At 48.4% G+C, this 56,808-nt stretch overlaps 4 protein-coding genes across 9 annotated transcripts; 3 read left to right on the top strand and 1 right to left on the bottom strand.

Annotated features, from left to right (window-relative positions):
* Nucleotides 1-10,590: 10,590 nt before the first annotated feature.
* Hdgf (heparin binding growth factor) lies at nucleotides 10,591-18,999 on the top strand. Its single transcript, XM_005080102.4, has 6 exons — nucleotides 10,591-10,927; nucleotides 16,055-16,131; nucleotides 16,276-16,414; nucleotides 17,003-17,188; nucleotides 17,434-17,648; nucleotides 17,843-18,999. Exons 1-6 carry the CDS (start codon nucleotides 10,841-10,843, stop codon nucleotides 17,847-17,849), a joined length of 711 nt encoding a protein of 236 aa, XP_005080159.1. The 5' UTR covers nucleotides 10,591-10,840; the 3' UTR covers nucleotides 17,850-18,999.
* A 4,725-nt stretch (nucleotides 19,000-23,724) lies between these two features.
* Mrpl24 (mitochondrial ribosomal protein L24) lies at nucleotides 23,725-29,072 on the top strand. Of its 3 annotated transcripts, XM_040752528.1 has the most exons (7): nucleotides 23,815-23,953; nucleotides 24,523-24,620; nucleotides 26,730-26,961; nucleotides 27,039-27,134; nucleotides 28,048-28,151; nucleotides 28,544-28,674; nucleotides 28,847-29,072. In XM_040752528.1, the coding sequence occupies exons 3-7, from the start codon at nucleotides 26,779-26,781 to the stop codon at nucleotides 28,981-28,983; spliced, it is 651 nt and encodes a 216-aa protein (XP_040608462.1). In that variant the 5' UTR covers nucleotides 23,815-23,953; nucleotides 24,523-24,620; nucleotides 26,730-26,778; the 3' UTR covers nucleotides 28,984-29,072. The 3 variants fall into 3 exon arrangements, with proteins under 3 accessions (XP_012976003.1, XP_040608462.1, XP_005080161.1); XM_013120549.3 differs by lacking the exon at nucleotides 24,523-24,620 and having other exon boundaries at nucleotides 23,725-23,819; XM_005080104.4 differs by lacking the exon at nucleotides 24,523-24,620 and having other exon boundaries at nucleotides 23,818-23,953.
* A 370-nt stretch (nucleotides 29,073-29,442) lies between these two features.
* On the bottom strand, nucleotides 29,443-36,414 carry Mettl25b (methyltransferase like 25B). 3 transcript variants are annotated; one of them, XM_040752523.1, is made up of 8 exons: nucleotides 36,077-36,407; nucleotides 33,901-34,025; nucleotides 33,540-33,732; nucleotides 33,036-33,098; nucleotides 32,679-32,822; nucleotides 31,501-31,985; nucleotides 30,084-30,268; nucleotides 29,443-29,731 (listed from the first exon to the last, which is right to left on the bottom strand). In XM_040752523.1, the coding sequence occupies exons 1-8, from the start codon at nucleotides 36,185-36,187 to the stop codon at nucleotides 29,610-29,612; spliced, it is 1,428 nt and encodes a 475-aa protein (XP_040608457.1). In that variant the 5' UTR covers nucleotides 36,188-36,407; the 3' UTR covers nucleotides 29,443-29,609. The 3 variants fall into 3 exon arrangements, with proteins under 3 accessions (XP_040608457.1, XP_040608459.1, XP_040608458.1); XM_040752525.1 differs by lacking the exon at nucleotides 31,501-31,985 and having other exon boundaries at nucleotides 36,077-36,414; XM_040752524.1 differs by lacking the exon at nucleotides 36,077-36,407 and having other exon boundaries at nucleotides 33,540-33,692; nucleotides 33,901-35,031.
* A 289-nt stretch (nucleotides 36,415-36,703) lies between these two features.
* Nucleotides 36,704-47,980, top strand: Isg20l2 (interferon stimulated exonuclease gene 20 like 2). Of its 2 annotated transcripts, none has more exons than XM_040752527.1 (4): nucleotides 36,704-36,827; nucleotides 37,830-38,738; nucleotides 46,705-46,905; nucleotides 47,735-47,980. In XM_040752527.1, the coding sequence occupies exons 2-4, from the start codon at nucleotides 37,944-37,946 to the stop codon at nucleotides 47,846-47,848; spliced, it is 1,110 nt and encodes a 369-aa protein (XP_040608461.1). In that variant the 5' UTR covers nucleotides 36,704-36,827; nucleotides 37,830-37,943; the 3' UTR covers nucleotides 47,849-47,980. The 2 variants fall into 2 exon arrangements, with proteins under 2 accessions (XP_040608461.1, XP_040608460.1); XM_040752526.1 differs by having other exon boundaries at nucleotides 36,713-36,827; nucleotides 37,792-38,738.
* The last annotated feature ends 8,828 nt before the right edge of the window (nucleotides 47,981-56,808 follow it).

Raw genomic sequence — 56,808 nt, 5'->3', positions numbered from 1 at the left:
AAGGCGCGGGAAACTAGGGTGAAGTCCCCAGGATCCATCCCTTCGCAGTAAAGGGACACTTCACCTTTCTGCGTGTGAGGTCGGCGTTCCTTTGATGGCTGGCTACGCTGTTCTGCCTGTACCCCCACCCACGTTTATGATAGGCTTTCCTCTTACTGTCTGCCTGGGAGAACGTGCTTCGCACCTGTTCTCCCATCTACCTGGGATTCGGATCGCTGCCTGTCACCCTGTGACAGAGTACCCCCTACGTGTCAGCGGTGCGTGCATGTACTTCATCTCTGGGTACTACCTCCCGGCTCCTAGCGTCTACTTAGATCTGCCCAGAACAACCTTTGTGTGCACCTGTTTAAACTATACTATGTATGGGTCTAGGTAACAAAATCGTAGGTTGCTTACCTAACATGTGAAAGGTGCAGAATTTGATACCCTAACACCAGCATTTGGGAGGTTGGGGCAGGATCAGGATATGTCTACACAGCAAATTTGAGGCCATCCTGACTTAAATGAGATCTGTTTCATAAACAAACAGGAGTTGGGGAGATAACTCAGTTAGTAACCCTGACCAAGCATGAGGACCTGAGTTCAGTCCGCAGCACCTGTGTAGACATGCCAAGCACAGTACTTGGAATCCCAGCACCAGGGAGTGGAGACCAGAGGACCCCAATAGCTTACTGGCCAGGCAGCCCAGCCTTGGTGAGGCCGGGGTTCCAATGAAGAGACGGCCCAAAAAAAAACTTTTAAAAAAAACAAATGGGGAAGCCGGATGTTGGTGGCACACACCTTTAATCCCAGCACTGGGGAGGCAGAGGCAGGTGGATCTGAGTTCAAGGCCAGCTTGCTCTACAAAGCAAGTTCCAGGGCAACCAGAGCTGTTACACACAGAAATTTTTTTTTTAAATGGGGTAGTACCTGGGTCACACACCTATAATCCCAGCACTCGAGAGGCAGAGCAGGCAGATCTCTGTGAATTCAAGGCCAGCATGGTCTATAAAGCAAATTCCAGGAAAGACAGGGCTGTTACACAGAGAAACCCTGTCTCAAAAAAAAAAAAAAGAAGGTTTGGTAGTCCTCCTCTCTCTCTCTCTCTCTCACTCTCTCTCTCTCTCTCTCACACACACACAAATATAGAGCTGATTATGGTGGCTCATGCTTGTAATCCCAGCACTAGGGACACTGCACAGGAGGCTCATTCAGGATTTAGAGACCTGGCTGGACTGTGTACTGGGTTCCACGGCTACGGAGTGAGTGAGATACTGTCTGGCAAAAAAAAAAAAAAAACAAAGCAGGGTGGCTGGCAAGATGACTCAGTAGGAAAAGGCAGTTGCTGACAAGCCTTATGACTTAGTTCCATAGTTGGACCCCACATAGGAGAAGGAAAGACTGACTCCTACAAGTTGTTTTCTGACTCTCACACTTGGCCATGGGGACACATGTATACAGAGACAAGTAAATACTTTTTATATTGGCCTAAGAGCTTTCTACTGAGGAGATGTGGGGTGGGGCCCAAAAGTCTGGCTCTTTAAGAAATTTCTCAGTTGATTGCAAAGCAGGCATACAGAAAATTATACTGAGAAACTAGATCATCAAGTCCTACCTCTCAGGGGTGTGTATTGCACAATGCTGATAGCTAAGGCCTGTTTTGAGATCCAGGCACCTCAGCCTGTTCTCTGGTGACCTGGGGCCAACGTTTTTTCTTCTCAGTCTCTCTCATTTTCCTCCTTTTGTTTTGTTTTGGTGGTGGTGGTGGTTTTGTTTGTTCCTTTGAAACAAGGTCTCATCGGACAGTGGTGGCCTATACCTTTAATCCCAAAACTCAGGAGCAAAGGTGTCAAGTGACTCTAAGAAGGAATCAGAGAGAGGGAAACAGAAGTGCTTGGTTAAAAAACTGCATGAGCAAGGTCCAGTGCCAAATGCCAGTGAAGGGACACTCTCACCCCAGGAGAAAAGCAGGAGGTGATTCCTTCTCCAAGCTGGCAAAGATAAGGGTTTCTTCAATAGAAAGACCTGGGCACCGTCAAGGGCAAGGTCATATAGGTAGCAGTACTCAGGGGCTGGGCTGGAGCCCCGGAATAGTATACTTGCCTGATATGCAGAAAGCCCCGGGTACCAGGCCCAGCACCAAAAACTAACACAAGCAGCAACAACATGTACATAGATGCTGAACCCTTCTGCCACATTTCTTCCAGAGTGCAAACTACCACCACTTTATCTTCCAGAGAAGGTACTTGGAAAACCTTTGGAAAGTCTAATCAACCTAAGAGAAAAATCATGAACACTCAGAATTCCCCTAGAAGCTTCCCAACCAGATTATTCTGACATAAAATTTTCAGTTGTCCAAGTAGGCTCAGACCAGTCATCCCAGCTCAGGAGGCTGAGACAGGAGGATTGCTAGAACTTAGAGGCCAGCCTGGGCTATATGAGAGCCTGTCTAAAAAAAAAAAAACCTGAGGAGCAGGGTTGCAATAGTTTGATAAAATGCTTGCTTAACACATGTAAAACAAAGCCGGGTGTTGGTGGCACACGCCTTTAATCCCAGCACTTGGGAGGCAGAGGCAGGTGGATCTCTGTGAGCTCGAGGCCAGCCTGGTCTACAAATCAAGTTCCAGGACAGCCTCCAAAAAAAAAAAAAAAAAACAGTGAAACCTTGTCTCGAAAAACAAAAAACAAAATAAAAAAACATGTAAAACCTTAGGTTCCATCCCCAGCACCAAACAAACCAAGCAAAGCGGTATATACCTCTAATCCCAACTCTCAGGATGAAGGTGGAGACAGAGGTGCAGTCTCCCCCCTCGGCAAGGAAATCCAGACAAGCTTGGGATACAGGATACACTGTTTCAAAAATAAAATCCAGCTGGGTATAGTGCTACACACCTTTAATCCCAGCACTCGGGAGGCCGAGACAAGCGGATCTCTGAATTTGAGGCTAGCCTGGTCTACATAGAGAGTTCTAGGACATGCAGGACTACGCAGAGAAACATATTGGAAGAAAAACAATCCAGCCTAAAATACCACATTAGGCCTGTATGGTTTAACTTCTCCATTGTGGAGTGGTAAGTAGGATCAAATGAGACCTTCTAAGATGTGATTAGGTCAAAGGGCACTGCCCTTCAATGATTGGTTAGTGGGTTACCTTGAGAGTGAATTTGTCATGAAAGCCAGTTTGACATCGGGGAAGTGCCTCAGCAGGTAAAAGTGCTGGCTATGACATCAAGAGGGCCTGAATTCTGCATCCCTATGCACAGAAAGAGCCAGGCATGGCTGCACATACCTGTAACTCCAGTTTGGCAGGTGGAGACAGGCAGGTCAAGGGCTGGGATTAAAGGCATGTGCCACCACGACCTGGCCTTGAATACTTGTTTTTTATTCCCTTGGGTTTTTTTGAGACAGGGTTTCTCTGTGGCTTTGGAGGCTGTCCTGGAACTAGCTCTTGTAGACCAGTCTGGTCTCAAACTCACAAAGATCCTCCTGCCTCTGCCTCCCAAGTGCTGGGGTTAAAGGAGTGAGCCACCACCGCCCGACTTAAATTTAAATTTATTTTAATTTTTATTTTATGTAAGGTTTTTACATAACATCATGTCCATGATGGTATTAGACAGGCCAGAAGAAGGTATTAGACTCCTTGGAACTAGAGTCACAGTTGGTTGTAAGATGCTGTGTGGGGCTGGCTGGGCGTTGGTGGCGAACGCTTTAATCCCAGCACTTGGGAGGCAGAGGCAGGCGGATCTCTGTGAGTTCGAGGCCAACCTGGTCTACAAGAGCTAGTTCCAGGACAGCCTCCAAAGCCACAGAGAAACCCTGTCTCGGAAAAAAAAAAAAAGAAGATGCTGTGTGGGTGCTGGGAACCAAACCTGGGTCCTCTGCAAGAGCAGCCGGTGCTCTTTAACACTGAGACATTTCTCCAGCATCAACTTTGCATGTCTGCTCCTCTTTCCTCCACCCCCTAAGAGCAGAATTACATACAGGTGGGCACAAGAACACTCAGTTATGTAGTGCTGGGCCCTGGGTTCAAGACCTCCTACATACCCTGAGCCACGTCTCCAGCTGTAATAGCATTTTTTTGTTATTTTGTCTTTTTTGTCCTGGACCTGAGGTCCAAACCCAGGGTCTTGCCATTGCTAGGCAAACGCTCTACCACTGAGCTAATTCCTCAACCCCGTAAGCATCATTTCTTTTTTTTTTTTTTGGTTTTTCGAGACAGGGTTTCTCTGTGGCTTTGGAGGCTGTCCTGGAACTCGATTGGTAGTCCAGGCTGGTCTTGAACTCACAGAGATCCGCCTGCTTCTGCCTCCCGAGTGCTGGGATTAAAGACGTGCGCCACCAACGCCCGGCCTAAGCATCATTTTTTAACAAATGATTTTCACTCATTTATTTTTCCTTATGTATGTGCCTGTGTGTTTGCTTGTCTGTATGTGTGCCACAAGCATGCAGAGCTCAAGGAAACCAGATGAAGGCATCAGATCCTCTGGAACTGCAGTTGCAGGCAGCTGTGATCCACCCAGTGTGGATTCTGAGAACCAAATCTCCATCCTCTTCCAGAGCAGCAATGTTCTTAACTACAAAGCTATCTCTACAGTCCCTAAGCATTGTTGTTTGTTTGACAATTGGAGAGAAGTTTTCATTATATGGTTCTGGCTGGTCTGGAACTCACTCTGTAGACCAGGCTAGCCTTGAGATCACAGAGATCCACCTGCCCCCCAAGTGCTGGAATTAAAGGCATGTACCACAGCCCAGCCCCTAAGCATCATTTGTAAGAAGCAACTAACAGATGTGCTGAGAAAAGGGCTAAGTGCTGGGGTGGAGTTTAGCAGAAGATACAGTGCCTAATCTATGGGAGATCCTAGGTTCCAGCCCCAATAATGAAAAAGACGATTGAGCCATGAAAGAGAAAGACCTAGAATTTAGAAAATACAGTTTACATGCTGTTGTGAATATTACTTTAACTAGGCGAAGATGTGTTACATTTGTTTATGCTGCATTTGTTTTACCTTGCCTGCCTAAGGCACCTGATTGATCTAAAACTGAATGGCCAATAGGTAGGTGGTAGAGGTATAGGTGGGGCTGGTGGGCAGAGAGAATGAATAAGAGGAGGAATCTAGGTTTGAGAGGAGAGAATAATGAGGAGAGAAAAGAGATGAGGGAGATACCCAGGACCAGCCAGACACAGAGTAGGTCATACAGAATGAAGGAAAGGTAAAAGGTCCTGAGGAAAAGACGTAGGGGAAGAGACACAGGTTAATTTAAATTATAAGAGTTAGTGGGAGCCGGGCATTGGTGGTGCACGCCTTTAATCCCAGCACTCGGGAGGCAGAGGCAGGTGGATCTCTGTGAATTCGAGACCAGCCTGGTCTGCCGAGCGAGTTCCAGGACAGCCTCCAAAGCCACAGAGAAAGCCTGTCTCGAAAAACCAAAAAAAAAAAAAAAAAAAAAAAAAGATCAGGCTAGCTAAGGCTACACAGAGAAAGCCTGTTTCGGAAAAAAAAAATTTATGTCTCTAACTACCTTCTCTCTTGTATACTGCCAGAGGAAGATGCCACTAGAGTTTCCTTTTTTAATTGTTATTAAAGATCCTGGGTTCCATCTCTACTCGCATAGATAAATAAAAGCAATAATAAGTAATGTAAACTTTTTGTTTTGTTTTTTTAAGACAATTTCTTTGTGTAGCCTTGGCTGTCCTGAAACTCACACTGTAGATCAGGCTGACCTTGAACTCTCAGAGACCCTCCTGCTTCTGCCTCCCCAGTGCTGGGATTAAAGGTGTGTGCTAACACACCCTGCTGTCCCCTTATTTAAGATACCGTGCTCCAGCACAGACCCAGGGTCCGCCATCTAGCAGGCCAAGAATAATTGTGGGAGGAATGAATGAATGATCAAGGGAATGAATAAAGCCCTTGAGTCCATGGCAAAATGTGGTAACAGAAATGGCCTTTCAGGGCTGGAGAGATGGCTCAGTGGTTAAGAGCACTGGCTGCTCTTCCAGAGGACCCAGGTTCAATTCCCAGCACCCACGTGGCTACTCACAGCTGTCTATAATTCCTATTCTGGGCGATCTGACAACATCACACAGACATTCAGGCAAAACAACAATGTAAACAAAATACAAATAAATAAATACTTAAAAAAAATAAATGGTCTTTCAATACCCACCACGGCCACCTATCCTCAACAGAAACTACAATCAACCTCCTGCAGCAACACTAGACTTTTGGCCTGAAGTCACAAGGGGTCATCATCGAGGAGAGGGAGGCAGAGAGCCCACAGGGCTCAAAGTTATCAGTCCAGAAGAGGAGACACAGTCCCCGTGACTCTCACTTCCTGTCCCCAGTATCTCTGCGGCAACACTCTGTAGCAGGCTTTCTTTTGGGCCAACAACCAGCTCCCAAGTCATTCATGACACAGACACTTATTATTAGTTATGAATGCTTGGCTTTAATTTATACTTGTCCCAATAACTCTCTCTCTCTCCCTCCCCCCCCCCCACATAAAGTCCTGTTTTATTTTTCCAGGACTTCAGATTCCCTGGAACTAGAGTTACAGATGGTCATGAGCTGCCATGTGGGTGTTAGGAACTGAACTCGGCTTCCTCTGGAAGAGCAGACGACACTCTTAACCACCTAGCCATCTCTCAAGTCCAGACGTTTAGAGTCTGTCTCCTGAGAGAAGCCCTGAGAACTCACTGAGAAGTGCAGCCTGTTCCACTGAAGCAATGTTGATGCATTCATTTCCCAAAGCTCAAACATCTCCCTGGTTTATACTGTCATCTTTTCTGATGCATTTTTGTTTTGTTTTTAGCAATTTAAATTTTTATTTTTATTTTCCATGCATTGGTGTTTTGCCTTCATGTATGTCTATGTGAAGGTGTCAAATCCCCTGGAACTGGGGTTACAGACGTATGAGCTGCCATGTGGGTGCTGAGAATTGAACCCAGGTTCTCTAGAAGAGCAGCCAGTGCTCTTAACCATTGAGCCATATCTCCAGTCCTGTTTTAGAATTTTGTTTTATGTGTGTGATTGAGTGTGTGTGTGCAGGTACTGGGAACTGGACTCCAGATCTCTGCAGAAACAAAAGAAACTTTTTGTTGCTGACCAATTCTTTCCAGTCCTTTTTGTTCTTCTGTAAGTCGTGATCTCATGCCTCTCAGGCTGGCCTCAAACTTGCGAAGTCTTTGAGGATGACCTGAAACTTCTGATCCTCTGACCTCTACTGTGGTATTTTGTACCATTTCAGGTTTATGCAGTGCTGGGGATCAAACCCGGGGCCTCAGGCATGCTATGCAAGCACTCTACCTACTGGACAATGTCCTCAGCCCTTTTTTATACTAAAAACAAAACAGAAAAGCAAAACAAGAATCAATTAAGTTTTATTATTTCAATATGTTCATTTTCCTCATTAGTGATCATAAACTTGGGACGTGCTGACACTGTGAACAAGACCTGTACAGTTAGAATTACTATGTGAGGACTTTTTTCCAACCTGTGATGCTCTTTGTCACAGATTTGTTTACTTATAGATAAGGTCTTTTTTGTTGTTGTTTTGTTTTGTTCTTCGAGACAGGGTTTCTCTGTATTGTTTTGGAGTCTGTCCTGGAACTAACTGGCCTAGACCAACTGGCCTCGAACTCACAGAGATCCGCCTGCCTCTGCCTCCCGAGTGCTGGGATTAAAGGCATGCACTACCAACACCCGGCTATAGATGAGGTCTTAACTGAAGGCCAGAGAAACCAAAACGTCAGACACCCTGTCTCAGTGCTTTACTGTTCCAATTGTGGCATTGGGCAGGTGCAGCTATGGATTAGCGCTTGTTAGAAATACACACACATCCCAAACCTGACAAATTAAAATCTCTTTAAGAAAATTCCCAGTCTCAAAGAACAACAGGAAGCCTGAATCCCCAAGGGTCCAGGCTCTGCTCAAGTTGTAACTGAGCCTCTGAGGTTCATGGCTTGGGATAAGGCAGCTGGGGGAGTTGATCTAAGAACTTGGATATTAAATTGCAACCAAAGCAGGGAAGGTTACTGCAACAAAAGGAACATTGCTTTGTGGCATGCTGTTTGCATGGGTGGTTGAGGAAGAGGCCAAGGGGGCTGGTGTCATGACATTTTTTTTCTTTGTTTTTATGGTGGGTATCAAGCCCAAGACTTCTTTTCTGTTCTGCCACTGAGCTCTATTCTCAACCCCACCAAGAATTTAGAATTATTGGCACCCTTCAACGAAGTGGAGAAAGGGCCAGGACCCTGAGTTTTAACTAAATTGGAATGTGCAAGATTTGAAAAGTTTAGAAACAAGTAAAATTTCATACTAGTAGAACAGGAAGGAAACTGTTGTGGGATATTATTTTAACTAGGCAAAGATGTGTTACATTTGTTTATGCTGTGGAGTATTGCTTTAGCTGTGGAAAGGTGTGTTACCTTTGTTTGTGCTGCATTTGCTTAACAATGTAAGGATGTGTTTAATTGTGAAAAGATGTGTTGCATTTGTTTCACCTTGCTTGCCCAAGGCACCTGATTGGTTTTATAAAGAGCTGAACAGCCAATAGCTAGGCACAGAGAATAAATAGGAGGAGAAATCTAGGCTAAAGAGAAAGAACAGCCTAGGCCCAAGGCAAGAAGTCCCACAGCTCCTAGCCAGCCCCACATAATGACAGCAAGAATGTAAGAAAAGGTAAAAAGCCCCGAGGCAACAGGTAGGTAAAGAGAAACAGGTTAAGTTAAAAGAGCCAACCAGAGACAAGCCTAAGCTAGGCCGAGCATTCAAAACTAATAAGGCTCTGTGTCATGATGTGGGAGCTGGTTGGGGGCCCAAAAGACAAAGCTTGGTACTAGAAACTTAAGAAATTGTGATTTAGCTGGGCATTGGTGGCTCAGTAGTTAAGAACACTTGCAGCGGGGAGGTGGTGGCGCACGCCTTTAATCCCAGCACTCAGGAGGCAGAGGCAGGCAGATCTTTGTGAGTTCAAGGCCAGCCTGATCTACAGATGAGTTCCAGGACAGGCTTCAAAGCCACAGAGACAGAAACTCTGTCTCGAAAAAAAACAAAAACAAACAAACAAAACAAAAATAAAAAGCACTTGCTGCTCTTCCAGGACATCTCCTGGTCTACAGTGAGTGCCAGGACAGCCAAGACTACATGGAGAACCTATCTGGAGCACCCTCCTCCCAAAAAAATATAACCCAGGACAGTATTCCAGAATTTCAAAGTCCTATTCATTCTCAAAGACACTGCTTTGTCAAAGCCACTCAGATTAGCAGGATTATAAATCTCCAAACTGGATTCAGTGGTTTTCTACTGTCTTTACTCTTTAGAACCTCCTCATTTTGGTAAAGTTAGCTGGTGTTATAGAATAGTACTTTAAGATGTGTGTTAACATTTGTTTATACTGTGGAACACTTTTTTTTTTTTTTTCAAGACAGGGTTTCTCTGTGGCTTTGGAGGCTGTCCTGGAACTCACTTTGTAGACCAGGGTGGCCTCAAACTTACAGAGATCCACCTGCCTCTGCCTCCCGAGTGCTGGGATTAAAGGCGTGCGCCACCACCGCCCGGCTACTGTGGAACACTTTGAATGATGCACTTTAATGGCGCATTCTTCTGTGTTGCATTTGTGAGCTGTGTTACTTTGTCTAAAACACCTGATGGGTCTAATAAGGAGCTGAAAGGTCGGTTGCAAGGCAGGAGAAAGGAAGAGGGGCAGGCAGGCAGGCAGGCCGAATAAACAGGAGGAAGAGGGAGAAGCAGGAACAAGTGCAGGAGGCCCCGCTAGGGGCCAGATACCCATGGAGCAAGAGTGAACGTAAGATAAAGAAAAAAGCCCAGTGGCAAAAGGTAGATAGGATAATTTAGGGAAAGCTGGTTAGATATATGCCAACCTAAGGCTGGGCATTTATAAGAAAAAATCTCTACGTGTGTTTATTTGGGAGCTGGGTCCCTAAAAGAGCTCAAAGAGTGGAAAAAATAAGCTGGTGTAATGTTCAGACCATTTACTAGCCAGCAGCATAGATTATTAGCATTTACTGAACCCGAAAATAGTCAATCTCTTGTGCACCATGGGACTGCCAATCTCAAGTCTCTCCTCTGTAGGCTGACCTAGTCGTAATCGAACTCTTACACCACCCACCCGGACTCGGCAAACAGAAACACGTGGAAGGCCAGGATGGACCCTACACCGCTGTGCGGTTCCCACACCTCTCGCCTTGGCCGTCTAACTGGCTAAAAGACAAGGCGCGGAGCGTGGGCTGGGACACGGAACAGGGTAGGGGGACACTGCGCAACCCCACAGCCACAGTAGGCCTCGCCTGGCTCCGGCTGGAGGCGCCCCGCGGAGCCAGGGGAGGGGCACGTGCAGCTTGTCCAGCAGGCGCTCGCTCCTTGCCGGCAGGCACTCGCCACCCGCCCGCACACAAAGCCCGCTCGGCGAGCTCGGCGCTCCACTCCTCAGGCCTGTGCTGCTGCGCTCCGCCTGCGGCTTCCAGGTTGGGCGCCAGGCCCGGGCAGGCAGCGGGCGTCGAGGGGCTGCGCGCATCGAACCGCCGCGGGCGGGAGCGCAAGGGGAGGAGTGGGCCGCGGGGGGTGGAGGAAGCGGCCTCGCGCTGAGGAGGGAGCAATTGAATTTCAAACACAAACAACCGCACGAGCGCACCCCGAGCCGAGCGTTGCCCACCGCGCCCGCCCCGTCCGAGCGGCGCGCGGGCGCAGACGCCGTGGCTGCTCCGGAGCTCGCGCCGGGGGCCACCATCGAGGCGGGGGCCGCGCGAGGGCCGGAGCGCAGCGGCGCCACAACCGCCGCACGCGCAAACTTGGGCTCGCGCTTCCCGTCTCGGCGCGGAGCCCGGGGCGCCCGCGGCCCCGCCATGTCGCGATCCAACCGGCAGAAGGAGTACAAATGCGGGGACCTGGTGTTTGCGAAGATGAAGGGTTACCCACACTGGCCAGCTCGGGTGAGCAGTGGGGCCATCGCGGGCCCTGGTGCGGTTGCATAACGCTCGGAAGGGCACGGCCGCCGAGCGCAGAGCGGGTGGAGGGGCAGGGGCACCGGGCCTGCTCACCCTGGTGAGAGCCCACCACCGCTTACATAACGGAGGCGGCGGGGCCCGGCACCTGGCGGGCGGCGCCGCGTGCTCAGCCCGCCCGCAACCCTCCTACTGGCCGAGGCTTTGGGGGCGCACGGCCGGGGAGCGGCCCGGCGGCGTGTCGCTCCTTCTGCCTCGACTCCCAACCCCTTCTGGGAGCTCCGTTCGAGCCCCGAGTCTCCATTGGTAGTTGGTTCCAGTTCAGATTGCCCTGATTGCACAAACGGGTCCCAGTCCACAGAGGGTTAAGTATAGGTAGGGCTGGCGTCTAGCAAACTTTCTTTGAGCATTTTGTAGGAAGTCTGGAGTGATTGGGGGAAGACTTAAGAAATGGTCTGCCTAGCTGGGTAACTCTGCCACAACCCATTAGCCCTCAGCTCTACGAAAACATCCCTCCATATGCTACCATCTCAGACTTGGAACTGTAGGCAGCAGGGGCCTACGTGCTTGGGGGGGTCCAGTAATGATCACCTTGGTGAGGCGGGGGATTGTGGGGAGACCCAGATGCCTCCTCATCCGTCCACTGAGCATCTCGAGCCAAGAGGCCCGTGTCAGCCATGTGGTTGTTCCAACCCGCCAACAGAAGGGCCTTCCCCATTCCAGCACCTGGCCAGGTGGGAGGGTGGGGCCGAAAGCCTCATGTGTTTATCACCTTTCCTCCAAGGAAAAGGTTAAGTGAGTGTGTGGGTGCTTCTGGTAACTTCTCAGAGTGAGTGTAGAGGGGCCCTTGGAACTGGGTGAGGGCATGACTCAGCCCCTTAGGGTGTGGGACTTGTGTAAAGTAAAATCCTAGCGCAAAAAGGCCGACGAGGGGCCCGGAGCAGTATTGCCTTGAGGCTTTGGCTGACTGTTCTTCTGACTCAGTACGGCTCTGAGCCTGGGAAGTTCCTCAATGCTTTTGGTTACTATTCAAGGGATCCGGCCAACTCGATCATTGAGAAAACCCAAATGGCCCTCCATTCTCCCTCCCCCTCCCGAGGAGTGTTTACAGTCCCACCTGCCTGAGCTCCTTGCTCTCTGCAACTTTAAATGGGTTGATAAGGCCTGAGGTGCAGGGAGAGACGACAGACACTTTCCAGAGCCTTAGGAGGGCCTCAAGGGCCTGACTGAAGCTAGGCTGTTTGTGTGTGTGAGTGTGTGAATGCGCTTTACCCTTGCACCCTCTGATCCATTGGCTTCTTGGCCCAGACGCCAAAGCACTGATGGGCAGAGTGAGAATTGAACCCAGGTCTCTACTGCTCCTTGCTGGGGGTGAGACAAAACTCAGTGGTAAGCTATTCCTGAGGAAGGAGAAGTAGTATGAAATGTGGATCTAGGGATCGTCAGGTATGTCTTACTCCCTGAGGCCTCGTCTCCCTGTGAGAAAGCCCCTCTGATTTCTGATGACCCCGTGGAGCAGGGACACCATCAGTTTCTTTCCACTACCAGCTTCCAGGACAGCAGGGTGGGACAGAGACAGTTTCTTTCTTTATTGAGGCCTGGACCTTTGAGATATGATTGTGAATAGGTCTCAAAGAGCTGGGCGCCCCGACACTTGGCCTGGCTTGGTTGTGACACTTAGGGGGAGGGATACACCCAAGGCTATCACCTCTCAGGCATTCCCCTCTGGCTCCCAAATGGACAAACTGAGTCGTCGTCTCCCCTGCCCCCAATTCCTTAGAACCTGTGTGAGCTCTTCCTGAGTTGGGGCAGGAGGGGAGTCTGGCTGCTTCCGGGTGACCAGAGCCCTCAGCCGGGACGCAGGCCGCCACTCGGACCTCGCTTCCCTTGCTGCTTCTGGGGATGGGTGACGGGAAGACTAAAAAGACCCAGAGTTTGAGACTGAAGACATAGGGGCCACGTGGTAGCAGGCCCTGACGGGAAGAAGGTGTTGTGACCTCCAGGCACTAACAAGGAGCCCTGAGATCCCCACCCGGGTGCCTTCCTTCCCCTCTCTCAATCCTGGAGAAGCTCCTGGGCTGCCTTAGTCCTTCTCTTTCCTCCCCCCCCCCTTTTTTTTTTTGACCACACTTACTTCCCAGCCCGATGTCTGAGCTTCCTGCTGTCCTGGGCATTCTGGTTCCCCTAGGTCAGTCAGCCAGGCCATGGGTGTGTCGGTCAGCTCGTATGTTCTTAGCTTTCCTAAATGCCCAGTGATGTTGGACCTGCTTGGACTCTGAGTGCTGTGGGCAACGGTGTTCAGTTCTCCCTGTTCCTCTGAAGGCTGCAAATGGATTCAAAGGCCTCTGGCCGGGCAGGATGGGATTTCTGGTGTTTAGGGCCTGTCTGATGGACACAGGCAGATGCAAAGGAGTGGGCCAGAATGGTAAGAAGGTTCAGAATTGCTTTCCAGATCCCCTCGAGTCTGGTCCCACCCTGACTCACTTAGCTCAGAGTGTAGTCAGTGTAGCTATAAAGACACCACCTGGGAGAGTTCCAGGACAGACTTCTTTGAGACGTAATAACCTCACTCACCATGGAAGAACCTCCCTTAACATCCAAGTCCAGGAAAGAAAGTTGCTTTGGAGCTGGAGGGGTGGGGTGCTGCTACTCGAGTGATTGCTCCTCTCTGGTGGGGGAGGGGACTGGAGGTGCTGTTGAGCAGAAAGCACTCCCATTCCCCAGCCCTGCCTGCTGCACCTACATAAAATGGTCAGGGTTGTTGGGATTGAGCCTCTTAAGGAAAAGGCCTAAAGCGCTCGCTCCTCCACACCCAACCTTTATGTAGCAGGGAGCTGGCAAGACCGATGGAGTTCTCATCTCATTCCACTCAGTCGTTTCTGGGACTGGGCAGTCATGGGCCTCCTGGGTCCCCTGCCACATGGGCCTCCTGGGTCCCCTGCCACACGGCTTAGATTCTGCCTGTTGTTTGCTCCCCATGGGAAGCTGGGTGTCCAGTTGTCTCCTTGTTCTTGGAGAGAGCGAGCCTTGCGCCTCCCAACCGGCCTCCACCGCTTTCTTTTGGAGTCTCCTCTCTTCCCTTCCTTACACGTGTATCGCCAGACTGAAAGCTCAGCACTGCCTGGCTGGGGTGTGGGCACTCCAGCAGCACTTCAGCTTGGACCCCCCCTTCCGGGCTTAGGTATCAGGCTGCGAGAGAGAGAGAGCCTTGCTACCGTCATCCTTTGCCTGTCTCCTGGGATTTCTTAAACCCTGGAGGCCCTCTTTTCTTTTTTCTTTCCTCTGAGATGGGGGGGGGGCTAGTTGATAACAGGTATCCTGTTCAGCTCCTCCCCTGTCCCCACCCCCTCCCCCTTTGCTTTCCAAACCCAGCTTGGTTTCGCGTTCGGTCCAAGAGCCTCGTGCCCGATTACGGCCCTGGGGGGTGGGGTGTGTGTGTTTAGTGTCCCCTCCTCCCCAGTCCTGGATGGAAGGCCTTGGGGGAGGGGTGGCCGCATTCCTGGTTGCTGAGTGGCCGGGGGGCGGGGTTGAGTTGTCATAGTGATGGGGATCACGGTTGTGGGGGAACTGCGTGCCTTTCGACCAGGTTCCCACACTCCAGCATCTCCTGATTGTTGGGCTGGGCTTAGCTTGAGTTGTGCCTTCCTAGGGGGAGGGGCTGGACCGAAGTCCTCAGAGGCCACCGGGCAAGGGGGGAGGGGCCCAGGAGCCTGAAGACTTCCAAAACTGGGGCAAGATACCCTTCCGAGTCATACCCGCTCGACTTACGCTAGTCACTCAGCCTCCCTGTCTCCCCAGTGCCCCAGTTGCACCCTCTTTCTCTAACCACTGATGGTCTGTCTCTAAGGTTTGGGTCTGCAGCCCCAGTCAACATGGCCACCTGGCCTCTGGGAGGAGGGCGGGCATCTGGGGCTGTTGCAAGGATTGCTGGGAGTTGTAGTCCCTACTCCAACAGCTTGGGTTGGCCTGGGCTTCCAAGACTTAGATTTAAGTTTGGCTGACCAGTTAGCTGTTCTCTTTTGACTTCGAACTTGACCTTAGACCTCAGCACTTAGCTGCAGAATTCCTCCTGGGTCATAGGGCAAGGGATCTCCTCAAGAAATGAGGCCTATGTTGAAAAGATGTTTCACTGGTTAAGAGTACTGACCTTGGTCATTGGAACCAGAATTATATTCCCAGTATCTACATAGCGGCTCACAAAACCCTGTACTCCAGTCCCAGGGCATCTGACATCCTCTTCAGGGACTGTTGTTATACACATAAAAATAAGAGAGCAGGATGGTGGTGGTGCCGCCGACCTTTAATTCCAGCACTCTGGAGGCTGAGGCAGTCAGATCTCTTAAGTTCAAGGCCAAGGCTACACAATTAAGCACTGTCTCAAAAAAAAGGAAAGAGCCGGGCCGTTGGTGGTGCACACCTTTAATCCTAGCACTCGGGAGACAGAGGCAGGCGGATCTCTGTGAGCTGGAGGCCAGCCTGGTCTACAGAGCGAGTGCCAGGACAGGGTCCAAAGCTACATGTGCCATGTTTTCTTGGGAAGGGCATGTCTTTCCTGGACTCGGTCTCCCCATCTGTAAAAAGATTTGACTTATTGTAGTAATGGCTTTCAAACTTTTCAGACTTATTTTAGCTGACTTTTCAAGGACAGCCTGGGTTACACTGAGAAACCCTGTGGGGGGTGGGGGAGATTCTGTTTCTCGTTGAGACGAAGCAGGCTGTGATCACTAGAGAGAAAGCGTTGGAAGATTTGATGCTTTGAATTTTGTAATCGGGGATGGGTACATACCCATAAGAGGCTGCAGCAGGAGGGTCTTGAGCTTGAGGCTAGACTGGGCTGTCTCAAAATATAAAGCAGTGGCAGTATTGGTCTTGGGAGTAGCAGAGGTGATGGACACAGGAGAAGATGTTCTCTCGTAAAGGGGAGGAAAGTAGCCCTGGGTTTGTTAGGCTTTCCTGTCTAATTTGGACAAGTTGTACTACTGAGAATGTTTTGCAAATTGGGTAATCTCTGGAAATCTCTGGAGTCTCGTTCTGCCTGGCTTTATACAAATGTCACCATGCCCCAGAATGGTGGCCTTGACTCCAGCTCACATTTTCTCTCCTTTCTTGCCCCAGATTGATGAGATGCCTGAGGCTGCGGTGAAATCAACAGCCAATAAATACCAAGTCTTTTTTTTTGGGACCCACGAGACGTGAGTGAGGGGCTAGTGGGCTGCGGGTGAGACACTGTGGGAACACCATTGTGGGGAGAGGGGGGTGATGATATCTGTCCGTGTTTGGTGTTTAGCTTGGGGGCAGCTTGGGGCTTGAGAGCATAGTCTCCCATCTCTCACCAGGGCATTCCTGGGCCCCAAAGACCTCTTCCCTTACGAGGAATCCAAGGAGAAGTTTGGCAAGCCCAACAAGAGGAAAGGGTTCAGCGAAGGCCTGTGGGAGATCGAGAACAACCCTACAGTCAAGGCCTCTGGCTACCAGGTGAGCAGTTAGTTGCCCCCTCAAAGCCCTGGAAAGCCAGGTGTATTGCGGGCTCCAAGAGCCTTGCCCACAGGCAATGCTTAGCTCTCAGAATCTCAGACTCTCTGGGGTGGTAGAGATGGGACTTCTTGCAAGAGGGACCTAGGGGGTGTGGGGTGACTCACAGTCAGTGGCTTTGAGGGCAAGAATAGGATGGAGGCGGTAAGTGGGTTAAGCCTTTGTTGGGCCCATCATTAAGAGGACATAGCCTTCCAAGAGGAGGTTCTTGTGAGCCGGGCAGGACAAGGCGGGAGGGCAGGGGGGAGCGGGGGTGTGGGGAATGGGTCCCAGATCCCTTTGGGAGAAGTTGACCCGAGGTTTTGCCTCCTGCTCCAGCCCTCCCCCCTCCTGCACAGAGCCCTGCCTGCCCGGCCTGTGGGTTAACCCCAGGGCTAATCCAACAGAGGTGGGTCTCAAATCACTTGTGAGACTGGGCACCTGGGCGGGGGTGGGGGGAGAGGTGGGCAAAGGAAGGAGTGAGTGTCGAAGGGGGTGGCTGGGGAGGGGCTGGTCTCTGGTGCCACTTAGCCTCTGCTGTCTCCACCACAGTCCTCCCAGAAAAAGCGATGTGTGGAAGAGCCCGAGTTGGAGCCTGAAGCCCCTGGGGGTGACGGTGACAAGAAAGGCAATGCAGAGGGCAGCAGTGACGAGGAAGGGAAGCTGGTCATTGACGAGCCAGCCAAAGAGAGGAATGACAAGGGGACGCTGAAGAGGAGAGCAGGGGACATGCTGGAGGTAACTGCCAGGATTGCCCTGCAACATTTCTGTGGGCTTGGGGCCCTGTGGCCCTGCGGCTGAGGTATAAATCTGGTTCCTAGTTTCTGGGCATCCAAATGAGAATGGGGCACAGGACTTCTGGGGTTGCAGGACAGTGAGTATCACCCGGAAAAGAGACCCCTGAGGAGGAGTACAGGCACAAGGAGGCTAGCTGTTGACCCCTGTCTCTAGCCTCAGTTGATGTCCTCTGATAATCTGCCTAGGACTCCCCTAAACGTCCTAAGGAGTCAGGAGACCCTGAAGAAGAGGATAAGGAGCCGGCTACCTTGGAGGGTGAGAGGCCCCTACCTGTGGAGGTGGAGAAGAACAGCACCCCCTCTGAGCCAGACTCTGGCCAGGGACCTCCTCCAGAGGAAGAGGAGGAGGAAGAGGCCACCAAGGAAGAGGCTGAGGCCCAGGGCGTCAGAGACCATGAGAGGTGAGTGAGGACCTTGGCAGTGGGCTGGGAGGGCTCAGCCGCTTCTGGAGAGGAGGAGGATGCAGACAAGGCCTGCAGTAGTAGTCAGCCTTCCTGGAGGCTGGGTGGGCTCTCCCTGAAGACCTGCACTGGCTGGGGTAAGGCCAGACCAAGGCCACACCATTAACCCTTCTCCCTCCAACCCTCCCCTGCAGCCTGTAGCCACCAATGTTTCAAGAGGAGCCCCTGCCCCGTTCCTGCTGCTGTCTGGGTGCTACTGGGGAAACTGGCCATGGCCTGCAAACTGGGAACCCTTTTCCCACCCAACCCACTCTCCTCCTTCACTCACTTGCTCCTTTTTCAGCCCACCACCCTTGGAGATTGGCTTGGCCCTCACCTCCAGGTCCCTGTACCCTGTGACCTGGGTCAGGGCCATGCGCCCTGGGATGAAATGGGGCCATTATATCTCCTTAGACATGTCTCCTAGGGCTTGTGTTGGGGTCTGGGCTGCTGTTTCCACCTCTGCCCTTCCTTCTTCAGGCATTCTAGACCTTTGGGCTGGGTTGGGGCAGGAGTGGGGTGATGAAATATAAACTTGAGTGTGGGTTTCTGAGTGGCATCTCCTGAGCTCCTGTCTCCTGCTCCCACACCTATTTTCCCATCTGCCTAAATTCAAGCAAAGGGGACACTGTGCGAGACAGGCTCCCATCCATAAATCCTTGGTGAACTTTTTTCCTGACCTCAGGGTTCAAGGAATTTAAGACTTCAGAGTTTCCAAGTTGTTAGGGCCAAGGACCTGGAGAGAGTTGATAATCTGAAGGTTGACTCATCCATTTGCATTGAGTAAATGTCTCTCTTTAGATCTCAGGTCAGAGATGGGGTGACGTGGGGAGACCCTGCTGCCTTCTTTCCTCTTCTCACAATGCTCAAGGCCAGCTTCTAGTCAGATAGATCACCCAGACATAAAGGAAAAAGACACATTTTTTAGGAAATGTTTTTAATAAAAGAAAATTACAAAAAAGAAAAAAAACAACCTGCTAACCCCAGCCCTTCCTGTGCCCCCACTACTGACCTTTCCCGAGGTACACAGGAGGCTCCCTCTGTTGGAGTTGATGACTCTGGAGCCGGGGCTTTGATGTCCTTCCAGAGTTGGTCCTCTGGCATTGTCACACATCCAGTTTGTAGCCCACTGAATACAGGGAAAAGTGCCGCCTCCCAGCCTCTTCTGGGGTTTCTTATGTCCCCTTTCTTCTCTTTTACTCCTATCCCTCCCTTGGGCTCTGAAGAAAAATTGCTGACTGTAGCTTTGGAAGTGTAGCTCTGAGAACTATAGACAATTTGAGTTCTAGGAAAATAAAACTGTTGATTACTATCCTGGATTCTGACTAATTCTTTTTTTTTTTTTTTTTTTTTTTTTGGTTTTTCGAGACAGGGTTTCTCTGTGGCTTTGGAGGCTGTCCTGGAACTCGCTCGGCAGACCAGGCTGGTCTCGAACTCACAGAGATCCGCCTGCCTCTGCCTCCCGAGTGCTGGGATTAAAGGCTTGCGCCACCAACGCCCGGCTCGATTCTGACTAATTCTTTTGAGTGGGTTAACAGGAGAGAACCAGAGTCTCTTCCTCAGGTTAAGGGAGGAACCTCAACCTCCATTCCCACACCATCCGTTCTACCATTGCAAGCATCTGGGAGGACTTAAAGCATTTTTATTAATTTTTAGGTATATTTTATGAGTGTTTTGCGTGCGTGTGTGTGCGCGCGTGTGTGTGTGCGTGTGTGTGTGTGTGTGTGTGTGCGCGTGCGTGCGTGCGTGTGTGTGCCAGCCTGATCCCTGAGGAGGTTGGAAGAGACCATTGGATCCCCTGGAACTGGATGGTTGTGAATAGCTGTGGGCTCTGGCAACAAAACTCACGTCCTCTGCCTGTTGAGCCTTTTCTTCAGTAGCTGGTCTAACATCTTTGAGCCAGGTGTGGTAGTATAAATTTGTATTCTCAGCAGTGGGAAGGCAGGAAGATCACAAGTTCAATACCAACCTGGGTTGTACAAAAAGACCATGTCTGGGGCAGGGGCAGCCGTGTATACACAATTTTGCACAAGAAATTGGGTTTAAGGGACTAAGCATATATACATAAAGACACAAACCTCAGTTGCTAGAATAATTGACTAGTATGTCTAAATCAGAAGCCATGAATTTGGTTCTCAAGTACGCACAGTAAAACAGGTATAATCCCCAGCAGGAGATGGGGTGGGGCTCAGCTGGGTGGGTGTACACCTAGACTCATCGGGTGGTCTGTTTCCCACCACAACAGTGTGGAAGCAGAGAGCTGACTTCTAGATGTCCTCTGACCACTCTAGGGATGTGGTACCACTATTTTTTCAGGGTTTTTGCTGAGTTTTATAAATCCCTAATCAAAATAAATCAATCTTTTAAAAGGAAACTATATGGTAGTTTGAGAGTTGTTTAACAGTTAAAGAGCACTTGTTCTTGCAGAGAAATTGGATTCAGTTGCCAGCAGCAACACTGGCACAGAACCATCCATAACTTCAGTTCCAAGGGATCCAACACCTTTTCTGACCTCCCTGGGTACCAGGCACACATGTGGTACATACAATACATGGAGGCAAAATACCCATAAATCTAAATTTTTATTTTACTTTGTGTACCTTTGTGAAGGTCAGAGGACAATTTGTAGGAATCAGTTTCTTTTTCACCATGTGGGACCCAGGATTGAGCCTGGTAGGTGCCCTTACCCACTGAGCTATCTGTTGAAAAAAGAAGGCGTTGGTGGCGCATGCCTTTAATCCCAGCACTCGGAGGCAGAGGCAGGTGGATCTCTGTGAGTTCGAGGCCAGCCTAGTCTACAGAGTGAGTTTCAGGACAGCCTCCAAAGCCACAGAGAAACCCTGTCTCAAAAAACCAAAAAATAAATAAATAAAAGGGACTCCAAGATGAAATTTTAAAACCTGTGTGGCAGCCAAAAATATTTCCTCATACCAAAGTCCATAATTAATTTACATGTCTTACTGAAGGAGATCATCACTTCCTCGTATGATGCTAGTCCTTTATTATGTATCATTTGCAATACACGGTAATGCGGAGAGCCTCAGGTGTGTCTGAGGCATCTTGTGACCAAAGTCATGGAATGGCTGCAAAGTTGCCCCCCCACCCCCAGCAAAACAATCATTGTTTTCCACAAGGATTCTTCAAGGTCAAAGTACTAAAAAGCATCTGTTCATTCTAATATCTACCCTTCATACGGTGATGCTGCTAAATTCCTAGAACACTGAGCTATCTGACCAGGCCAATAAAGCTTAATCATTTTAAGCTGAGCGGTGGTGGCCCATGCCTTTAATCCCAACACTGGTGAGGCATAGGCAAGTGTATCTTTTTTGTTTGTTTTTGTTTCTGTTTGGTTGGTTGGTTTTACGAGACAGGGTTTCTCAGTAGTGGAGGCTGTTGGTCCAGCCTGGCCTCGAACTCCCAGAGATCCGCCTGCCTCTGTCTCCCGAGTGCTGGGATTAAAGGCGTGCACCACCACTGCCTGGCTCAGGCAAGTGTATCTTGGAGTTTAAGGCCACTCACTATAGAGTGAGTTCCAGGACAGCCAGAGGTGTTACACAGAGAAATCCTGTCTCGAAAAGCAACAAAAAACCTAAAAATTATTTTAAAGTCATCTGCAGATATACAGCAAACTCTAGACTAGCCTGGGATACACATGAGACCAGATACATAGATATAGACACTTGAAGACCTAGGTCCAATCTCCAGTACTTCAAAAAGAAATGAGTGTGAAGAGGTTCCACACATGATCATGGAAAGTGTCTGAGACAGTCTTGTGTAACCCAGGATTTTAGCAGAGGATGACCTTAAGCAGATCTCCCAAGTGCTGAGATTTCAAGTCTACATAGCCATCCCTGGTTTTTGTTTTTGAAGTAGGGTCTCCCTGTTGGTCTCAAACTCATGATCCTTTTACCTTAGTCTCCAAAAGTGCTGGGAAGAGAAGTGGTTTGGTTCTAGAAAAATCTTGGACCTGCAAGAGCAAGTTTAGGGAGGATAAGTTAACCACTTAATGCTAGTTAGGTTGTTAGCCATGGTGCAGCTTGTCTTAGCCAGGCATGATGGTGCACACCTTTAATCCCAGCACTATAGGATGTGTAGGGATCTCTGAGCTCAAGGCCAGCCTGATCTACATAGTGAGACCTTGTCTCAGTAAATAAGACAAGGCTTCTGGGCAAGAATTATGACTTAATTTCAAAGTTCACTTGAAGCTGCAGATGCTTTGGCAGGTGCAGTTCCTGGTTAGTCTCAGCATTCACCTCCCTGTAACTCCAGTCTTTTTTTTTTTTTTTTTTTTTTTTTTTTGGTTTTTCGAGACAGGGTTTCCCTGTGACTTTTGGAGGCTGTCCTGGTACTCGCTTGGTAGACCAGGTTGGTCTCGAACTCACAGTGATCCGCCTGCCTCTGCCTCCCGAGTGCTGGGATTAAAGGCGTGCGCCACCAACGCCCGGCGTAACTCCAGTCTTAGGGCACCCAACACCTGCACTTTCTGGTCTCCATAGGCACAACAGTACACATTTGCTACACGTAAAATTATGGAGGCATGCCAAGTTGTGGTGGCGAACACCTTGTGGATCTCTGTGAATTCAAAACCAGCCTGGTCTACAGAGTGAGTTCCAGGACAGCCAGAGCTACACAGAGAAACCCCATCTCAGAAAAGAAAACAAAAGGGCTGGAGAGATGGCTCAGAGGTTAAGAGCACTAACTGCTCTGCCAGGGGTCCTGAGTTCAATTCCCAGCAACCACATGGTGGCTCACAACCATCTACAATTCAATCCGGTGTCCTAGTGTATAGGCAGAACACTGTATATGTAATAAACAAATCTTAAAAAAAAAAAAAGCCGGGCGTTGGTGGTGCACACCTTTAATCCCAGCACTCCGGAGGCAGAGGCAGGCGGATCTCTGTGAGTTCGAGGCCAGCCTGGTCTACAAGAGCGAGTTCCAGGACAGCCTTCCCAGAACTTGGGAGGCAGAGGCAGGCAAATCTCTGAGTTTGGGGCCAGTCTGATCTACAAAGCTACACAGAAAAACCCATCTCAAAAAAAAATACAGACTGCAGTAAGCCCTAGGGGGTCCAGTCTGGAAGTACCACATAAACCAGGCTTGATGAGGAACCCCAGTACCTTGGAAGTGAAGGCAGAAACTAGCAAGTTTGAGGAGAGCTTGGGCTACATGAGACACTATCTCAGAAAACAACAGTAGAGAAGATGGGCTCCAAGTTCATCTTGCTGGGAGGTTGGATGGTTTAGGGGATAGGCTGGGGTCCGGGACTTTGAAAGCCTTAGACCTAGAATGATCAAACAGTAGTGGGTGCTTTCTTAGAGGTGCAGGTGTGAGGTCAATGGCAAACATCCGGTGCTGATGGCTTCAGAAAGCCTTTCCTAGTTATTCACATTCTAAGAACAAAGGTCACTTCTTCAGTGTCTTCTAGTCACTGATTATTCCACTGACAAGCAAGCCCCTGCCATTACAGACCGGACAGTTTACACCCAAAGTGCTCGCAGTCACCACCAGACTCATAGTAACGAAAGAAAACATACTTGATCTGATCAGGGCGGACAGGGGAGAAAGTGGTCAAAGAACGAGTTCATCAGGACATCTGTTCTCAGTGCTCAGTTTGCTAGGGATGCCTGCCAGTTCACTGATGAGGTGGGCACGATGAGAACCTCCCAGCACGCTCCACTGTACATAGAATGATTAGCTAGCTCATCTAGTGTTAGGTGGGAGAGGTTTTTAATCTCACCAGGTCCTTCAAACAGAGAAGAGCCCGGACATAATGGCTGTAATCTCACCTAGAAATGGATCCCTTTGCTAGAATGGCTGTAATCTCACCTAGAAAATGGAGCCGTGTACTCTGTGAACTACAACTCCCAGTCGCCTCCACGCAGAGCATTTAAAGTGCCCTGCGAATCTTTCGCCTTCAATTCCCGACATGCCTCTCACACTCGGGATTTCCTGGTTTTGGCCAAATTTCCTATTTTAGGTCATTTTGTAGCGACGGACTACAGTTCCCAGCAAGATGAGCGGCGCGCTTTCGTTATTGAGCGTCGCTCTGCAATTAGACTACATCTCCCAGAAATCCGGTGGGCGGAGACTACCAGAGTAGTGCACTCACGTGCAGAGAAAGGTTCGGAAAAGGTAAGGCCGCTCCACGCCGACGGTCTTCGGAAGGCGATGCGCGAAGTAACTTCCTTTTCCTAGTCTTAAACTGGGACACAGCCCTCCTCCTCGGTTTTCTTTTTACCAGGAGGCTGCAGCTATTCTTGGTCCGGGTGAGTCTGACGGGGGAAGTGCTTGAGGCCGTGACTTGTATTGAGAAGAGCCCCAGCGCGGAAGTGGCATTGCTTTTATCCAGCTGCGTAGGGAACCCCGGGGAAAGATGGAGGGGGGCGTGACCGGGCCTGCTTTCTTACACACATACACACACACACACACACACACACACACACACGACGAGATTAGCAGCAATTTCATCGCCGCTCTTAAGGCATCTGTGAGATGCTACAGTGACTGAACAAGCCTTAAGAATTTTTTGAAACACACACACACAAGGACGAGATTAGGAGCAATTTCAGCGTTGCTCTTAGGCATCTGTGAGATGCTACTTAGCATGGTACCAGGCTAGCAGCAGCGATTTAGAAACCTTACTGCATGCTAGGCTAGCGTTCTGCGTTGAGCCTTTTTACTTTGTTTTGATTCAGTTGGTCTCATCTTGTAGCTCAGACTAGTCTGTAGGTTACTGTGTAGGGCAGGCTGGCCTTGAACTCATAGCAGTCGTTATGCTTCTGACTCCCAAGGCTGAGTCATCACACTTAGCATTTTATTTTGTTCGTTCTGATAGGGTCTCACTGTGTAGTTTTGGCTGGCCCAAAACTCACCTTGTAGACCAGGTTGGCCTTGAACTCACTGAAATCTACCATTCAAGTCCTGGGATAAAAGGTATGTCCTACTGCACTCACCACTGACATTTTATTTATTTGTTTGTTTGTTTGTTTGTTTTTCGAGACAGGGTTTCTCTGTATTGTTTTGGAGACTGTCCTGGCACTCACTCTGTAGACCAGGCTGGCCTCGAACTCACAGAGATCCGCCTGCCTCTGCCTTCCGAGTGCTGGGATTAAAGGTGTGCGCCACCACCGCCCGGCCAAAATAAATAAATCTTTAAAAAATATTTAAGACAAGGTTTTTCTGTGTAGCCTAGCCTCAAACTTAGTCTTTTTGTTCTTTCTTACCAAGTGTTGGCATTAAAGTGTACACTGCCACATCTGGCTTGTTTTACCATTTTTTAAAATTGGATCTATTCATTTTTTAAATGTTTGCTTTGCCAACATGTTGTATATGTATTACTTGCAAGACTGATGCCTATAGAGGGCATTGGATCCCTTGGGGTGGGAGTCACAGATGGTTGTGATACACCATGTGAGTGCTGGGAATTAGATGCAGGTCCTCTGGAAAAGGAACAAGTAATGCTCTGAAATGCTGAGCCCCCTCTCTTTACTCTTTTGAGTCAGGGTCTTACAAAGGTGTTCAAGCAGGTACTGAGTTTGTGGTCCTTCTACCTCCGCCTCCCAAGGAGCTGTAACCCTGGCTTAAAGCACTCACTTTTTGCCAATTATCTCAGGAATCTGTTAATTTAGTCCACTGCCCAAACTAGGAGTCTGTTAGCACACACTTAGATAGGAAGCGTAGGTGTCCACAGCCTTGGAATGTAGACTTGGGGTCCTGAAGTCTAATAAAGAAAGCTATCCTTAGGGAGGATCGGGTCTTTCCTGTGTGAGGATAGAAGTAGGATAGGTGTTAATGGGGTAACCACCAGAGAAGACTGCTTGGACTCAGGTTCAAGCCAATGGGAAGTTTTTATTAGCTGACTGGGGACTACCCTGAGTGTGTGGGATCCTAATGTAGCCCCAGGCATTTCTCAAGGTGAATTTTTTAGCACAAAAAAACATAACCTGATTAACATACTTGGGTTAACAAGAACAGTTATCCAGAAGCAGAACTATGAAACCAAAAAGCAAGGTTAGTACGTACATTTAGAGACTTTCCCTGAACTATGGATCTTGATGGATTAGGTTTTTGTTTTCATTTTGGTTGGTGGTACTGTCTTATGTGCTGAGTTTTATGGCCTGGATGATATTTCTATGATGGAGTCAATTGTGTGAAGGTCTGGGGCCTGACACTTAGGGACACTATAAGCTGTTTTCCTCGTGCCCTGCTGTTCATGTAGTCACTTAATAACTGTCTTAAGTATCTTAAGTGCCAAGCTCTCCTGAGATAGCAATTCAAGGAGCTAGATAGTGTGGTCCTTGACCTCAGTGACTCCCCCATGCCCCCCAGAAACGGGGTTTCTCTGCGTTACCCTGGCTGTCCTGTAACTTGCTCTGTAGACCAGGCTGGCTTCAAACACAGAGATCCACCTGCCTCTTCCTTATGAGTTCTGGGATTAAAGGCACGCGCCACCCCTGCGCCTAGTGAATTTTTTACTTTGAAGTAAGACATATAGGGTTTGAATACTAATACCCCTTATCCCCAGACTCATAGTAGCTTTGTTATCATGGATAGTACATAACCTCACTGTTTTCTCATTTGTACATATAACTTGTGAGAAGAATCAATGATCTGAAGTCCACTGCACAGTAGAGTTGTTGCTTTGATAACATTCCTTGGGTTGTGTGTGGTGATACACACCTTTAGTCCTGGTACTAGGTGAAGGAGACAGAAGCAGATGGATCTGAGAGTTGAAGACCAGCCTGGTTGGTGTACATAGTGAGTTCTAGGTCAGCCAGAGGTATATATCGAGACCATCTCAAAAAACAAACAAGGGGCTGGAAAGATGACTGTGGTTAAGAGTACTGACTACTTTTCCAAAGGACCTGGGTTCAATTCCCAGCACCCACATGGCAGCTCACAACTATCTAACTCCAGTTCCTGGGATCCAACATCCTCACACAGATATACATTCAGGCAAAACACCAATACACATAAAACAAAAATAAAAAAACAAAAGTGCCTTCCTTATTTCAAATCTTTATTGTTTCTCTTGACTCATAGCTGACGAAGAAATTTTCTGAGTCACTGCTGAGATTTCTCACATATAACCATGCGTCTTTCCGCCCTGCTGGCCTTGGCATCCAAAGCCACTCTCCCTCCCCACTACCGCTATGGCATGAGCCGTCCAGGCTCCCTATCAGACAAGAGGAAGAATCCTCCATGGAGCAGGCGGCGCCCAGTGGTGGTAGAGCCCATCTCTGATGAAGACTGGCACCTGTTTTGTGGAGACATGGTGAGAACCTCAAGACAGAGAGACAGGAAGGCTCGTGAGCAACAACTGCCTGCCCTTGTCCTCTCATCTTCCTTCAGGTGGAAATCTTAGAAGGCAAGGATGCTGGGAAGCAGGGCAAAGTGGTCCAAGTCATTCGGCAGCGGAACTGGGTTGTCTTGGAGGGGCTGAACACGGTGAGTGGAAGGGTGATGGAGAATTGAGACGTCTTCCCCATCTGTCCCTCTTTCCTTAAGAGCAGCATGGGGTGTGGGGCAAGATGGTGCTGTCCACTGCTCTGTGCCCGTCTCCTTGCGCCACTCCCCCCAACACAGTCCGAGTTCTGTGTCCGGAGCTGACTGACTGAAAGTTGGGCTGACCTTGGGCACCAGTTTTCCTGTGGGTTTATCTCATCAAACAACACAATGAAGGTGTTTTGGAGTATAAAAGAATAAATGGCCGGGCGTTGGTGGTGCACGCCTTTAATCCCAGCACTTGGAAGGCAGAGGCAGGCGGATCTCTGTGAGTTCAAGGCCAGCCGGGTCTACAAGAGCTAGTTCCAGGATAGCCTCCAAAGCCATAGAGAAACCCTGTCTTGAAAAAACCAAAAATAAAAAATAAAAAAATAAAAATAAATGGATTGGAATAAACTTTGGAGATATTAATTAATATAGTCTGCTTCATATGATGATCGTGGCCATTCTTCTGGATTCACCAGTCAAGTTGTGGATATAAGGGGAAAGTTATATGCGAATATGTTTCAGTCAAGCTCACGTGCATTTTGCATTATTAAAAAATAATACTTTTTTTGGTTTTTTGAGACAGGGTTTCTCTGTATTGTTTTGGAGGCTGTCCTGGAACTCCTTCTGTAGACCAGGCTTGTCTTGAACTCAGAGATCCGCCTGCCTCTGCCTCCCGAGTGCTGGGATTAAAGGCGTGCACAAATAAAAATACTTAGTTCTTCATATTAAAAAAAAAGCAGCATGAGGAGACAGGAAACTGGCGCTAAGGGACAGGTTGTGCCACTGGGCTTGGGCTGAATACGCTGAGCAGTAGTAGGTAAATTCCCTTCACACACATTGTTTTCTGATATTGCCTTCTCTTGGACAGCATTTCCGCTATATTGGCAGAACCAAGGATCACCGAGGGACCATGATCCCTAGTGAAGCCCCACTACTTCATCACCAGGTCAAGCTAGTGGACCCTGTGGACAGGCAAGCACAGGGGCCTCTGGTGAGGGCTTCTAACTCGAGTCCACATAGGTGTTGGGCAGACCCATTTATCACATGAGAATGGTGTGTTGGATATGCTGGAACTCAGGGGGTCTGTTTCCTTTTCTGGGGGGTGAGGGGATGGTTTCTCTGTGTAGTCCTGGCACCTGATCTATAGACTAGGCTGGCCTAGAACTAAGAGATCCGCCTGCCTCTGCCTGGGTGCTGGGATTAAAGGTGTGTGCCACCACTGCCCAGTGGGGTCTGTTTTTTGCACACAATTCTGTCAGTAACCCTGACAGAAACAAAGGTGGTAACCCAGGCGTTTTCAGCCACTGCCTTTAATATACAAGAGATCTGGCTCTAAGTAAGACTAATTTTTTTCTACTTACCAGGAAACCCACTGAGGTCCAGTGGAGATTTACTGAGGCAGGAGAGCGGGTTCGAGTCTCTACAAGATCTGGGAGAATTATCCCCAAACCTGAATTTCCTAGAGCAGATGGCATTGTCCCTGAAACATGGACTGGTAAGCTGGGGATGGGCAGGAAGAAGACGGATGTGAGATGGAGGAGGAAAAGGAAAGTGGAGGGTTAGGATGTAGCTTGGTGGCAGAGCACTTGCCTGGCAGTGCGCACGGTCATGGGTTCCACCCCCAACACTTAGTCTGCAAACATCGTGTCCTTTCTCTGACTCAACAGATGGCCCCAAGGACACATCAGTGGAAGATGCTCTAGAAAAAACGTATGTGCCCCGGCTAAAGACATTAGAAGAAGATGTGATGGAGGCAATGGGGATCCAGGAGCCTCGAAGACACAGGAAGATTTATTGGTATTGACCCTGAGAGTGCTGGCTCGGCCTGCTCAGTCTTTACCTTGAGGGTGGGGGCCCTTCCTTGTCCAACACCAATAAAGAACCCTAAATGCAGCTGCTGTCCCATCCCTCTTCCTTCCTTCCTTCCTTCCTTCCTTCCTTCCTTCCTTCCTTCCTTCCTTCCTTCCTTCCCCAGGTGCGTTTGCCCAGCTTTTTTCTTCTCAGGACAAACTGGGTGATTGGTAGCCTTCCCACGGGCAGGTCCTGCAATGTTTGGAGATGAAAACAAGGAAGAAGCCCCTTGCCCTTTTCCCTATTTACAGGAAAATAGGGAAATTTCCCTATTTATTTTTTTTGAGACAGGGTTTCTCTGTGGCTTTGGAGGCTGTCCTGGAACTAGCTCTTGTAGACCAGGCTGGTCTCAAACTCACAGAGATCCACCTGCCTCTGCCTCCCGAGTGCTGGGATTAAAGGTGTGCGCCCGGCAAATCTTAAGTTTTAATAAATAAAAATTACACAATACATTACATATGAAGGGAGAGGAAGGGCATTAATCTAAAGTTTGCAGAGAGTCAGAATTCAGGCAGGACGCAGGCACTCTAAATGGTAAGATGCACTAGCCATATTGGCATTGTGGTTTCAGACTGTCAGCTAGCTGTCTTCAGTCTCAAGAACAGAGAAGGCCTGACCCAGGGGTGTCTTGGTAGCCACCAGAACCAGATTTCTGGGAGAGAGTTCAGGGCTGAAGATGGGCAGGAGCTCAGCGTAGAAGCCTAGGAGAAAGTGAGGGTTAATTAGAACACTTGCTGGAGAGATAGTCCTTGTGTTTTTTTCAATGCCGAAACACCTGCTTAAAATTCGCCTCACTAGGGCTAGACGGTTCACTGCTTAAGACCACTTGCTGCTTTCAGTGTACTCGTTTGATTCCTATTGCTCATATCAGGTGGCTCACAATGTTTGCAACTCTAGTACCAAGAGACTGCACACCCAAAAAGATTATGTGCACACATAAATCTTAAAACCAAAACCAGTCTGGGGGAAGGTGCTGCTATGAATCTACATTTGTTAACAAATGCCCCACTTACCAGGTGGTGTCCAGGCCCTGCCAACTGGTCAAGGACTCACCTTGCTCCTGGAGATAGAGCAGCCGGTCTAGCAGAATCAGTGTCTCCACCAGTGGGGCCAGCAGGAGGGCCAAGCTGAAGAAAGCCACCACACGATTCTCTTGGGCCTGTTGGGCCCGAAGGGCAGCCAGATCCAGTGGCAGCTGGGGGTCCAGACCTACTCGCTGTAACCCCTGTTGCACATATCTGTGGGACCAGCCATAAGACAATTAGTTCTAGAAACTTCCACCTTCCACTTAAACTTTTTTTTTAAAGATTTACTTATTTATTATGAATACAACATCCTGCCTCCATGTTTCTCTGCACACCAGAAGAGGGCACCAGATCTCTACAGATGGTTGTGAGCCACCATGTGGTTGCTGGGAATTGAACTCAGGACCTCTGGAAGAGCAGTCAGTGCTCTTAACCTCTGAGCCATCTCTCCAGCCCCCCACTTAACCTTTTGTTTTAGCTGATTTCTATTTTGATTTACTTAAATAGGCATTTTTTTATTTCTACTTTTGGCTTTTCCAGACAGGGTTTCTCTGTAATCCTGGCTGTCCTGGAACTTGCTCTGCAGACCAGGCTAGTCTTGAATTTAAGAGATCCACTTGCCTCTGCTTCGCAAGTGTTGGGATTAAAATGCATTAAATGCTATGCCTGCCTATTTTGTGTTTTTGGGACAAAATGTCACTATGTAGTCTAGACTGCCCTCAAAATAAAATGGAAGCAGTCCTTGACTCCAGAGCCACAGTGCTGTGGTCACAGACATATGCCACTACCCACTTACTAATTCTCAGGCTATGAGCTATCTGTTCAATAGCAAACAGCCCCAAAATTTATTTTCATCCAGTCTTATACAAGTTAGCCATACTTTTAGTAATTAGAAATTATCGGACTGATGTAGTAGTTAGTTTAGTGATAGTACTTGCTTACTTAGCATGTTCAAAACCCTGGGATTTGATTTCCAGAGGTTAAAAAACTTGGGCAACAGGCAGTGGCAATACATACCTTTAATCCTAGCACTAGGGAGGCAGAAGCAGGCAGATCTACAGAGTTTGAGTTTGAGGCCAACCTGGTCTACAGAGCTAGTTTTCAGGACAGCCAGGACGGTTAGCAGTGATACCCTGATTCAAAAAATGAGAAAAGGAGAGAGAAAATTTGGAACATCCTTGCCATCTCCCCAGTGCTAGGGTTATAAGGTGTATGTCATTACCCTCAATTTATAAAGTGCTAAGAATTGAACCTAGGCTCATGCATGCTAGACAAGTATTCCACCAACTGAGTTAACACCCCTAGTCTTAAGAGGACAACTTCCTTCAGAGAAACTTGGAGCACTGTCCCTGGTTAGAAGAGTCCATGCCATTCCTCTGGACTCAAACATTTTCTTTGGCTGTGCTAACAAGTAGGGATAGGTGGGGAGCCTCCCCAGACCTCACTCTTCAATCTTGAGTTCGTGGACCCTGGGGATTCCTTGCACGCCAGGCCTCCGAAGCTCAGGGCAGACATGTCGGATGACTGTCTCCAGTGCTGCACGGAAGCAGTGTGTTTGCAAGTCAGGGCCTGCTTTCTGTAGCCTCTCTGCATAGTCTTCTAGGGCATGGCAGGCCCCCTCCCGGAGCCTGTAGGGTAGTTCATGGCCGGGCAGCCCAGCCACCCACTGACTCAGTGGGTAGCTGCCAGGGTCACTGAGTTTCATGTAGCAGCAGCCCACAGAGGCTAGTGCTACCACTTCAGAACAGCGGCAGAAGTGTCTCAGCAAGGCAACACTCAGATCCCCACAAGCATGGAGGCCCGTGAGTAGCAGGCGGGCACTGCCCTGGCCTGATGTCTCCAGAGGAAGCAGAAGCTCCTCACACAGGGCTGTGGGGCTGACCCACTGAACCACGTGATGGGGGGAATGGCGGGGGCCTCTTTGTACCACCTGTGGGCAGAGAAAAAACAAAGGCAGATGTAAGGTTGTGTGGTTATCCTCGGGTCACAGGAATGGACCTGTCCTCTTAGTTATGTGGGAGAGAAGCTGGGCACCAGAGAGCTAGACTCTGAACCAGGAGATGAGACCACCATTTCAGACTTTTCATTTTTTATCCTTCCTTTTGAGGAGGGCAGGGGTGACAAAAAGAGCTCATTAGCTGAACAAGCTAACAAATCTGCATAGATCCTGTCCATGCTTCCCCAGTGCTGGGATTATAGCCATGTACCACCATACCTAGCTCAGTTTCCCTCTTTGTTTTGGTGGTGCTGAGGATAGAACTTAGGGCCCGATGAATGCTTAAACAAGTGTCTTACCACTAAGCTGTGTCTTAGCTCTTCCATTTTTCATTGGCAATGAGATAGGGATACAGCTCAGGGCAATGGGTTCCATCCCTAGCACAGCAAATACTAGTTAATACCCATCTGGCTACACACAGTTCACTGTGAGAACACACCGATGTGGATATCACTTACACAAACTACAAAGTGTCTTTGAGATGTGGGGGTACTCTGGGGGGAAGGGGCAGAATCACAGAAATAAATAGCAACCATCTCTAACTGACAAACTGGGAAGCAGAAAATGAGTTTTAATATACAGTTCCAGCCAAGCACCCAGCTCCTGTGGCGCAGGCTGCAAGCTTACCTTTGGGTGCCTCTTGTCCATCTTGTTCAGGGCCTGCAGGAGCTCCTGGTCTAGGCGCCGGGCTCTGCTAACCAGTCTTTGATTTCCTTCAAGGCTCTTCACCATCAGCCCCAGTCCGAGAGACATGAAACGGGAGAGATGGCCCTGGAGTCATGAGGGAGGACAGCACTGTTCAGTGCCCTGTTGGCTGTCACCGTATCAGTGGATACAGACAACGGGGTCCCAGGCCCTAAAGGCTTACTTTCCCACACCGCTTCCCAGCACTGCTCCTTCGGGCATTAGTTAGGTCTTCTATCTGCCTTCCCTGGCATCCTATCCTCATAACTCAGATGACAATATGTTGAGAGTCTGGCTCACCTGGCCTGAGCCCACATCCACAACTTGGGTGCAGCCAGTGAGATCACTAAGCTTCTTCACCAACTGAAAGAGGAGGAAACAAAAGTCTCTTCTTGGCATTAGCTCCTGACTCCTGAAGCCGTAAGGATGGTAGAGGAGCCAAGGTGACAGAGGGGGACACTGAGGGTGCCACAGAGACATGTGATGGCAAATCAGAATTGAGGATGACTGTAGGTGTTTAGCCTAATCTGCTTGCCCCTTTAGTCAATGAGCAAGAGCAAGAGCTCTGTAGGCTATGAAACCAAAAACTGACTGCAGTGAACAGGAGTAAAACAGTCACCCCCACACACAGCTGCCAACCAGTGCAGAAAACAGGAAAGGCCGCCAGCACCAACAAGACAGGATCCTGGATGCTTGCTAAGGAAGGGGACTTCTGAAGTTGCTGGTTCCTGCATGAGTAGTAAAGACCACACACCTTCACAACCCACAGGCTCAGACAGTCTAGCCTCTTAACAGTCTCCTCACCTCTCCCAGCCTCCGGATCTCATGCTGCTTTTTGGGCTTGACGTGTTTCCGAAAAGGTGCCGTTAGTCGGGAGCTTTGGCTGGGGTTCTCCAGGAACTCTGATGGGGTCTGAAAGCCAGGTGTCCGGGTAAAGGCGAGGGCACAGGCTGTGGACTTCAGGGCCAGCAGGGTGAGTGGCCACACGGACCTGTACCTGAGATAGTCCAGCCCAGGCTGCCAGTGAATAGCCCACAATCACATCCTGAGTGTACACGCTTATGAGCTGGCAGGCCAAGAAGATCTAATGAGACTGTCTACAAGAGGTTCAGCACATGGCTCATGTTCTCATTCCCCAGCACAGGGCTCCTCTGCTCGCACATACCTGATCTCCTCCCCTTCCCTGGGCATCCCCAGCAGCAGGGTGGCCAGCTGTGGTGGGGTTAGTCCATCTAGCGCTTCTTGCCATGAGCTGGGGAGTGTACCCCACAGGCTGTCGGTGAAAAATTCCTGCAGAAGGAACCAAGCAGTCAGAAGGACTCTACTACTATTCCTATTTTCTCAGCCCCATTTCAGCTCTCCACGTCATCACCTGCCTTTTTCTGGCACTAGTGCCTAAAACAGCCAGAGGCCACCAGCAGGTCTCTCCTGTTCATCTGTATCAGCACAAGTCTGCCCCCAGCCTCCACTAGTGCCTGGGTGGTGCAGAGACTGTGTTCTGAACATACTTCTCATTTTATCAATGCCCCCCATTTATTTGTGTCTGCTTTCTCCATTCAACTTCTTTTGTTTATTGGTTTCTTTGCTTGTTTTTTTGAGACAGGGTTTCTCTGTGTAGCCATGGTGTTCTGGAACTTGTTCTATAGAACAGGTTGGCCTATTCCTCTGCCTCCCTGGGATTAAAGGTATGCACCATCCATCATACCTGGCTTCTTCTTTGCTTTTTTTTTTTTCCAGATAGGGTCTCTCTAAGCAGCCCTGGCTGTGCTGAAACTTAACTGTGTAGAAGGCTGGTATAGAATCCATAGAGATCTGCCTCTGCCCCAAGGCATACACCATAATGCCTGGTTTGATCATTGTTTTTAATATCTGTATCCCTAGCATGATCAGTGACTGACACACAGCATTAATAAGTAAACATTAAGTGCTATTTTATGATACAAAGAGCTGTGTATTCTTTTAAATTCTGAGGCTTTGGGGGCCAGACATGGTGGTGAATATCAAAGGAGCAGAAAATGGTCTGCAGTCTGGCATAGTGGCACACACCTTTCTCCAGCACTCAGGAGGCAGAGCCAGGAGATCTCTGTGAGTTCAATGTCAGTCTTGTCTATATAGTGTTCCAGGGCAGCCAGAGTTATATAGAGGGATCCCCATCAAATAAAAAATAATCTGAGACTTTATTTATTCACCAAAATGTATTCTAAACTTGGAGAGACAAAATCTTTTTTTTAGAGATTTATTTATTTATTATGAATATAACATTCTGCCTCCATTTATGTCTGCACGCCAGAAGAGGGCACCAGATCTTATTATGGATGGTTGTGAGCCACCATGTGGTTGCTAGGAATTGAACTCAGGACTCTGGAAGAGCAGTCAGTGCTCTTAACCTCTGAGCCATCTCTCCAGCCCCGAGAGACAAAATCTTGTACATGCAGTTTATTTTGCAAAATAAAATTCAGCAACATCCTGGCCTCACTGGGCACCCACACATGTGTACACATAAATAAAAAAAGAAGCATGGTTGTGCCATTTAATCCCAGCACTCAAGAGGTAGAGGCAGGTGGATCTCTGAGTTTGAGGCCAGTCTGGTCTACAGAGTGAGTTCCAGGACAGCAAGGTCTATCTTGAAAAACCAACCCTTCTCCCCCAAGAAAAGAACAAGGTTTTACAATGAGAAATTATATTGCTGGCTGAGTTTGGTGCCTCATTCTTGTAATCTCAGTATTTAGGAGGCTGAAGCAGGAGCATAACCAAGGTTTCAGGTGAGCCTGAAACAGAGTGAAAGCCTGTCTCCAAAATAACAGGGGAAGGAAAAAGGGAGTGAATTTCCAATGCATTGGGAAGGCAGAGGCAAGATTGCGGGTCAACGAATGCATGGTGACTTGAGAAATTCTGAAAATGGTGACACAGACATGTTATCTCATTCCCCTCTCCATCATCCTCCAGCAGGGATAGGAATGACAGGGGAAAGAAAAAGTTAAATGTCAACAGCAAAGACAACATTCTAGTTCAGTTCTGTCATAGCAAAGCTCAACTGCTCACTATACCACGAAACCAGAAATGTATTCAAAGCCTGGACATGTATGCTCTGGAACATCTCCTATGTTTCCAGGAAAGGTCAACGCAATTGCAGCACACACAGCCCAAATGTTGGTTTTGGAGGTTGCAAAACAACTTAAGCATTAGAGACAGAAGGCTGGGGGAGGAATTATTCTAGTCTTCAGCTTTCCTGCACAGGCTGAAACTCATACGAGACAAAAGCTGTCTCCAGATTTCCTCTGTAATGGCTTCCGAACCACCCCCACCCCCAGAAGCGCCCGCCCTCAGCCCAGTGGCCTCACGATGATGTAGGCGTCCAGGATGGAACGGTAGAGCGCCAGGACGCGGGTGAGGTTCACAGCCAGCTGTCTCCTCTCTCCGTGAGAGAGGCCACGGGCTGAGACGCCAGGCATCTTGGGACCCGACTGGCGGTGCAAGGAGGGAGGAAGTGCGGAGATCCGAGGTCGGTACCACGAGGGCGTGAGACCCGAGCTGGGCTCAAGTCTGCAGGCCCAACGCGAAGCAAGAACTCCGAAACCGCCCGACAGCACCTCTTCCCGCACTCGCGTCCAGGCTAAGATGAGCAGGCGCACTAGTCAAATGTCACAGCTCCCACCGAGCAAGGCCATCCACGCGGGAGGAGCGAGGGGTCTCGGTGACGTCACAGAGGCGCGCCCAGTACCGGCTCACCGCGGGACCGCCAGCTGCAGGTCCCGCCTTCCTCCCGGAAGTGGGGCCACGGTTCCGGCGCGCGCTGCTCCGCTTCCCGCGGCCCACCACCTTCGAGTTGTACCTCCACGGGGCCCGAGGGGCCGGGGAGCGCATCCCGCCCCCGCCCCCGCCCACGCCGCCGCCGCCGCCGCCGCCGCTGCCTCTGCTCACGCACTCGGAGTCGCTGGCCTCGCTGCCTGAGGCGGGGGCGCTGCGGGCGCGAGTGCGCCGGCCGCCTTCGCGCTGCCACCCGCGCTCCTGCCGCCCCGGCGTACGTCGGCGCGCGCCTGCGTCCGCATCCGGCTCCGGACGCTTGCGATGCTAGCGGGACCCCAGCTGGAGGTAGGTGTGCGGGGTGTTCGGGGATGGCCCGCACTTCGAGGGCCATCAGAGTGTGCCGGACGAGGTGGTCCTCCCGGACTCTTGCGTCGCCTCCACTCAGATCGCCCGGTGATATGCGTGTCACGGGTCCTTGCTGTGGGGCGGGAGGGGGCGACGAGAACCGCCCAGGTGAGGTGCGTGAGAAGGTCGCCCCCACGTGGAGCTGAATGAGAGCTGTCCCACGCTGTCTGGGGCAGTCCAGACGACATCCGTGCTGTATCCTCTCACCGCAGGCAAACGTACTTAGGAGTTTCGCTTCTGCTGTTTTCAGAACACCTTTGTTTTGACCTCAGAGACCTGGCAGAGTTGGAACTCCGTGGGCTCCACAACCCCTGCTTACCCCCCAGTCTCAGCATCTTCCCTTTATATTATTAGGTTTTTATGTGTGTGCTCTGCCTGCACATATATGTACATATACAATATATGTATATATGTGATGTGTATATGCACCATGTAAGTGCCTGGGGCCTGCAGAGATCAGAAGGCATCTGACCCCCCTGAAGCTGGAGTTATGGATGTTGTGAGCTGCAATATGCGTGCTGGGAACTGAACCCTGGGTCTCTGCAAGAGCAACCTATGCTCTTAACTAAGTCATCTCTCCAGCCCCAGTCTGGTCATTTTTTAAAAGACACTGAAATCTAGAGAGCGGAAATATCCCTTTTAAGATCTACCCGAGCCGGGCGTTGGTGGCGCACGCCTTTAATCCCAGCACTCGGGAGGCAGAGGCAAGTGGATCTCTGTGAGTTCGAGGCCAGTCTGGTCTACAGAGAGAGTTCCAGGTCAGCCTCCAAAACAATACAGAGAAACCATGTCTCGAAAAACCAAAAAAAAAAAAAAAAAATCTACCCGAACATGAATTGTAGGGCTTTGGGCTTGCAGCCGTATCTCTTAAGCTTTCCAGAATTGGTTTTATTTTTCCCCCCAGGCCTATGGTGCAGGTGTCAAGATTGCTTTTGTCCCCAGGGCTAATTGCAGAACCTGCACATGCTGGACTATGGGATTCCACAGAGAATGAGCCTCCCAGCCTTCCATCAGTGAGCCATCCTTGCCAACTGCTCCCCAACATCCACCGTCCTCATGTCTACCATACTCCTGAATTTGGACTTTGGGAAACCTCAGAAAAAGGCATCTGGAGGAAATGCCAAGCACCAACGTTTTGTCAAGAAGCGGCGGTTCTTAGAACAGAGAGGATTTCTGAATAAAAAGAACCAACCCCCAAGCAAGGTGTCTAAGTTGCACTCGGAACCTCCAAAGAAAGGGCAATCTTCTTCAAGAGTAGATGGCATTTTGAAGATCCTTCCATGCCCAAAGAAGAAGGAGGCAGCTGCCTCCAAGAGGGAGCCGGAGCAGTCCACAGACAAGAAAGCATCATTGTCTTGGCTGACCCCTGGTCCTTCAAAGAAGACTAATTCTGTTGTGGCTAAAATAGATTTGCTAGGGGAGTTTCAGAGTGCACTTCCGAAGATTAATAGCCACCCATCTCACACCCAGAAGGGCTCCAAGAAGAAACCCTTAAAGAAAAATGCAGAGAACTCCACCCAAGCTCATTTAGACAGTAAGGGCTCCAAGAAGTCCTCACACAAGAGTGCTACACAGAACTCCACCCAAGCTGGTTCAGAGGAAAAGTGCCTTAAAGTCTCCCAAAGCTTGCCAGGGAAGATGGTGGCGGTCGACTGTGAGATGGTGGGCACAGGACCCAAGGGCCGTGTGAGCTCCTTGGCTCGGTGCAGCATCGTGAACTACAATGGAGACGTGCTTTACGACGACTACGTCCTGCCCCCCTGCCACATTGTGGACTACAGGACCAGATGGAGTGGCATCCGCAAGTGCCACATGGCTAACGCTACACCCTTCAAGATTGCTCGGAGTCAGGTGAGGGGCGTGGGACCAGGCAGTAGTGAATGGCTGGGAGAGAGCTTTCAGCAAGTGATACACGTGGGAGGTGTGAAGGGAAGGGAAATAATGTCACACGAGGAAGAAGGCTTCCTGTTGGAGTAAGGAATTATTTTTCTAGTGGCTGTGACAAAATGCCCGACCAAAGGATCTAACAGATTTACTTGCCAGATTAAGGCTGCGTTCCCTCATGGTGTAGAGGTCACGGCCGCAGAGCAGGCTGCAGCTAATGGGCAGTGGGGGGGGCAGAGAGATGAATGCTGGTTCTGATTGTTTCACTCAGCCTAGGGCTGGCTAATGGGATGAATAGGTTCTTTCTGTTTTGCTTTGCTTTACTATTGGGTCTTCCCACTTCAGCTCACCCAACCAAAAGCTCACAGACACACTCAAAAGTTTGTCTTCTTGCTTCTTTCTTTCTTTTTTTTTTTTTCTTTTTGTTGTTGTTTTTTTTTTTTAAGACAGGGTTTCTCTGTGGTTTTGGAGGCTGTCCTGGAACTCACTTTGTAGATCAGGCTGGCCTCGAACTCACAGAGATCCGCCTGCCTCTGCCTCCCGAGTGCTGGGATTAAAGGCGTGTGCCACCAACGCCCAGCTAATTCTTGCTTCTTTCAAGTAGACAGTTCTATCATGAATCCACCCCTTGTCAACTTGATGCACAAAACATGACAGGTTTTAGCCGTAACCTTCCGTCCTCAGCCCTCATAAACTCATAGCCATCTCATGATACAGAATGGCCTCCATAGTCTGTAACAGTCTAAACACTGTTCAAAAATAAAAGGACGGAGAATCTCTGAAACTTAGACTCTTAACTGTGAGCTCCATCACATCAAAACAAAGGCTGAGCTTGGCAGAGCACACCTTTATGTCCAGCACTCAGGAGGCAGAGATAGGTGAGTCTCAGTGTGTTCCAGGCCAGCCATGGTGAGACCCTGTCTCAAAAACAAGTTTAGAGCTGGAGAGATGCCTCATAGTGTAAAGTGCTTGTTGTACAAGCATAAGGACTGAATTTAGATCTCCTAGAACCTACCTGTCTTGTTAGGGTTTCTTTGTGATAAAACATCCTGACCAAAAGCATCTTGAAGAAGAAAGTGTTTCTTTCATCTTACAGTTACAATCTATCAGGAGGGAGGTTAGAGCTGGAACTCAACGCAGGAACTGAAGCAGAGTCCAAGGATGAATACTCCTTACTAACTTATTCCCTGCTGGCTTGCTTAGCCCCCCCCCAAAAAAAAAAGGTTTCTCCGTGGCTTTGGAGTCTATCCTGGAACTCGATCTGTAGACCAGGCTGGTCTCGAACTCACAGAAATCTGCCTGCCTCTGCCTCCCTAGTGCTGGGATTAAAGGCACTGCTTTCTTATAACACCCAGGACCACCTGCCTAGGGATGATGCCACCACCCACATCAGTCACCATAAAGAAAATGTACCACAGACACCAGACAGACCAATCTTGTGGAGTCATTTTCTCAAGATTCCCTCTTCCTAGATACATGTCTCAAACTGACATAAAACTAGCACAGTAGCCTGCTTGTCAACTTGACACACAAACACATGATAACCTTCCCTTTCTTGTTGTCCCAATATGTCATATTAATGTCAGCCACAGGGAAACCCTGTCTGGAAAATTAAAAAAAAAAAATCTAAAGTCTCTAAGGTATCATAGTTATGGCTTCCTGTAAAACCAAAAAGTTTAAATACTTTCTTATTTCCAAAGGAAAGATTCAGGACACAGTCTCACAAGGAAAGGAAAACAAAACTGAAATCCAACGGTATAAAGCTTAAGTGTCATATTCTGAGACTCAAGGTTTTCTAGGCTCCAAGAGATTTGCCACAGCACACACAGCTTTTCTCCCAGGCTCAGGTCATTCCAGGTACTGGCATCTCCAAAATGCTGGGGTCTCCACTTCAACTGGGCATCTTTTCCAGTAGTCTCTTCTGGGCTTTCTTCAGGAACAGTGACCCCACCAATGGGCCAGGCCACAAGTTTTGTCCATGATCCCTTCAATCTTGGGCCTTCTACTGCAACTAAAGCTACGCCTTCAATGCCTCTCCATGATCTCATCATGATTTTCAAAAGCAGTACCACATGGGTGACTTTTTTAATGTATACAGTGTTCTGTCTGCATGTATGCTCCCAGGCCAGAAGAGGGCACCAGATCTTATTACAGGTGGTTGTGAGCCACCATGTGTTTGCTGGGAATTGAACTCAGGTCCTCTGGAAGAGCAGCCAGTGTTCTTGACCACTGAGCCACCTCTCCAGCCCCCACATGGGTGACTTACATGTTACCAAGTGTGGCTGCCTTGGCTGGAGCACAGCTGGGGAAGTATTTGCCAGGAGAGTTCACCTGAGTGATGCTTCTTCCTCCTCCTGTTTTGTTTTGTTTTGCTTTTTCAAGAAAGGATCTCACTATATAGCTGTGGCTGTACACCAGGCTGGTCCTGAGCTCAAATCCTCCTGCCTCTGCCTTCTGAGTGCTGAGAATAAGAGGCACATGCCACAATGCCAGGCCCTTGATAGAGCCCGTAAGGGACTTTAAAATTTCCCTATGAAACTATACAAGCCAGCCCTCTTCCTCTGCACTGCAGTATTATCTTCTAAGTTCTTGCAACAGCTCATTAAATTTTGAACAACATTTAATGGCTTTTCCAGCCCCAAATTCCAAAGTCCTTTCACAGTCCTCCCAAAAACACATGGTTAGTCTTATTACAGTAATATCCCACAACCTGGTGCCGATTTCTGTCTTAGAGTTTCTATTGCTGTGATAAAACACCTTGACTAAAAGCAAGTTGGGGAAGAAAGGGTTTATTTTAGCTTACAGTTGTAGTCCAAGAAGGGAAGGCAGAGCAGGATTTCAAAGCAGAAACCCTGGAGGCAGAAACTGACGCAGCAGCCCTGGAATTGCCTACTGCCTTGCTGTCTCCTGTCTTGCTTATAGCACCCAGAACCAACAGCCCAAGGACATGGCAAGGAAAGACTAACCAGAGTGAGGCTGAAACACAGCAGGGCAGACACCAGGGCCTCCAGCTCCATGTCCAGCGTCAGGTCTCGTGATGGTGTTATCTGGACTGTCAGGACCATAGGTGGCCCAGCCCTCGCAGCTCTGCTGCCTGCAGCACACGGAGCCCCTTTGTTGGGTGAGCTTCACTCTGCCTGCAGCTTTCTTGACAAATACAGCATGGTTTTGGCATTTCCAGAATCCCAGATCCTGCATTATAACTTAGGTTTCGCCTTCACAGCTTTGTGCAGGGGTCTCCTTGGAGGGACACCAACCCTGCCACGAATGCCCTGACCTCCAAATGACCTTCAGGAATCTTGATGCAAGCCCCCATAACCCCCTTATTCTTGCATTTTTCATGCCCTGAAATCCGTGCCACATAATTGCAAAGTTCTGCTTCCAGCTCAAAATGTAGTCTGGTCCCTAAAACTGTAGAGACTGCTGTATGCTTTGATGAGAGATTACTTGAAAACTATTTCCTAAGTGCTGTTTTCAAGCAGGATCCTCAGTTCAGCTCTCCATTTAAATGAATGTGTGTTTTCACAGCGTGGGGCTTTCTGTGGGTGGACCTTGCCCGTAAGTCACCTTTGTCCTTATGCCAGTAGAGTATTACATTTCATAGCCCATAGCTTTAAATGTATGTATGGCCTTTCCCCACCAAACTGCATTTTTTCCCTATATTTTAATGTCCTATTTTCTGTCTTTCATTGCAGACCTGATAAGAGCAGTGAGCAGTCGCCTTCACACAGCAGGGGTAGAAATATACTCTGCCATACAAATTAGTCCATTGCTTTTTAATTCAGCCTTACTCAAATTCACTAGACTCTTGTGAGCCAGGCTTCCGTTGTTGGCATTTCTCTTGGCATTCTCTTCGAGGGTCCCACCAGAATGGTCTGTTGAGCTCTGTGTACAGCATTCTAGGGCTTCTCTAACCCATAGTTCTGCACTCCCGCATTCCTCCTTTAAAACAGTTTCAAAGGCCTAAGAGCCACATGGTCGGTGTCTTAGTCACTGTTCTACTGCTTTGAAGAGACCATGACCCAGGCAACTCTTACAAAGGAGCCTTTAACTGGGGACTCGTTCACAGTTTTCGAGGTTAGTCTATAACCATCATGGCAGGAAGCAGACAGGCACAATTCTGGAGCAGTAGCTGAGAGCTTTACATCCTTTACAGACAGCTGGCAAAGAAAGACAGACACTGAGTTTGGCATGGACTTTTGAAACCTCAAAGTCCACCAACCAGGGACCGCATTTGAATATATGAGCAAATCATGACATTCTCAATCAAACCACCACAGTCAGGTTTATCACAGCAAAGCCCCACCCCTCATTACCGTTCTGCTGTGACAAAATCAGTGTAAGGGTTTATTCTGGTTATTAGTTTGAAGGTTCAGCATACTGATGTAGCAGGCATGTGAGGCAGGCAGCTGGAACTAACTACCATTTAGGGTAGGTCTTCTACCTCAGTTAACTCAGTCTAGAAACTCCCTCACAGACATGCCCAGAAGTTTATCTTCACTAGATTCTAGATCTTGGCAAATTGACAAGCTTAACCATCATATGTCCTTGAGTTTCCTGTCCCGCCAGGTCCTACCGCTTCAGCCCCAAACGAACACACAGAGACGCTATGTTAACTATTAAACTGTTGGCCGACGGCTAGGGCTTCTTATTGGCCACCTCTGTCTTAATTATTAGCCCATTTCTATAAATCTAAGGGTCTGGACCTGTTGTTACTCCTTCCTCCCCTCCACTACATGGCGTTTTCCCGTGGTCTCTCTCTGCCTACTTTTCCCAGAATTCTCCTCATCTCCTAGTCCCACCTATCTTCCTGCCTCTATTGGCCAAACAGTGCTTTATTCATCAGCGAGTAAGAGAAACATGTGCAGAAGGACATCCCCCATCAATCATACATAGGAGTGTTAAGTCGGGAAGTCACAACTAGGTGGTGAAAGTGGCTTTACTAATTGAGATCTAGTTCAAGTATGTGGGAGAGTTGATCTCAAGAATTCACAGTGGGCAGAACAGCAGGTGTGAAACTTGCTTTGGGCAAGTGCTGAAAGTGTTCGTAGCAGGAGGTGGAACCTTATTTATTTATTCGTTTATTTATTTATTTGTAGCTTTGGGGCCTCTACTGGCACTCGCTCTGTAGACCAGGCTGCCTTCAAACTCACAGAGATCCGCCTGCTTCTGCCTCCCCAGTGCTGGCATTAAAGGCGTGCGCCACCACTGCCTGGCTGAGGCAGAACTTTTACACAAACAATAAAAATGGGCTGAAGAGGTGGCTTGGAAGTTAAGAGCAGTTACTGCTCTTGCAGAGGACCTGGGTTCCATTCTCAGTACCTATGTGGTGACTCATCTTCAACTGTAACTAACTCCAGTTCCTGGGATGCACTTTCTGGCCTCCTTGGCCATCAACCACACGTGTAGTGCACATACATACAAATTTTTAAAAAAAGAAGAAAAATGCTTTTAACGTGAATTGGAGCATAGATGTATTGGTTGGGGGTATCTGAGTGGCCTGTAGTAAAAGACATAAAAGACACAAGACTTGTAAGGGGGTTCACATCCCTCCCTTAGCAAGGCTACTTATTCTAGCCCCGAGCTAGAACACAACTAATAATGAACAGGAGTGCAGGGTAGGGTGAGAAAAATGAAGGGAGGAAGTGAGATAAGCCAGCTGGTCCTGGGAGGCCACCAGAGGGCGCCCTTGATCTGCTTTGCTGCTTTGCAATTTGAGATCCTTGCTCTTTGCTTTTTCTTTTTTTTTTTTTTTTTTTGGTTTTTGGTTTTTGGTTTTTTTTTTTTTTTTTGGTTTTTGGTTTTTCAAGACAGGGTTTCTCTGTAGCTTTGGAGGCAGTCCTGGAACTCGCTTAGTAGTCCAGGCTGGTCTCGAACTCACAGAGATCCGCCTGCCTCTGCCTCCCGAGTGCTGGGATTAAAGGCGTGTGCCACCACTGCCCGGCTCCTCTTTGCTTTTTCTAGACACAGTTCCAGTGATTCTTTTTTTGGACACGGTTGACCTCAAACTGGCTTTATAGCAAAGGATAACCTTGATTTTCTGGTCCTCCTGTGACTACTCTTGAGTGCTATGGTGATAGGCATGTGCCACCACACCTGGTTTACAGTGTTGGGACTAGAACCCAAGGCTTTATGCATGCCAGGCAAGCACTCTCCCAACTAAGCCACATCTCCAGCCCCTCCAGTGACTCTTTATAATGCCAGACAGTCCACTTAGGAGGTTTACCAAAGATGAAGTAGGGAGGAAGTGCCAGGCACTAAATCCCAGCACTCAGGAGGCAGGGGCAGGAAGATCTCCAAACTTGAGGCCAGCCTGGTCTATAGTGAGAACCTTTCTCAAAAACAAAAGACGGTAAGAGAAGCTGACACACATCCTGTCCTCAGGGTGAGGTTGAGCAGACGTGGGAGAGCTTGGGTGGGTCTGGCTGCAGACGTCTCCTCTTCAGCAGGGCAGATGAGGGGTAGGCATGATGAAGGTGGCGCTGGGTAATCAACTGGGCACAGTCACAGACAGCGGGGATTTGTTGCTTGAGCTTGCCAGGGTGAAGACATACTATGTGGTTTTCATCATAAAGCATTTCTCTTGCCTAAGCGGGGTTATGAACCCAAGATAAGTCTAGATGTATCACTGAGTGGGTTCCCTTTGCAAACTGCAGGAACTATCACTGTGGTCGCAATCCCATTTTGAGTGTGGCCTTCAGAACCCATACCCTGATACTTTAAGTTTGTTGTTACTTTGTTTTTGTGGTTGGTTGTCCTGGGACTCACTTTGTAGACCAGGCTGGCCTCAAACTTACAGAAATCTGCCAGTCTCTGCCTCCTGAGTGCAGGGATTCAAGGTGTGTGCCACCACCTCCCATCATACTTTAAGATATTAAATGCTGAGATATTAGTTGGTTTCAAGACGAATATGCGGGAAACCCCATCTGCAGCATTATTAAGTGGTTGTTGTTTTGCTTTTTCCTCTTTTATTTTGTGAGGACAGAGAGGTGTGTCATGACATGCATGTAGAGGTCTAAGGGTAACTTGTGGAAGTTGGTTCTCACCTCCCGTATATGACTCGGGATCAAATTCAGATCATCCAAACCTTTACCTTCTGAGCATCTCACTGCCTTTCCCCCCTTGAAGAGGGTCTATATATCCTAGACTAGCCTCAAACTTGCCGTGAAGCCAAGGATGACCTTTAACTTTGGTTCTTCTTACCTTCACCTTCCAAGGATAGGGGCTACAGGCCTGTGCCAATATGCCCAGTTGTTGTAGTGCTGGGGTTCCAGCCCGGGTCTCATGCATGCTGGGCAAGCACTGTGAGCCGCACCCCCAGCCCCAGCCCTGTGTCTTGAGACAGGAACTCATAGCTCAAGCTGTGCTTTAACGTGCTCTTCACCTGCCTCCGCGTTCATTCTGTGCTGGGCTTGTAGGGTATGCAGCCTTGTCTAGTGATTACAGTGCCTGCAGAGACCAGAAGAGGGTGTCAAGTCCTCTGAAACTGGAATCGTAAGCAGTGAGTCACTCCTACATGGTCCTCTTGGACTAGTACTCAGTCTTAACTGCTGAGTCATCTCTTCAGCCCATGACAACATCTTTAATGTATGTACCAATGAAGGAAGCAACTAGGGGTGTAGGCCAGTGGTAGAGCATTTGCCTGGCATTTACAAGGCCTTAGGTTCTGGGGGAAAAGAATATTAAAGACCATTATTGGGGTGGAAATTAATGAGCATGTAAGGAGCGCCTGGTGATGTAGATGCAAATGGGATTACATATAGCATCTCTAGGGAAACAAGGTGGATCTCTGAAGGTGGAATACTGGAAGAGGGCATTTCAAGACTGGGACGGGGCTGCGGGCTCAGTGGTATGTTGATGGCCATGTTGGGTCTTCAGGGTATAGGAGCTCCACCTTTGACTCTGCCTCTCACCTCCTCTGTACTCCTTCCAGATCTTGAAGATACTCAAAGGGAAGATAGTGGTAGGACATGCCATCCACAATGACTACAAAGCCCTACAGTACTTTCATCCCAAGTCCCTCACTCGAGACACTTCCCAAATACCACTCCTCAACCGGAAGGCTGACTGCCCAGAAAATGTGACTTTGTCACTGAAGCATCTCACCAAGAAGCTATTGAATCGGGACATCCAGGTAACTTCCCTCTAAGTGCCCCCACCACACACACAGTTCAGGACCCAGTGGTCTCTGTGTATGGAGAAATAATTCCTGTGAACCTCGTAGGTTGTACCAAATGGTACAGTGGGAACAGAAGACTACCCAGGCATTTCACATGCTCAGCAGTCAAGGGGAGTGGCCACAGAATACAGAGCTGTGGATACATGTCATGTGGAGAACAGTTTTGGTTTTTCGAGACAGGGTTTCTCTGTGGCTTTGTAGACTGTCCTGGAACTAGCTCTGTAGACCAGGCTGGTCTCGAACTCACAGAGATCTGTCTGCCTCTGCCTCATGTGCTGGGATTAAAGGCATGCGCCACCAACTCCCGGCATGGAGAACATTTAAGAAACAATACTCAGAGGGCCTGTCTTTGACCTGAAATGTCCTGCCTCTGAAAAACTTAAATAATGTACATACACTTGCTCTTGAAATAAGTGTGTTAGCCAGACAGTAGTGGTGTACACCTTTAATCCCAGCATTCGGAAGCAGAGGCAGGTAGATCTCTATTTGAGGCCATCCTGGTCTATAGAGCGAGTTCCAGGACAGCCAGAACTGTTACACAGAGAAACCCTGTCTCAAAAAAAGACAAAACAAAAGAAGAAAGAAAGGACAGTATATTAGACAATATCTGTCTTCCTGGGAATTGAACCTCCGAGATGTGCTAGGGAATAGAGCCCCAGCAGAGTTCTGACTACGGCTCATAAACTATAGACGAAAATAGGGGGTGGCTAGCAGGCTGCAGGGAGTCCAGAGTTGTCTGGAAACGGAAGAAATAATTCTTGTTTTCTTCAATGCTCCCCTTTAGGCTGGAAAATGTGAACATTCCTCAGTGGAAGATACCCAGGCCACCATGGAACTGTACAAGTTGGTTGAAGTTGAATGGGAACAGCACCTGGCCCAGAATCTTCTAGAAAATTAGCAATCCTGGAGAGACACATGCCATGCAGCAGACCATTCCACAATTCTTCCAGCTTCACACCTGTAGAAGCTAGAATTGTTGGGGAGAGGTCCTTGATCAGAGAGTTAATAATCATTGAAATTTCATCTCAGCTATTGTGGTCGCTGTGCGGTTAAGTATTTCATGGAAGGAGAGAGCCTTCATGTTAAAACCACCTCTAGGCCAGGCAGGTAATCCCACATACTTGGGAGACTGAGACAAGGTATAAATTTAATGTCTGCCTGAGCTATGGAATTAGTTAAAGGTCATGGAGACCCTGTCCTAACACAAAAAGAGGGCTGGGTGTAAAGCTCAGTGGCAGAGCCCTTGCTTAGCGTGCACAAAGCCCCTAGGTTCAATATCTTGCATTGATGTGGGGTAGGGTAGGAAGAATGGAACACAACACGATGAACTATACACTGTGTACTTCTTTAATAGTGCTAATCATATGTCCCAGGGTGCTTGTGCCAGTCAGTTTTCTTGCATTTGAGGAATCAAGGCACACCAGGGAACACAGATTCCCACATTATCTTATCAATGGGACATTTAGCATCAGTATCTCCCTTTGGTGGGGAGTGGGGTAAAGGAGTTGTATTGCCTACAAACACTTAGGGACAGCTGACTTTTTCCTCAGCTCTGAGTAACCGGGACTAAAGGTGTGTGTTCACCACTGCGCCTGGTTTTATGAATTGTATGTTTTTTGTTGTAAAGTAATCTAATATCCTTTCACTTTCAGAAGTGTTCTGATTGGAGGTAGGCATGGTGGTGTGATTCTGAAGAGGAGCTCTGGCTCAGAGAAACAGAAAAAGAGAAGGAGCAGGTTGTGTGGCTGGTAGCTGTATAGCCACATTGCAGAACACAGAATAGCGATTTACTTCATTTAGGTTCTGCTTAGTTACAAAGAATTTACACTGTTTTAAGAGTCTTTCAACCATTTTACCTTGTAAATGAAGCCTTTTAAAACTTCAAATGATTCTTTTATAATAGAAAATTAATGGGTTTTTTCCATAAAGATTATTTTTACTTTATTTATGCGTATGAATATGTATGTGTATGAACGCTCGGCCTTAGTTCATGCTTGTCCCACCAGCCTTTCTAACTTCATTTGACCTGTGTCTCTCCATCTGTGTTTTACCTCAGGACATTTCACTTCTCTCATTCTGTGTGTCTTATTTTCCTGCGTCCTCCATGACTGGCTGGCCCTGGGCACCTCCCTCTCTGCCTTGTTCTCTCTCTCTTCCGCCACCCTCGCCTATCCCTCTCTGCCTAGCTATTGGCTGCTCAGCCTTTTATTAGACCAGTCAAGTGCCTTAATCAGGCAAGGTAAAACAGAAACACGTCTTAGTTAAACAAATATTCTATTTTACATTGTATGTGTGCTTTGTCGGGAGTGGGGGGCAGGAGAGGGTATCAGATCTTGTGAATTTCTAGAAAATGGGTGCTGGAAATCAAGCTGGGATCCTCTGGAAAGGGCCATCTTTCTAGCTCATGTGGTGGATTCTTTTTAGCTTCATATTAAATGACATCACAAGGTGTGGAGGGCTGTGTAGTTCTCTGAGGATTTCTAGGCTGTCTGAATGGCTCTCCCTGAAGACTGTGTATGTGGGATGACCTAAAGCTCTGGAAAGCCTTTGTGACACAAACAGTGCCTTGTCTTTCTTATCACAATTCAACAATCACACCTGAAGTGACACCCTGAGCCATGTAGGCACTCTTGTATAGAGGGCGTGTGACCAGGGGAGTGAATCCGTGGGCATAAGGGAGGGGGTGGGGAGGGGGTGCTTGGCAGCCAGCTCTTCCTTGGTGGTACACACCCTCATCTCCAAAAGCTGAGTCATGGGTCTGTCCATCTGTACCGTCCCTACTCTTCAGAGCCATCTCCATCCCTTCAGTTTCTTTTACTTTGGTTCTTAAGAGTTGTTTTGTTTTTGTTTTTGTTTTTCGAGACAGGGTTTCTCTGTGTTGTTTTGGAGGCTGTCCTGGAACTCGCTCTGTAGACCAGGCTGGCCTCGAACTCACAGAGATCCGCCTGCCTCTGCCTCCCGAGTGCTGGGATTAAAGGCGTGCGCCACCAACGCCCAGCTGGTTCTTAAGAGTTTTAATGGCTTTTATCCCCAACCCTGAGTTCTGGTCTTGGTTTTTGAGGGTGGTGTCTATAGATACAGTAAGAGTGCAGTTCTCAATGGGAGCTTCACGGTGCCATGCACTATACTGAGGCCTTGAGATAGACCATGTCACTCTAAGCTGGGTGGCAGTTTTTGGTTGGCTGTTTTTTATGTGTATGGGTGTTTTGCCTATAGGAATGTCTTGAGCACTGCTTGTGTGCCTGGTGCCTGTGGAAGCCATTAGAGTGTATCAGATCCCCTGGAACTGGGTTTACAGGTAGTTGTGAGTTGTTGTGTGGATGCTGGGAATCAAACCCAGGTCCCCTGTAAGAGCAGCCAGAGCTCTTAACTGCTGGGCCATGGTTCCAGCCCCTCAAGGTAGTATTCAAACTTAAGGTGGAGGTTGAGGTTAAAACCAAGAAGGTAAGAAATCTTTCCCAGGCCAAGTGTTAGAGGTTGGCCGCATTGGCACTCAGATCTGCTGCGTAGGCCTGAAGTCCCTGCCCTGCGTCAGCATCTGAGTGGTATCTAGCAGGACATGAGTTCTACCACTCAGATCCTTGCCCAGTGTCTGCTCTGTACCAGGCAGTGTACTAGACACCGAGATGGTGTTGTCTTTGGCTAAGAAGAGTCAAGAGACCTCAGTGCACCATGCATTTGCTGTCCAGAGCCAAGATTTAAGGCAGGTTAGTATTGAACAGGTCTGTGTTTCTGGAAGACAATACTGGCACTATATAGAAGCTAGATTGGGGAAGGGCCAAGAGGTGAATTATCTGGAGAGGGAGAAGCATGTGAGTATCGTCAGCAGGACCAGGTTGGGACAAGAGAGTGAGCAGATGAACCAAGGTGCAAAGACCAGTGAAGGATTCACCAACAGTGGGAGGAAATAGGTGGGGGAAATGAGGTGGGTATTTCCTGGCTTCCTGAGCTGCCTGAACATAAAGTTTGGAGCCAACATGGTAAAGCTGGGTTTTAGTGGCTCATATCTGTCATTCCAGCATTCATGAGGCAGAGATGGGAAGATCACAAGATTGAGGTTTTGAGACAGGTCTTGCTCTGGGGTGTGTGTGTGTGTGTGTGTGTGTGTGTGTGTGTGTGTGTGTGTGTGTGTGTGTGTGTGTGTGTGTATGGCTTGACTGGAGCTCATTATGTAGAATAGACCTAGCTGGCCTAAAACTCCAAGCAAGAGTCTGCCTCTGCCTCTGCTGGGATTAAAGGCTCCTGACTTCCCAAAAGTAAATCTAAAAAAAGAAACCAGCCAGGTATGGTGGCACAGGACTTGCTTCTTAAACACACAAGCACATCTGCTCTAAGGCTTCTGCACCATCACTTACCTGACAGTCTCCCTTTGGATCTTTATATAACTTGCTTCCTCATATCTTGCATATATATTATACCCATGCTTATACACATACAGTGTTAGCACTTGGGAGGCAGAGGCAGGCAGATCCCTGTGAGTTTAAGACCAACCTGGTCTACATAGTTCCAGGCTAGCCCAGGGTTATATGGCGAGATCCTGTCTTAAAAAAAATTATTTGGGGTGGCATGTGAGATGGCTTGGCAGTTAGAGGCACTTGCTGCTGATAGAGAACACCCAAGCTTGGTTCCTAGCACCCATGTCAGGCAGCGCACAGCCTTCAGTAATTAGCTGCAGGGAGGGAATCTGGTACCCTCCTCAAGCACCTTCACACACATGCATGTACACATACAGGTGCACACATCAACACATGGGTGAGAGGAAGTGTCTCATTTGATTCTCCCAGTTCTGAGCATGTCTGTAGGATTCAGACTGAGAATGTGGCAGGTGCTGAACTACACTGTGTGGCGTAGACCTGTAGTCCCTGCTATTCCATGGTCTGCCTGGCAACAGAGAATGAGCTAGAGGGGAGAGAGGAAAAGGAGAAATAGACTCCAGTCAAGGTGAGTGCACGAGAATCCTACTTGTGAGTCAAGACACTGAGATACTTACAGGCAAAGGTGATGGTATGAAGGAAGGGGCGCATACATGTGTGCCCCGCACGCAGTGGTACATGTCCTTGTCTCAGGAGGAGCTCTTGGAGATGGCGCCATTCATGCAGACCCGAAAGGTAAGAGGGAGCAAGTTGTGTAACGATGGAAGACCGCCGGCTACGTGGAAAGGTCTTGGAGCAGATGTGCACTTGTGTCTAAGGAGCAAGCAAGAGAGCCAGTGTGACGGGAGCAGAGTAGGCTAGGCTAGGAAGTATAGGTGGTCAGAAGGGAGGGGAGGGACGTAGGCAGACAACAGGACCTGCCGTACATGAGGAGGATTCAGAGATTTACACTACACCAAGTGGGGAGCCACAGTAGGATCTAGGGCAGAGGAATGAAGCAAATTAGTGTAGGCTTGCCCCTCACTGCTGTGAGGGAGAGGATGAGAGCAGAACCCGTGTAGAAGCTTTTTCTGAGACCTAGGAGAAACATCTGGCCCCATGGCAGTGCAGCTGCTGAGAAGTTCAGAAGTGGCTGACCTGAGTGTGCTGTGTGGCGAGCAACGCAACTGGTCAATTTTTGCTCTTTCAACCTTCTTCAGGACCCTGTTCCTGTTCTGCCAATGAACACTGAGTGAATGCCTCTGCCCAGAGTGGTGGACCAGCAGACACTCTGGACAGTCAGGGCAGAGAATAAATAGGTGACATCTAGTGGCACTACTAGGAAAAGGTGCTGGGGATCCTGGCTCACTGTCAGTGACCCAGGCCTGAAGAACTTCTGCATGGGTCCTATAGTAATTCCCCCCAACCCTCCCATCATTGAGCCATGCCAGGGACTTCATGGTTTGCTCTTTCTTTTTATGTATGATTTCTTGTCTTACTAGAGACAGTGTCAACCCCATGCCCTTCTGAGAAGGTGCACAGAATGCCTAGGGTTTCCAGAGAGGGTACATGAGCACATATTGTGAAGAATTTTAGGGTCCAGGAAGATAAAGGGTCAGTTGGTGAGACACATGCTGTACAAGCATGAAGACCAGAGTTTGGGTCCCTGGCACTAATGTAGAAACTAGGTGTGGCAGCACACGCCTTTAATCTGAGCACTTGGGAAGTAGAGGCAGGCTGATCGCTGAGTTTCTAGCCAGCCTGATCTACACAATGAGTTCCAGAACAGTCAGGGCTATGTAGAGACAGACCCTTGTCTCAAAAAAAAGCAAAACAAAAACCCCACCTACCATTGACCTCTGGTCCCCACACATGTGGACTGGCATATACATGTGTATCATGAAAACATGTGCGCACACACACAAGAACTACATACAGAGCCAGGCGTTGGTGGCGCACGCCTTTAATCCCAGCACTCGGGAGACAGAGGCAGGCGGATCTCTGTGAGTTCGAGACCAGCCTGGACTACCAAGCGAGTTCCAGGACAGCCTCCAAAGCCACAGAGAAACCCTGTCTCGAAAAACCAAAAAAAAAAAAAAAAAAAAAGAACTACATACAGTTGTAGTGTCTAAGTCCCACATACCCTTCAGCACCCCAGAGTGATGCTTCCTCATATCTTGCATATATATTATACCCATGCTTATACACATACAGCGTATGTGTATAAACACTGTGAAGATACTTCACTCTGGTTGGTTTAATAAAAAGCTGAAAGGCCTGCCGGGCGTTGGTGGTGCACGCCTTTAATCCCAGCACTTGGGAGGCAGAGGCAGGCGCATCTCTTGTGAGTTTCAGGCCAGCCTGGTCTACAGAGCGAGTTCCAGGACAGCCTCCAAAGCAATACAGAGAAACCCTGTCTTGAAAAACCAAAAAAAGAAAAGGCCTGCTTTAAGTTATAAGAGCAGAGCCGGGCGTTGGTGGTACACGCCTTTAACCCCAGCACTTGGGAGGCAGAGGCAGGCGGATCTCTGTGAGTTCGAGGCTGGGCTGGACCGACAGCCTCCAAAACAATACAGAGAAACCCTGTCTCGAAAAACAAAAAAAAAAAAAAAAAGTTATAAGAGCAGTTAGAAACAAGCCTAAGCTATTGGCCAAAACTTTTATAATTAATAAAAATCCCCCTGTCATTATTGGGGAGCCAACAGTTGTACCTGACAAAAAAGTCTGACTACACTGCAGGGTAGTCTTGTGGGCACTGCCAACCTAGAGTAAGCTTTCAGAACAGGGCCTGAGACCCTGACCCAACATTTCCTAGTAGTAAGCAGCACAGTGTACCTAGGCTAGTTCCCCAAAGGCCATGCCCTACCCTTGCACCATGTGGAATCCTGTTTTACCCTAATCACAGTGACTGTGTAGCCCAACTGCTCAGGCTGTAACCTGGGGGAATTCTGTTTCCTCAGAGGTGGCTCTCTGTTGTTGTCACTAAAGGTAGCTCTGTACCTGATTTACCTCTTATCATAACTATGGAAAACTGTAACTAAAACTATCTAGTCTTCAACTCCATCAGAGACCTCAGAAGGATTTAATATTACCTGAGTGAACAGGAAGTGCAGAGCAAGCAACTTCCAAAACCATGGGAACAACAGAGACATCTGACCTCCTGGACAGTCACCCAAGGCTCCTCTGCAACACTGGAGCATCCATCTTTGGCCTACAGGCCTAGAATATCTGGCAGACTTTTCTATGAAACAGTAATTTTGAAAGACTGTACCACCTTGTCTTGGAAAAGTTTAGCAGTCTTTTTCCTTTGTGTCCTGTGTGTCCAGTTTGTAGAACATACTGTCAGCAGTCAAGGCAAGAACACTTTCTTGCTCAAATGGCTAGCTTTGCCACAATGAAAGCAAACTCCATATGGAGGTTCTTTGATGTCCATCATTCTTTTATGAAGTCTATTGGTACTGTCAGGAGCAGACATGTCTCACTGTCATGAAAAGCCTTGGGTTATTAGACATCTTAAATACCATATTCTCACCCGGCATTGATGGCACATGCCTTTAATCCTAGCACTCTGAAAGCAGAGGCAGGCAGATCTCTGTGAGTTCAAGACCAACCTGGTCTTCAGAGCCAGTTCCAGGACAGCCTCCAAAATAATAGAGAAACCCTGTCTCAAAAAAACATATTCTCTAGGTCTCTGAAGTATTTGAAGATTATCTATCTCTAAAATATATCTGTTTAACCTTAAAAACATACCTAACGACTACAAGTTTGATTGTTATAGATGACTACAAACCTGCATTTCTTAATTGCACATTACATTTTTAAATGAGCTATAGAAACACAATACCCCATACAAGAGTAGAAACATGCAGCATAATAAAGACAACTTTAAATTTGTATCTATATACCAAAATACATACCAATATAAAATATTTGAGGTTAGTAGTTGTCTTTTTATCTTATATTTCTATATCTTCCTAAATGATGACAAATATTCATAACCCATCAAATGACTAAAAACCACTCACCCCACCTCTTGGGAATGAGGACACTGCTTCTTGTCTGAGGACAACAGCATCTCCAGGAAATCCTGAGAAAACTGGGATAATGGTCAACTTCTGGGAAAACTAGTTGTAATGTTTGTTGTCCAGTCTCAGAATTGTTCCCATACAGAGTGATCAGTATATATGTCACCTATCTTGTAGTTTTTCTAGGTTTATTTCTTTGTCTGTAGCCAAGATTTTCAGGAGGTCTTCCCCAATCAAACCCGATCTGTTAACCTTGAAGAATCCATAGTCTTTTATATCCTGTGGAAACAAAACCATAACCTCTCCCCCAATACAATACATTTTCAGAATTCCATTTTGCATACCATATGTAACTACCCTCTTCCTTAAATCTTCTCAAATCTAATATTTCTACAGAATTACAGTTCACTTCTATACAACCTTGAGGGTTCCTATCATCTGGTGGTCATTCTTATATGGTAACTAGATATATTAAGATTGGTGTTCTAATAATGTTGGGCCACTCCTCTTCAGTTTCTGTTTTTTGGGTTTTTTTTTTTTTTGGTTTTTGTTTGTTTGTTTTGAGATAGGATTTCTCTGTATTGCTTTGGAGCCTGGCCTGGAACTCGCTCTGTAGACGAGGCTAGCCTGGAACTCACAGAGATCCACCTGCCTCTGCCTCCTGAGTGCTGGGATTAAAGACATGCACACTACTGCCTGGCTCCTCTTCAGTTTCATAATGCAGTGTTTCTGTAGGTTCTACTCTAAATTCCTCTGTCTGTGTGTGAATATTTTATTTTCATTAGTAGATCTTTCTAAGGCTTGTATTTTATCAAATTATATTTGGCAGTCATCAACAGAGTCCTGCTCAGTTAGTGCCTCAGTTTGAGTTATTGCTGCTATGATGAAGCACCATGGGCAAAAGCAAATTGGGAGGAAAGGGTTCATTGGCTTACACCTCTATCCACACTGTAACCACCACTGAAGGCAGTCAGGACAGGAACTCACACAGGGCAGGAACCTGAAGGCAGGGGCTGCTGCAGAGGCCATGGGCGAGCTGCTCACTGGCTTACTCCCCATAGTTTGCTCAGCCTGCTTGTTTTGTTTTGTTCTGTTTTTCTTTTTCTTTTTTTTTTTTTTTTTTTTTTTGGTTTTTCGAGACAGGGTTTCTCTGTGGCTTTCGAGGCTGTCCTGGAACTCGCTCTGTAGACCAGGCTGGCCTCGAACTCACAGAGATCCGCCTGCCTCTGCCTCCCAAGTGCTGGGATTAAAGGCGTGCGCCACCAACGCCAGGCTTGTTCTGTTTTTCAAGATAGGATTTTTCTGTGTAACCCTGACAGTTCTGGAACTCACTCTGTAGACTAGACTGGCCTTGAACTTGGAAATCTGCCTGCCTCTGCTTCCCAAATGCTCGGGTCAAAGGCATATGCCACCATTGCCTATTTTGTTTTTCTTTTTGTAGAACCACGGGCCACCAGCCCAGGCCTGGCCCCACGGTAGTG

The sequence above is a fragment of the Mesocricetus auratus genome, unplaced genomic scaffold (assembly GCF_017639785.1).
Source record: "Mesocricetus auratus isolate SY011 unplaced genomic scaffold, BCM_Maur_2.0 Super-Scaffold_100009, whole genome shotgun sequence".
Taxonomy (NCBI): domain Eukaryota; kingdom Metazoa; phylum Chordata; class Mammalia; order Rodentia; family Cricetidae; genus Mesocricetus; species Mesocricetus auratus.
Note: the sequence above shows the minus strand (reverse complement) of the source record. Positions and strands in the feature narration are given on the sequence as shown.

Excerpts from the sequence above, each read along its gene's own strand:
- Hdgf (XM_005080102.4), top strand. The coding sequence starts at position 10,841 with ATGTCGCGATCCAACCGGCAGAAGGAGTACAAATGCGGGGACCTGGTG. Across the intron at positions 16,132-16,275 it reads TTTTTTGGGACCCACGAGAC|GGCATTCCTGGGCCCCAAAG; the intron begins GTGAGTGAGGGG and ends ATCTCTCACCAG. Across the intron at positions 17,189-17,433 it reads GAGCAGGGGACATGCTGGAG|GACTCCCCTAAACGTCCTAA; the intron begins GTAACTGCCAGG and ends TAATCTGCCTAG.
- Mrpl24 (XM_013120549.3), top strand. The coding sequence starts at position 26,779 with ATGCGTCTTTCCGCCCTGCTGGCCTTGGCATCCAAAGCCACTCTCCCT. Across the intron at positions 28,152-28,543 it reads CTAGTGGACCCTGTGGACAG|GAAACCCACTGAGGTCCAGT; the intron begins GCAAGCACAGGG and ends TCTACTTACCAG. Across the intron at positions 28,675-28,846 it reads TGTCCCTGAAACATGGACTG|ATGGCCCCAAGGACACATCA; the intron begins GTAAGCTGGGGA and ends CTGACTCAACAG.
- Mettl25b (XM_040752523.1), bottom strand. The coding sequence starts at position 36,187 with ATGCCTGGCGTCTCAGCCCGTGGCCTCTCTCACGGAGAGAGGAGACAG. Across the intron at positions 32,823-33,035 it reads TGGATGTGGGCTCAGGCCAG|GGCCATCTCTCCCGTTTCAT; the intron begins GTGAGCCAGACT and ends TCATGACTCCAG. Across the intron at positions 30,269-31,500 it reads CACGAACTCAAGATTGAAGA|ATATGTGCAACAGGGGTTAC; the intron begins GTGAGGTCTGGG and ends CTGGTCCCACAG.
- Isg20l2 (XM_040752527.1), top strand. The coding sequence starts at position 37,944 with ATGTCTACCATACTCCTGAATTTGGACTTTGGGAAACCTCAGAAAAAG. Across the intron at positions 38,739-46,704 it reads TCAAGATTGCTCGGAGTCAG|ATCTTGAAGATACTCAAAGG; the intron begins GTGAGGGGCGTG and ends TACTCCTTCCAG. Across the intron at positions 46,906-47,734 it reads TATTGAATCGGGACATCCAG|GCTGGAAAATGTGAACATTC; the intron begins GTAACTTCCCTC and ends GCTCCCCTTTAG.